The sequence below is a fragment of the Budorcas taxicolor genome, chromosome 20 (genome assembly GCF_023091745.1).
Source record: "Budorcas taxicolor isolate Tak-1 chromosome 20, Takin1.1, whole genome shotgun sequence".
Lineage (NCBI taxonomy): Eukaryota > Metazoa > Chordata > Mammalia > Artiodactyla > Bovidae > Budorcas > Budorcas taxicolor.
Window position 1 is genome coordinate 43,108,363 of NC_068929.1, and position 65,104 is coordinate 43,173,466.

At 42.2% G+C, this 65,104-nt stretch overlaps 2 protein-coding genes and 1 non-coding gene across 4 annotated transcripts; 2 read left to right on the forward strand and 1 right to left on the reverse strand.

Moving 5' to 3' along the window:
* The first annotated feature begins 10,447 nt into the window (after positions 1-10,447).
* Positions 10,448-38,772, forward strand: C1QTNF3 (C1q and TNF related 3). Of its 2 annotated transcripts, none has more exons than XM_052659245.1 (6): positions 10,448-10,571; positions 18,366-18,477; positions 20,820-20,974; positions 26,431-26,560; positions 36,483-36,582; positions 38,134-38,772. In XM_052659245.1, the coding sequence occupies exons 1-6, from the start codon at positions 10,488-10,490 to the stop codon at positions 38,291-38,293; spliced, it is 741 nt and encodes a 246-aa protein (XP_052515205.1). In that variant the 5' UTR covers positions 10,448-10,487; the 3' UTR covers positions 38,294-38,772. The 2 variants fall into 2 exon arrangements, with proteins under 2 accessions (XP_052515205.1, XP_052515204.1); XM_052659244.1 differs by having other exon boundaries at positions 10,488-10,790.
* LOC128066291 (U6 spliceosomal RNA) lies at positions 32,613-32,719 on the reverse strand. Its single transcript, XR_008201197.1, has one exon. It is a non-coding gene; the product is annotated as a U6 spliceosomal RNA (small nuclear RNA).
* Positions 38,773-44,504: 5,732 nt separating the features above from the next.
* Positions 44,505-59,866, forward strand: AMACR (alpha-methylacyl-CoA racemase). The gene is made up of 5 exons (XM_052659233.1): positions 44,505-44,820; positions 47,499-47,642; positions 51,524-51,684; positions 55,019-55,205; positions 59,210-59,866. Exons 1-5 carry the CDS (start codon positions 44,574-44,576, stop codon positions 59,617-59,619), a joined length of 1,149 nt encoding a protein of 382 aa, XP_052515193.1. The 5' UTR covers positions 44,505-44,573; the 3' UTR covers positions 59,620-59,866.
* The last annotated feature ends 5,238 nt before the right edge of the window (positions 59,867-65,104 follow it).

The following is a 65,104-nucleotide window of genomic DNA, read 5'->3' on the forward strand; positions in this document are numbered from 1 at the left end:
TGCTCATGACAGCACTATTTACAATAGCCATGGAAGCAACCTAAATGTCCATAGACAGATGGATGGATAAAGAAGATGTGGTACTTTATATATATATATATATATATATATATATATATATATGAAGAAGAAGGTATATATATACACACACACACACATTACTTACATATATACACATATGGATCACTTTGTTGTACACCTTAAACTAACACAACATTGCAAATCAACTATACTTCAATAAAAAAAGAATACAAGAAACAAACACAAATATTAACTGGGAAAGTACTGCAAAGAAGAGATTTTAGTGCTCCAAGAACATAGAAAGAACTGCTTTAGTTAAGGATGCCTATTAAGTGGGGTAGGATATAGACTACCCATGTGAATAAATTCATCCTCAAAATACAGTGGTTTAACCCAATGAAGTTCATCATTTACTTAGAGGACGTGATTTATAGGAGTCAGCAGGGTTCTCCTCCATCCAGTCACTCAGCTAACAGAGGCTCTGCCATCACAGCCTCCATCTGGAACACGTGGCCTCCGAGGTCAGTGTGGGAGGAGAAAAATAGGATAATCTCACTGGAGATTTTCAAGGCCAAGTTCAGAAGCGTCTTACCTCACCCATGTTTATCGACCAAAATCCAGTCACCTGTACAGCAAGGGAGGCTGGGCAATGTCTAGGAAGAGAACAATGAAATGGCAACACAGGGCACTGTTTCTGCTGTGAGAAGTCATAAAAGCTTTCCTGGAGGAAAAAGGGACTGACATGAAGTGGGGGTACACTGCCTCTTTAGGAAGTACTGGGAGACCTGCAAGTAGGGGCAGAATTCCCCAGCCTCCAAATTCCTTGGCTTCTTTATAATTGATTTATTTACCTCCACTAAAAGCAAGCTTTCACTAATTGGTCCATACGTAACCTATTAGTTTGGGTTATATTTTCCATTTACTTATTCTACCAATGAAAGGCACTTATGGGGTGTTTACTATGTGAAGGTTGCAGAATAAGGCTCTGTACAATAATAAACGTGGTGTTATTATTTCCCTCAAGGATCCCTTCTGTCTAGTTGAAAGACGGCAAATGTGCAGAGTATTAAGAAGTTGTGTAATAAAGACGGTACTGTTTATCAAAGGCATAAACAATACAAATATTTGCTCTTACAGAACAAGACCGTCGAGTGGCATGGAGGTTGGAATCAATGGCTCATAGAAGCCCTCGAGGATCAGGTTCTTTGCATCTTTCCCTTCTGCCGTCCTTAAGGTTGTCCATATTGTTCCACTTCATCTGTAAACATGACACTATTAAGTGAAAGAAGAGACAGAAGAAGTGTATTTTCCATTTTGCATGTTTGTTTTTAAGAGTGAGGAGTCTTTCCCCTAAATACCCTAGCAGATTCCTTTCCCACTGGGTTATGTTAATGTTGATGCCCCAAGTAATCACAGGCAGAAAGATGACATCAATCCTGATTTATTACCTGTGCCTGAGGCTTGCTTCCTCAGAAAGAAGAACAAAATCAAGATTCTGTTACAAGGAAGAAAGAGAACAGTAGTTGTTGGGCCTCAAACAAATAGTGTCTGCCATGGAGATGATGCTAAGTGTGAAATCAATGTTTAGACATTTATTATAACAGTAAGAGGACCCGTTCCAGTGTCATCTGCTTAAGACTGGCAAAACGTGATGAAAAACTCTGCTGTCACAGAGGGCTTTTGAGGCAAGGAGACTAACCAGGAGAGAGGAGCATATGATTGTTGCACATGGGAAGGAAGGGTCAGGCTGGGGCGAGGACATCTCTGGAAGGCTAAGGAAGGCTGGACCTAGAGACACTGGAGGTAGGGAGAGTGAGGGACCCCCACAGGCCTGTGCCCAAGAGCTAATCCTCTCTGGAATATTTCAGGACAAGAAAATTCTTTTCCAGAATCTCAAAGACTCTTGGATTAATCTTTGTGGTTACCAAAGACACCCAGCTTTCCTGAGATATCTATTCATTCACCTTTTATAATGACACCTGTAGTGATTAACTTTACAGGTCAACTTGGCCAGGCCCTGGTGCCCAGTTGCTGGGTCAAATACCAGTCTAGATGTTGCTGTGAGGGTGTTTTTAAAGGGGTGATTAACACCGAAATCAGTAGGCGCCGAGTATAGTAGGTCATCCTCCATAATGTGGGTGGGCCTCATCCAATCAGCTGAAGGTCTTAAGAGAAAAGACCGAGGTCTGCAAGGAGGACAGAAGTTCTGCCTCCACATCATCTTTGGATTCAAAACTGCAGCATGGACTCTTGTTAGAATTTCCAGACTGCTTGTCTGTCTTGTAGGTCTCAGACTTGTCAGCCTCCACAGTTGCATGTGGGATTCCTTCAAGTAAATCTCTTGTATGTGTGGGCACTTCATGCTAAATCACTTCAGTCTGTCTGATTCTTTGTGACCCTATGGATTGCAGCCCACCAGGCCCCTCTGTCCGTGGAATTCTCCAGGCAAGAATACTGGAGTGGGTTGCTATGCCCTCCTTCAGGGAATCCTCCCGAACTAGGGATCAAACCTGCATCTCTTACGTCTCCTGCATTGGCAGGAGATTCTTTACCACTGGCGCCACTTGGGAAGCCCTCTCTTTATGCGTGTGTGTGCGTGTGTGTGCTCAGTCATGTCTGACTCTTTGTGACCCATGGACCGTAGCCCACCAGGTTCCACTGTCCATGGAACTTTCCAGGCAAGAATACTGAGTGGCTTGTCATTTCCTGCTCCACTCTTTATGTGTATATGCCTCCAAATCTCTCATGTATATATCTGTATATATACATGGATACACAGATATACATAGATATGGCCTTCCCCAGTGCTAAAGAATCCACCTGTAATGCAGGAGCTGCAGGAGACACAGGTTTGATTCCTAGGCTGGGAAGATCCCCTGGAAGAGGCCATGGTAGCTCACTCCAGTATTCTTGCCTGGAGAATCCCATGGACAGAGGAGTCTGGTAGGCTGCAGTCCATAGGGTTGCAAAGAGTCGGACATGACTGAAGCAACTTAGACACACACAGCAGGAATACATAGATACATGTATGCATATAAACACACACACATAAATACACCTATATGTATATATATGTATATATGCATACATTGATTCCATTTGCTGGATCTTGCTCTAAGTCCAGCAAGATCTTGGAGGAAACCACCTTTGTTTCACCTTGATTATGTGACTATACTTTGCCTCAAGTGACCAGGAGGATAGTATGGCCTGGCCCCTGCTAGAATATGTAATTCCTGAGTGTCAGCTGCTTCTGCCTCAGGCTTATTCAGCATCTGGATCAAGTTCATTTGGCTTCCATTGGTAGAAGTGAAACGTCAGTTTCTGAATGAAGAAAATGGGGTTGTGCTGTCTTAGGGGAGGTCATTCTGTTAGTGTCCACTATTCCCTGAAAGAGAAAGACCCCAACGGTCATCTATGAATGCTCTAATCCAGTCCAAATGTCCGGGTGCAGTATCCAGGGGTAATAAGAAAGATGGTTACTTCTTGTGATTACTGTCTCTGTGTTGAATCCATTTCTAATACTAAATTCTTCTCTATTGAAATATCTGGTGTGATTTCTGATTTTCTGCTTGGGCTCTAATTACTGATAAAAATGCTTGATGATACCAGTCATTAATGTTAACAAACAAATTTCATTTCACACACCCACAAACACACACAATTTCATGCTTATCACATACCTCTCTGATTAGAATTTGACTTCTTTTGTAGATTTCTACAGAGAACATTTGCTGTCCAGCAAGTGAGTACAACAAGTATACTTCATCTGAGAGTCATACTTTTCATAATGAGTGAAAATGTTTGAATGCGTATTTTTAATCATCAGTCTCTGACAGCCTTCTTTTGGCTATAGAGACCTGTTTTTTCCTGGGACACTGGCAACGGGTCTCCTTCATTTGCCTAATGAGGGTCAGACCATAAACTATGTAATTCCACCAGGGTGATGACATTCTGACTAGTTGACCAACTCCTTCTCTGACTTTGCCTTATGTTGGTGCCAAGCATGAACCTGTTTTTATTCAAATGGGATAAAATGGCTTCTGGAGGAGGGCATGGCAACCCACTCCAGTATTCTAGCCTGGAGAATCCAATGGACAGAGAAGTCTGGCTGGCTACAAACCATAGGGTCACAGAGTCAGACACGGCTGAAGTGACTGAGCATGCAGGCATGCATGCAAACCTCTAATTGGTTCCCATCAAAGGGATCAGGCCTTGATTTTAGAACCTCAGAATTCACTGAGCTGAGTGCAGGGGAAATTTTTCAGTGGGAAGGGGTAGGAGAGAGGTGGGTCACACTCCAACTGATCCTTTCTAGAACTCATGCAAACATATGCCTTCCTCAGCTACCGTTTCAGTTGGCACTGATATAAAGACATGTTCAATCCCATACAATTCTCAACTGTCCCTTGCCAGACCAGAGCTGATCTCCTTTTGGCCAAGGCCACAGTGGGGCACCCTGGGGGAGGCCACAGGATACCTACACATCTCATAACAGCCTTCTTTGTGACATTAAACAAATATTTGCCTCTGGTTTGCAGAGTTGGTCTGTGGAGCTAAGTTTTCACACGTATTTGCACTGTGTGCACCTCTACATTCACGGTGATAACAGTGTTCCCCGTGAATCTGAGATTCTTGCTTCATCTCGAAAGAATTTGGAGATGAAGTGATAAGTAAGAAGTGGATTTATTTAAAGAGAAACACACTCCACAGACAGAGTATGAGCCATTGCAGAAGGCAAGTGGGCCCTGAAATATGACGTGGTTAGTTTTTATGGACTGGGTAGTTACACAGGCTAATGAATGGGAGGATTATTGCAATCATTTGGGGAGAAGAGGCAGGGATTGGAATCGCAGGAATTGGGCCTCTGGCCACTTTTTGACCTTTTATAGTTGGTCTCAGACTGGTTGTGGTGCCTGTAGGTATATCGTTTAGCATATGCTAATATACTTCATGGGCTTCCGTGGTTGCTCATACTGTAAAGAATCCAACTGCAATGCGGGAGACCTGGGTTCAGTCCCTGGGTTGGGAAGATCCCCTGGAGAAGGGAATGGCTATCCTCTCCAGTACTCTGGCCTGGAGAATTCCATGAACAGAGCCTGGTGGGCTACAGTCCATGGGTCCAACTCTTGCAAAGAGTCAGATATGACTGAACGACTTTCAATTTCACTTTTTTCAATGTTTTACATGGTGCTGGAGAAGACTGTTGAATGTCCCTTGGACAGCAAGGAGATCAAACCAGTCAATCCTAAAGGAAAATCAATCCTGAATATTCATTGGAAGGACTAATGCTGAAGCTTGACTACTTTGGCCACCTGATGCAAAGAGTTGCATCACTGGAAAAGACCTTGATGGAGGGAAAGATTGAGGGCAGAAAGAGAAGAGGGTGACAGAAGATGAGATGGTTGGATGGCATCACTGATTCAATGGACATGAACTTGGGCAAACTCTGGAAGATGGTGAGGAACAAAGAGACCTGGTGTGCTGCAGTCCATGGAGTCATTAAGAGTCAGACACAGCCTGATGACTGAACAACAATGCATTACAATGAGTGTATAATGAGGCTCAAGGTCTACTGAAAAATCTAATCTTCCGCCATCTTGGACACGGTTCTAACCAGTCTTTGTCATGTGCTATGGTGATGTCAATGGCACCCCACTCCAGTACTCTTGCCTGGAAAATCCCATGGACGGAGGAGCCTGGTAGGCTGAAGTCCATGGTGTTGTGAAGAGTCAGACACGACTGAGCAACTTCACTTTCTCTTTTCACTTTCATGCACTGGAGAAGGAAATGGCAACCCACTCCAGTGTTCTTGCCTGGAGAATCCCAGGGACGGGGGAGCCTGGTGGGCTGCCATCTATGGGATCGCACAGAGTTGGACAAGACTGAAGTGACTTAGCAGCAGCAATAGCATGGCGATGTCATTGTTTTAAAGGTCGTGCCCTGCCCCTCACCTCCTGTTTCAGCTGTGCCACCATCCTGACTATACTGTAGGAGCCAACCAAGTAAGCAGTGGCAGTCCCAGTGCATGATAGCAGCCAGCTGTCCCCAGGCATTTACTGTGGGCTTTCAGAGCCAGAGATCACTGTGTAGAACTGGGACTTTGGTACCTCCCATGAATTTTCTGAAGGTAGATGTTCTCAACCCTCAGTCCACAGACAAGAAATTATACTCGACTCTGATTCACATCTTTGAGCAAAGGACGTTGCCAGAGCACCCAAATAAGGCTTAATAATAAGACAAGGTTTAAAATGCATTTCCTGGGAAGGTGCCTGAGGAGACATACTGGGGCTGGGGACTCTTCTATGGGACAGGTTTGCTATTCTCTGTTCATGAATTTGAACAACTGGCTAAATCTTTTAGACTGCCATCTCCATGTCTATCAAATTATAAGGTCCGGAGGTTTCTTAAAGAATTCTTTATATGTTTTCTTTATTGGTTTTCTGGGACTGCCATAATAAAGTTCCACAAATTGGGCAGCTTAAACAGGAATTTATTGTCTCGTAGTTCTGGAGGCTAGAAGTCTGAGACGGAGATGTCAGTAGGGTGGTTCCTTCTGAGGACTGTGTGGGAGAATCTCCTCCATGACTTTCTTTCAGCTTCTGGTGGTTTGCTGGCAATCTTGGGCATTCCTTAGTTTATAAATGCATCACCCCATGTCTGCCTTCATCTTTACATGGTGTTCTCCCTGTGTCCATATCTGTTTCTTTGTCTAGTTTTCCCACCTTTTATAAGAACAGAGTCATATCTGGATCCACACTAATTACCTCATCTTAACTTGATTGTCTAAAAAGATTATTACCAAACAAAATCATACTCACAGGTACTGAGGGTTAGGATCTCAATATCTTTTGGGGTGCTACAATTCAACTCATAATTCTCAGATCCAAATTCTTGCCCTGGAAGCTATGGAGCTGGCCTTCTCTCTGCAGTCTGCCTGATACTGGTTTCCTCTTGTTTTGCTGTAGGAAGGCAGGAGGACAGATGGAGGCATAGCCTAATAACCCCCTTCCAACTGCAATACCAGGCAAGTCATTTTATTTCTCTGAACCTCTATTTCCTCATCTATAAAATGGGAACAATAGGTTTACTTAGAGGAGTCAGTGAGCTAAAGCAAAGAAGTACTCAGTTGACATATGGTAAACGATCAACAAAGGAGAGATATTATTGTCATTTATTCCTACTCCGCAGTAAAGAATCCGCTGACCAAAGCAGGAGACGCGGGTTTGATTACTGGGTCAAGATCCTCTGGAGAAGGAAATGGTAGCCCACTCCAGTATTCTTGTCTGGGAAAATCCCATGAACAGAGGAGACTGGCAGGCTACAATTCATGGGGTCACAAAAGAGATGGACATGACTTAGCCCTAAACAACAACAACAACATTCCTATTGAGTCAAGGAATGGAAAGGATGGGTTAGCGATTCCTAACCCTGACTACACATTAGCATCACCTCAAGGAATTTTCAAAAGCTCGTAGTGCCCAGGCCCCACTAGAGATTCTGACTCAATAGATCTGGGATGAGATCCAGGCATGATATATTTAGAAGCTCCCTGGTTTATTTTATTATGCAGACAGGATTGAGAACCACAAGAATAAATGAAAGAGTGGAAAACACCAATGGAAAATCTCAAAAGAAAAAAAAAGAAAAGAAAATCTCAACGTAGTTGAAAGTCAGAAGAGGTTGACCTGAAGCTACTTATCCAGATTGGCAGAGCTGCCAGAAACAGCTCTTAGAAAACTTGTGAATGAGGTGACCTAGATTTCAGAGACATGTCTTGCCTTGTAGTCTCCCTGTAGAATGGTTTCCAGGCTTCCCTGATGATGGAGCATCCCCATTGAGAGACCCTAGGCCTTTTCTCCCACAGTAATCTGCCATACACTTGCTCATCCAGAAGACCTAAGAGCTGTCCTTCCCCAGCCTCTTGCTTCAGATCTGTTCAAAAATATTCTGTTAAGAATTAATGCCAGATAATAGCTTGATGTGCTGCCTTCCCTGGGGATATCTGCTCAAGAGCATTCGTCAAAGAACTCAAAAAATCCTCCGGGGGTACATTCTGGACATCTAAGGGAAGACTTATGAAGTGGGGATGACTGAGTTTCTTACACTCCACTAGGGTAGAGCCCCTTGATGCAAGTGAAAGAGGAGAGTGAAAAAGTTGGCTTAAAACTCAACATCCAAGCATCTGGTCCCATCACTTCATGGCAAATAGATGGGGAAACAATGGAAACAGTGATAGACTTTATTTTCTTGGCCTCCAAAATCACTGCAGATGGTGACGGCAGCCATGAAATTAAAAGACGCTTGCTCATTGGAAGAAAAGCTATGACCAACCTAGATAGCATATTAAAAAGCAGAGACGTTATCTTTCTGACAAAGGTCCATCTAGTCAAAGCTATGGTTTTTCCAGTAGTCAGGTATGGATGTGAAAGTTGGACTCTAAAGAAAGCTGAGCGCTGAAGAATTGATGCTTTTGAACTGTGGTGTTGGGGAAGACTCTTGAGAGTCCCTTGGACTGCAAGGAGATCCAACCAGTCAGTCCTGAAGGAGATCAGTCCTGAATATTCATTGGAAGGACTGATGCTGAAGCTGAAGCTCCAATACTTTGGCCACCTGATGTGAAGAACTGACTCACTGGAAAAGACCCTGATGCTGGGAAAGACTGAAGGCAGGAGGAGAAGGGGCTGACAGAGGGTGAGATGGTTGAATGGCATCACCTACTAGATGGACATGAGTTTGAGCAAGCTCCAGGAGTTGGTGATGGACAGGGAAGCCTGGCGTGCTGCAGTCCGTGGGGTCACAAAGAGTCGGACATGACTGAGTGACTGAACGGACTGAGGGGGGAGCTGCCTGCTTGGAAGAAGCATTACTCCCAAGACCCCTGTGTTGGTGAACCAGAGAACTTTTATTTAACTGACTCCCTCTCTCGCTCCATCCTCCACACCGAATCCTTTCTATGCCGAAGTGTGGGCTCTAGAAGCCGCTGTTCTGGCAGAGGCAGGAATGAGGCGTCCTGCAGCGAGAGATGGCTTTTGGTTCCCAGGCCGCTTTCGCTGAGTGAGGAGGACAGCTGTGAGCAGCTTCCCCCCTCTCTCCAGGGGCTGTCACCTCATCCTCAGGCCTGGCTCCCCCCGCTGTGGCTTCTTACAGCGCTGCCCTTGTCCTCTCAGCATCACACATACTGGCCACTCACTGCCTTTAAGGCCCAGGGTCTCTTCTCATGGGGGAGGACAGTGACTTTGTGTTACGTGAGTGAATGAGCACTATTAAATAAAATGATATGGAAATAGAGGCAGTTTTTAACGGCAAAACTATGTGAGTTCTCTGTATTATCACAAAGAGCTTAGCGAGACTTCCCTGGTGGTCCAGTGGTTAAGAATCCACAATGAAGAGGACATGAGTTCAATTGCTGGTTGGGGAACTAAGATCCCACACGATGCAGGGCAACTGAGCTGGTGCCACAACTCAAGAAGCCAGCTCACCGCAAGGAAGACCCAGCAGGCCAAGAGAAAAAAAAAGAGAGTTAGGAAAGTCCACCTTCTCTTTGGCTGAATTCATTAAAATGTGGCAAGCATCCTAAAGGCAATGACAGTTTTCTCCAGCCTGATCTACTTGGAGGAGGGTGTTTGGTTGGAATCTTTGCATTTCTTTCATTTTAATCAAGAATGTGTCAGAAGGAAGAGAAGCCAGAGACAGTTTTCTTTTAATATGAAGCAGGATGTCGGATATTCATCTGGCCAGAAGCGACTTCATCCACTTTGATCTAACTCTGGCTTTTGAAAACTCCAGGGAAAAGGAAATGAAACCTAGGATGGGGAGATGCTTTTGCTAAACCCAGAGACTCTGAACCTGAATCCAGCTCAGCGTTCTGGAGTCACCCAACTGCCTTCTGCTGCCGGAGCCAGAACGGGAAATGAGTTCCTTTAAGTGGGGGAAATATGAGCTGTATAATGAGAGCGTATAGCTCTCTCGATGGCCCTGAACACGTTCCCACTGCCATTTCAGACGGAACTGATGCAGTTAAGCCCGAATTTCCTGGCAAGCCCAGGAGGAGTTTTTTCCAAAAGGCAACTTAGACCGCAAAAGCGCAGCCTTTCCATGTCTAATCGCAAAAACAAACCGCTGGACACATGCTGCCTGTTTCCAGCTGGTTGTGTATGTTCCCTTCACACTTTCACAAAAAAACGTGCCAAGGTGTGACATTTATGAACCCCACCAACTGCGAGCTGTGCACACAAATCGTTTTGCCTGTGGTGTGGGAAAGTGATGAATGGGGCCCCTTCTGCCCGCGGAGGAGGACCGCTCTCCCTCTGGCTTGCCTGCTGCCTTATTTATTACCCACTGAACTATAAAAACCGCCCGGCCAGAGGCAGCTCTGATCTCCAGCCCCTGGCGCTTGCCCGAGGAGACCACGGCGCCCAGAGCCCCAGCCGCCTTCCCCGGGAAGCTCTGTGGCTCTGTTGAGAACCATGCTGGGGCGGCAGCTCGTCTATTGGCACCTTCTGGCTTTGCTTTTCCTCCCTTTTTGCCTGTGTCAAGATGAATACATGGAGGTGAGCGGAAGAGCTAATAAAGTGGTGGCGCGAATAGTGCAAAGCCATCAGCAGACTGGCCGTAGCGGCTCCAGAAGGGAGAAAGTGAGAGAGCGGAGCCATCCTAGAGCTGGGACTGTGGATAATAACACTTCTACAGACCTAAAATCCCTGAGGCCGGATGAGCTACCGCCCCCCGAGGTAGATGACCTAGCCCAGACCACCCCATTCTGGGGCCAGGTACTCGGAATTCTCTTTTAAGGGTTACTGTCAAAGCTTCATGAGTTCTGTTGTCTTTGCTCTTTTTTTTTTTTTTTTTTTTTCAGCTGTGATTCCCGGGAGCAGTGCTTTCCAGAAGCTGGCTGAACTGCTTGCGGGTCTCTCTCTCTGGCTTGCTGTGGGATGCTAGGGGCGCTGGCAGTGTGCGTTAGACACTCAGCAGAGGTAGAACTGATATACTGAGATAAAGAGAAGCCATAGACGCCTCATCAGAAAGGGGAGTGGAGCATCAGCCCTGCGCTGCTCTGATTTTGTTTCTTGCTCTGCTGGTGTGGAAAGGAGGAGGAGAGCTGACCTTTGCCGATAGACGGGTTGCTGGAGATAATCATTTACAGATCATCAATTGGATTTTCTTAATTCTTCCTGGCAGAGAGAAGCTGCCCTTTGAGGTTTTCATTTGATTTGTGAGTCTACTGTGACATTTCATGCCAGGCTTGATTATTTGATTTAATAGCACTCTCGGTTACTAAGTCTCTACTTTCAATTTGTTTTGAAAAGGACCAAAGAGTTAAAACAAAAACATATATCTGCATTTAAAATGCAGACCTCATGGTATTGTATGACCGAGTGCCTAATAATCAGAGGATTTGTGTAAAATGCTGAGTATAAGCTCAGCATCTAAGGAGGCATCTTTAACTCTTTCAGGGTGGTGTGGGAGTGAGTTAATGTTTTACTGTAGTGAATAGCAAATTGATGAAACTCAATTTCATTGAAAACATTAAGAACAGGAAGAAACAGGTTTTTAAATGTCTAACATTTTTAATTTAAAAAATTTAATTGAGGTATATATAACATGATATTAGTCTCAGGTGTACAACATAAGGAAGAAGCAGATTTTGATTTGCCTTCCAGGAATCAGCATGATGAAATCAGATGAGAGGGCAAGGAGAGTTACTCTGAATTATATGATTTTTGAACAGGTAAATTTTACTATAAGAATTAACTGCTTCTGGTAGCTCAGCTGGTAAAGAACCTGCCTGAAATGTGTGAGACCCCAGTTCAATTCCTGGGTTGGGAAGATCCCCTGGAGAAGGGAATGGCAACCACTCCAGTTTTCTGGCCAGGAGAATCCCATGAACAGAGGGGTCTGGTGGGCTACAGTCCATGGGGTCAGAGTGGGACATGACTGAAGTGACTGTGCGTGCAAAGCAACTGAGCATGCACACACACATGCAATGGATGGGCCCTGAAAACGTCCATGCAGTTGAAACCTCAACCTTTCCAACCACAAACTGAACGTGTGGGTTGAGACTGGTAGAATGATCACACCAAGATCACAGGCAGAAGCAGTTGTGGATCTGAGACAAACCTGGACTTCTAACTTGACCACAGATACAGTTGTTCAAACCGTTCTGTGGGGCCTGGTTGAATTTGTGGAGCTGTGGGAGAAAAGATAAACTCTATACACAATCCTGTTTGTTTATTTTTTTTTTTTTTGGCCATGCTGTGTGGCAAGTGAGATCTTAGTTTCCCAACCAGGGATGAATCCGTGTCCCCTGCAGTGGAAGTGAGAAGCCCTAACTGCTGGACCACCAGGAAATCCCCAGTCCTGCTCTTTGAAAGCCACTTTTAGAGATTGTCCTTTCATCTGACAGTCTTTTGGCTGAAGAGTGATTAATACTGATTTGTGTTTATCAGTGGTGAAGATGTCTGTGCTTTTGTCTGAGCCTTGATTTGGACTTTCCACTGCAGTAAATGGGCTCTCTGCTGGATCCTTCTTGGCCATGGCAGTGTGAGGCCCCAGAGGCAGCAGAAGGGAGATGTGGGCTGTCATGGGTCATTATTTCTTGGCACCCAGCGGGCCACTGAAATTCAAATTGCATTTCTGTTCCATGCTGCCTGCTAGTGGCCCTAGGCATCTAGCATATTAAAATCAGATGAGGTTGGTAAGAAGCCACTTGGGAGTTTCCTTTTTATTTTTTCTTTTGAAGGGGGGTGCTTTTAAGCTCCCTTGGATTCCTGCAGTATTTGCAAATCAGCCCCCAACAGGAGTGACTGTGGAGATTTAGCCACTGATACTCTAAAGTTTTAGTACAATTCTCTGCCCATGGATATGGAGTCCCATGTTGAACTTAGGATTTTTCTGTATGCTTCCTTCTTTCCTCACTCCCCCCACTTCCCACCTCTTCTCTTAATCCTCATTCTCTCCTTTACCAATCTTTTTTTTTTTCCTTCACCAATCTTTTCCCTGTGCTTCTCCTGTGAGTCACATTTTAGGATGGGGATAGATACACTCAAGCTTCTATTGCTGAACAGTTCTGAAGGGCTCTCATGGGGCTAAATTAACAGATAATTCAATACCATGTGATAAAGTTCACACACAAAAGACTGTTGGGAGGAAAGGGTCAGAATGGCGGTGGCTGTTGAGTTGGATCTCAAAGGATGAGACAAAAAGGATGGCTATTCACAGAAAAGATAAATTTGTGTGACGGGAAGAGCCTTGAGAGAGCCTGGAGGAGAGCCTGGTGGCGTGCCTGGGCTGTGGGAGGAAGACACCCATGATTTTAGTGCCATTTGATGAATTCTGTTGACTGGTTAAAAAGCTTAGACCTTATTTTGCAAGCAGAAGTTTTGTTCGTGCATAGCGGGGCAGTGAAGTCAGGGTTGTGTTCTAAAAAGAGGACTCTGGCCATAGAGTTTGTGCAAAGATGTGTAGAGGTGGGGGACCACTCTCCCAGGGAGACCTGCACTCCCTTTTCCTGGCATTTTCTTCTCTGAAGCTCTTCAGCATTTCCATCTTTATCAACTTCTCTGCTCTTTCTTGGCGCCTGTCTCTCCCTCCTCCACTTCCCTTCACTTTGTTTCTCTTCCCTTTTCCCTTTCCACAGAAGGAACCGTAGACCCTTTTTCCTGAAGTCATTTCCCAATAGTAGAGCTTCATTCTCGGTAGCTGCTCCTAGGCCTACAGCTACAGAATAGATGGAACTTGTCTTAGCGACCTTCTTCCTTCCATACCACACATTTGCATGAACTTCGTGCTCAAATTTGACCTAATTTTGGGAAAAGAGTCAATAGCAAGGTGACCTGCAGAACTACCTAGTATGTGAATCTCCCTTACCTGGGAGAAAACTTCTCAACTAACACATCCTGTCCAACTTGTTTTAAGGGTCACAGACATTGTTGCATTTGATTGATTTTTGAAAGACCAGGCCAGAGGGAGGACCATGTTGTGAAATGTTGCAAGAGGGTTCTTAGGATGGGGCCCACATGCTGCTGCAGCTGCTGCTGCTAAGTCGCTTCAGTCGTGTCCGACTCTGTGCGACCCCATAGACGGTGGCCCACCAGGCTCCCCCGTCCCTGGGATTCTCCAGGCAAGAACACCGGAGTTGCTTGCCATTTCCTTCTCCAGTGCATGAAAGTGAAAAGTGAAAGTGAAGTTGTTTCCGACTCTTAGCGATCCCATGGATTGCAGTCCACCAGGCTCCTCTGTCCATGGGATTTTCCAGGCAAGAGTACTGGAGTGGGGTGCCATTGCCTTCTAGTGACCAGAAATCTCTCCCTGTTTTGGTGGCAGCTCTGTGCTCTCAGCTTCCCTGATGGCTCGCTCAGTGGTAAAGAATCTGCCTAGCAATGCAGGAGATGCAGGAGACACAGATTCAATCCCTGAGTCGGGAAGATCCCCTTGAGAAATGGCAACCCACTCCAGTATTCTTGCCTGGGAAATCCCACAGACAGAGGAGCCTGGCTGGCTACAGTCCATGGAGCCGTAAAAGAATCAGACGCAACTTAGCGACTAAACAACTGTGCTCTCAAAGTGCTTGGGTGTGCACCTCATCTCTTGCTAATTTCCTGTGCCCAGACACTAGACTCCAAAACAAAAGCTTTCTAGTCACCATCTGAGGCTTTGGGAAAGACTTCAGTATCATTGTGTTATAGAGCTGGAAGGAAATTTCATGACCATTTTTACCCTGTCCTCTAATTTAGTGGACAAGAAAAATGATGTCTGGGAGAAAATGACTTCATGAAAGTCACACAGACCTGTAATGGGAGTTCTGGTTCCAGTCCAGTTCTCTTTCTGACATTCTTGGTTGTCTCAGTTTTTCAATTCTATTTTTAAATAAATGGTTCCATTTCAGGATTTTCCCTCATCCCCACCAGTCTCCTTCCCTTAAATTCATTATTGGCAGAGCTTAGAATTTCTTGGAGCTTAAAAATCTGTATTTCATATTAGCAAAATCATACCAGGAAATTACAGAATCCTTACTCCTCAGATTTCATCTTTGGATTAGAAGGTGGGGCAGTGCTGCAATGTCTGACGTTCCAAGTGTCTGAAATCCCTTGTTTCCAACCAATTGCTTTGGCTAATTTTCTTTTCCTCCACTAGTTTTGTAGAAGGTTTTCGTAGACTCCCATACCTGTCCAGGGTTTGGTCTGAGGGACTGAAGACTAAACCAGGAGATTGATCCAAATCCTAGCTCCTGAAACCTTGAGTTTGGGCTCTCAGCTGTTGCAGCTTTTGCTGGACTACAGATGAGGCGTTTGTTTCTTAATATTATAACTAGATGGGAACCTGTTTAAATAAAAAAGAAATAAGAGTCAGGGAAAAATTCTAGCTTGTTTTCTGTTTTGTTTATGCAAATTTAGTTTTTAAAATAATGCAATGTTGTATTAGTTTCAGGTGTACAGCAAAGTAAATCAGTTATACATACACATATACATGGGCTTTCCAGGTGGTGATAATGGTAAAGAACCTGCCTACTAGTAGAAGAGACATAGGAGACTCTGGTTAAATCCCTGGGTTGGGAAGGTCCTCCGGAGGACGAAATGGCAACCCACTCCAGTATTCTTGCCTGGAGAATCCAATGGACAGAGGAGCCTGGAAGGCTCGTAGGGTTGCAAAGAGTAGGCCATAACTGAAGCAACTTAGCACACATACACTCTTTCTTTAAATTTTATGTATTTATTAATTTTATTTTTGGCTCCACTGGGTCTTCATTGCCATGCACGGGCTCTAGCTAGTTGCTGTGAGCGGGGACTACTCTCTAAACTGTGGTGCTTGAGCTTCTCATTGTGGTGGCTTCTCTTGTTGCAGAGCATCAGCTCAACCACGGGCTTAGTGGTTGCGGCTCACAGGCTTAGTTGCCCCACAGCACATGGAATCTTCCCTGACCAGGGATCAAACCGGTCTCTTGCATTAGCAGGCAGATTCTTCACCACTGGACCACAAGGGATATTCTGTCCATTCTTTTTTAGATTCTTTTCCCATATAGGCTATTACAGAGTATTGAGTAGAATTTGCTGTGCTATAAATGTCTAGAGATGCAACAATGTGAAGCACTGATCCATTGTTCTGCTTGGATTTCTTTTTTTTTTTTTTCTTTTTTTTCGCTTCGATTTCTAATGACAGAGAAAACTTGAATTTTAAATGACTTCTTCCTCCCTCCTTTTCTTCCTTTCTCTCTCTTCCTGCCTTCCTCTCTCATCCCATCCCTGTCTTTTGAAAAATGAATCCCTTAGCAACAATATGCTATTTTCAAAAAAACCCTTTGATTTTTTAAATTGGTGTCAAGGAAAGTTTCCACAAGTTTTTTGTATGCTATCTATAATTAAAAGTTGTCCATTTAGAAGACTCAGAGTTTTGCGAATGACTAACTCTTCTGCTGTTCAACTTCTACCAAATCTCTACCTCCTTGACAGTAAGCCCAAATTTTAGACATTTATCATTGAATAAGTAATAGTTGAACTCAGAGTCATATTTGAATACATTTAATATTCATTAAGCAAGGCTTCCTCAGTACGTGAACCGAGAACTTTCAGATGTTCAAGCTGGATTTAGAAAAGGCAGAGGAACCAGAGATCAAATTGCCAACATCTGTTGGATCATAGAAAAAGCAAGAGAGTTCCAGAAAAACATCTACTTCTGTTTCATTGACTACACCAAAGCCTTTGACTGTGTTGATCACAAGAAATTGTGGAAAATTCTTCAAGAGATGGGAATACCAGACCACCTGACCTGCTTCTTGAGAAATCTGTATGCAGGTCGTGAAGAAACAGTTAGAACTGGACATGGAACAACAGACTGGTTCCAGATCAGGAAAGGAGTACCTCAAGGCTGTATATTGTCACCCTGATTATTTAACTTATATGCAGAGTACATCATATGAAATGCCAGGCTGGAGGAAGCACAAGCTAGAATCAAGATTGCTGGGAGAAATATCAATAACCTCAGATATGCAGATGACACCACCCTTATGGCAGAAAGTGAAGAAGAACTAAAGAGCCTCTTGGTGAAAGTGAAAGAGTGGAGTGAAAAAGCTGGCTTAAAACTCAACATTCAGAAAACTAAGATCATGGTATCCGGTCCCATCACTTCAAGGCAAATAGAAATGGGGAAACAATGGAAATAGTGACAGACTTTATCGTTTTGGGTTTCAAAATCACTGCAGATGGTGACTGCAGCCATGAAATTAAAAGATGCTTGCTCCTTGGAAGAAAAGCTATGACAAACCTAGACAGCATATTAAAGAGCAGAGACATTACTTTGCCAACAAAGGTTCATCTAGTCAAAGCTGTGGTTTTTCCAGCAGTCATGTATGGATATGAGAGGTGGACCATAAAGAAAGCTGAGCACCAAAGAATTGATTCTTTTGAACTATGGTGTTGGAGAAGACTCTTGAGAGTCCCTTGGACTGCAAGGAGATCCAACCAGTCAATCCTAAAGGAAGTTAACCCTGAATATTTATTGGAAGGACTGATGCTGAAGCTCCAATACTTTGGCCATCTGATGGAAATAACTGACTCATGGAAAAGACCCTGATGCTGGGAAAGATTGAAGGTAGGAAGTGAAGGGGATGACAGAGGATGAGATGGTTGAATGGCATCACTGACTCAATGGACATTCTATCCTGATTCAAATAATGCAATAATTGCTTAAATTTTCAAGTGGAATATAAAACAGACCTGCATGTTAAAGGCAGAAGTTTAAAAAGGTGAAGTTGTTTCAAGTTGTAAATAATTAATAATAACTTTTTGGAGTCATGAATCTTAATTTTCTAAGGCAATTTTTGTGTGCTGTGACTGTTGGAAAAACTAGAGTTGCAATTTAGAATTTCTAAGAACTTTTAATGCAGTAGTATATGAATATACATAGTCTTAATTACTGTATTTGATGCTGGTAGTTTTATCATTTGTGGGTCATCTACTCAGTCTAGCTATGTCTGAGACTATAGACAGTTGGAAAAGAAAAGGAATGTTTCCGAGTCTACTTCTGAAGGAGATTTCTCTTTTCTCATAGCTTCTGGCACATACTTTCTAGAAACACTGCCCCGATCCTCCACTCCTCCCACTTTCCAAGGAGCCTATTCTACCCACTCTATTCTTTCCTTTGCCTTCTGATCATCGCCTCACCTGAGCTATTCCCTGACTCCTTTGCCATTGACATACCCACCCCACACCTTCTTTTCTGATGTTGTTGTGGGTTGTTTGGAATTAAACTTACCTAGGGACCAAAGCCAGAAGAAATTCAAAAGTTCTAATCACTCGCATGTACCTTTCTTTGAAGTTTCTCTTTGTGTCTTTTTTTTTTTTTTTTTTAAGTCTCCACAAACCGGAGGACTGCCCCCAGACTGCAGCAAGTGTTGCCATGGAGACTACAGCTTCCGAGGCTACCAAGGCCCCCCTGGACCTCCTGGTCCCCCTGGCATCCCAGGTAAGGATGAGAGAGATGCATTATTTCCAGCCTACTTGCAGACCATACCAAATCAGGAGCCAGGGGTGAACCTCAGTGATCTGGCATCACTTGTGTATGATCCAGAGCTCACGCATGGAAAATCCGAAAGAGTGGGGTAGGCAACTGAGCTTACTGAGTTCATGAGGAAGATGTATATAAGATAGAGTATTTATTATCCATACCACTCGCAGAATCCAACAGGCATTAGGCATACTGGGACCTCAGCCTACATGCCAGGAGGCCCTTCACCAGCGTTCAGTGTGGAATCACTGGAGCTGAACAGGTTCGTACTTTTGTTTCCATGTTTCAGCCACTGTGTGCTCCATAGGGCACTCTAGATCTAGCCTTCTGGGGATTGAGAGTGGGGAGGAGAGATTGCTGGTCTGGGTTATAGTCATCTTCACAGTCCTTTTCACTGAATGACACATCCTTCTAGGTCATGATTCTAGGTCTAGCTGAGTTTGTCTTCCTCTAGCCTCTAGGTGCTCCATGCTCAGCTGTCTCTCAGTTGACCCTTGTACTTCTCTTGGACTCATGGGAACATTTCTGGGCTCCAGCACCATATGGTGGCACGGGGTGTGCTGTCGAGCTCCACTGGGTCCCTCTAGAGCCACCGCTCAGCCATCTCTACTGAGTGGGGCCCCAGGGATGGATCATTTGGGGAACTTGCTAACCTCCTGAGTCAGGCAAGGAGAAGGCAGCCAGGTCCCCTCTGTCCACGACCTCCAAATCTGAGGGCCTATCTGACTCTGTTGTCTCCAGGTCAGTTCCTGGGAGTACAACTTTTTCTCAAGGTTTGGCAAAAGTCCTCTTACTCTTCTTTTACTCCCATTGATGTTAGTAGTTAAAAACAATGAGACTTAATTTTTCTTAATACCTTTGAGAGGCTTCTCAAACAAAACTAAATATAGAACCAGCAACTGCTCTGTTAGACTTTATGATTAGTAGCTTGGAACCTATGTCACTGACCCTCACGGGCAGCAGGCAACAGGTGCAGTGATTAGGGGTAGGGAACATTCAGACCCTCCTAAAATCTTCTTAGTTCTACACTCTTCTGAGGCCAGAGGATGGACTGGCTTTGACTACATGTTTCCTATCAGAAACAGTTTTGTCATCAGCACATTAGCCTGCAAATATAGTCAAAGTTCATCAGTATGGAAGAATCGCAAGCTTGTTATATGAAACCTGACCAAAGGTGGCACACAAAATAAATGGCAGAAGGGCCTGGAATTCAACAAGTGTAAAAATAAAGGAAGAGGTGTAGAAATTCCCACTGAGTAAAGAGTTGAAATCATTATCCAAATCTTGCTTTCAAGATTATTATTATAATTTTTATCAATGATTTTACTTTTCCTTCAGTTATAAAAGTGGTGTATATTATTGTATAAATTTTTAAAAATGCAGAAAGTTATATAGGATGATACAAAAATCACTTGTGTCCCATCCATTTAGAAAAAACATTGCTATTGTTTAGTCGCTAAGTTGCGTCCGACTCTTTGCGACCCCATGGACTATAGTCCGCCAGGCTCCTCTGTCCGTGGGATTTCCCAAGCAAAATGAACCACTGTAAAATATTTTTATGTAATTTGTTATAGTCTTTTTCCCCTTTGGATAAAGCATGTATATATCTATATACATATACATATATATATGAATATGTAATATACATAACCTACATGTAGTATCATGCGAACCCTGTTGATTTGCAGTCTCTTTTATCTAAAACATATACTATTAAATATTTTTCTTCATCATTATTTTTTTGTGACTATATAACATTATTTACTGGGATACATATACACCATTTTAAAACAATTCTGTTTACAAATCCTTTATTATTATTATTATTTTGGCTGTGCCATGCAGCTTGCAGGATTATAGTTCCCTGACCAGGGATAGAACTCATGCCCCCTGCAGTGAAAACACAGAGTTTTAACCACTAGATCACCAGGGAATTCCCTACCATTTAAAAATTTTACCCTTTCAGTATTGATGGACCTTTAGGTGGTTTCTAATCTTTGCTATTATAAAGGATCCTTTGATAATCAGTCTTCTATGCAACTATTCTTCCAAGTCTTGCTTTATAGGAAAAATAGGCTTTAGAATCTGGAGACTTAAGAGTATCTAAGTCTGTTTTCATTGTTGCATTTAAGAGAGATCCTATTCCATGATGACCTCATGGCTGTGTTTAGGCTTGTTTCAAATGGTCCCCTTATGCCATTGAATCTATATTTTTGAAGAAAGGAACTATGTTTCTATAGAAATAGACAGTGAGTATGAGTGACTAGGCTTTCTCATGTGATGATGTCTGGTTGTTTAAGGAAACCATGGGAACAATGGCAACAATGGAGCCACTGGCCACGAAGGGGCCAAAGGTGAGAAAGGAGACAAAGGTGACCTGGGACCACGAGGGGAGCGTGGGCAGCATGGCCCCAAAGGAGAGAAGGGCTACCCAGGGATTCCACCAGAACTGCAGGTAAACCATCTTGGCATGTCTCCAGGTGACCCTTAGGGTCCAGGAGTCAGAAGGCTTGAGTGTTTTTTCATCCTCACTTTTGAGTAAACAAACCCTGTCTCAATTTGTTCATCTCAATCTTTTCACCACGGGATATTTGCCTAAGACCAATGCCGTCAGAGTGTTTTGAGATCATTCTTAGGGAGAAGAGAAATGTATGAAGGCTGAAGTTCAGCACCCTCTTTAGACCAAATACAGAGTAACCCTGAACATCAGCTAATTTCCGTTTTCCAAATGAAAACATATGTGCAATAAAAAGATTTTTGGCAACTTGAATATATAAACTTTTAGATGCATGAAATATTATTAGACATTTGACTATCCCATTTATTTATAAATTTTGTTACATTTGCATGTTTAGGTCACACAGATAGATATTAATGTACAAATATTGCTTTCTATCAAATCAGTTTTTGTGCCAGTAATTTTTATTTAAATTTTCTCATTAGTATATTCTTTATCACTAAAGACATTCTGAGCCCTTCACCTACAGATTTCCAGACCAGACCATATTCACTTCAGCTTACAGTTTTTAAAAATTCATTTATGAGGCTATCACTGGACATTTTAATCTCAAGCCCAACTACCCATTTATCTGTTATTTCTCTTTTAAGTGATCTTCTGAAATTCTTGTTGTCAGTAACACCTAAAACTTGCAAATGTGAGATTAGGTCACACTAAGAAAATTACTAAGTCTGAGTTGCTTATTTATTTATTTGGTTAATATTTTAAAAATGGACTCTTCCAAGAAACACCTATCAACACTGAAAACTAGCATTTTATATTGCTTGTTTCTGGCTGAAATGTCTTTCTGAAATAGTAACTTGTGATTAAAATTAATTAATTGAGAGAATATACTGATGGAATAAAATTTATATTTTAAAGCAAGTCAAGGAAAATTTATACATAATATTTTCTCTGCCCATTTGGGCCTCCTCTCTCCCCTCTGGTGTGCATTGCACATCTGCATTATGCATTAGCCAGACCACGCCAGTGGCAGAAATACCTACTCGACCATAAAGCTCAATTTCTCTTCTTTTGACAGCAGACATGTAACCCCTTAGAAGATAACACTACTTATTTACAACCTTATTAAAGTCACTAGCGATATTACTTGTATTCTGCCTATTTTATAAGATTATCGTTTCTTGCATTACCAGTGTGTGACTGAGTCTCTCATGAAAATAGTGATGACTAGGGAACTTGAAACAATTGACCAAATAGTTCTGTAAGGTCAATGATTGTAATAGATACGGGAAGAAGCAACAAGGAGGAACCATGTCCTGGACCATTATAGACTAGTAAGGCAGGTGGTCCAGAGGCTGTTGGCTGCTGTTAAGTGGGCCTCATCCAGTAACAGTACATGGAGTGTCTTATCAAGGAAGTCTTGGCTTGGTCTTGGAATGAGCATCCCTACGGCGATGGGACAGTTGGTCACAAAATGCCTCCCAAACCTTGGTTGAAATTAAGGGCCAAAGGGAAAGGACTGTAAAATAAAGAGTGTTGCCCACCAGCCAGTTCTGTAAGAACCAAGTCGTTAGCCACTGCAGTCGCCGACCTACAATATACCCTGAAAGGAGTTCAAGGTGAAGATCAGGATGAAGCACTTTGTGCTCTGGGAAAACTGGCAGAATTGGCCCTCAGACAGTTAAACCTTCTCAGGAGAGAATCTTAGGAACCCAGCTTCCTGCATCTTCCCACACTTAGAAAAGCACTGAAACCAGTGACTAAGACGTCTGGTCCTCGAGAATAGCAGTCACCTTCTACCGAGATGCGCGCGTGACGGCATGCACTTCTTCACCAAAACCACACACACGCTGGTCTCTCCCCTGACCCCCTTACCTCTTCACGACAGTCCTCGGGGCTTTCTGAAAGACTGTCTCCTGGGTTAGAATCCTCAGGTTGGCTCTATTAAAGGTTTCTAGTTTCTTTCATAGATTATTAATATAACACGAGAAACTTAAAGAACTAGAAAGTACAGTAACTCTATCTGAAAGATCAATGGGGGAAAAACTGCCCTTTATTTGAGCACATGTGGTAGTTGATTACCCTTGGATAAATTCCATCATTTTTCTGGGTCTCAGATTTTTTTAAAGGGTGAACTAAGAGGTCCTGTGTGTTATTCAACCAGTGTTTGTGTTTTCGTAACTTTGTAATGAATGCTGTTTAATAATTGCAATAACCTGGGGTCTGTGTGCCAGTATAAATTTAGAAAGAAAAGGAGACAGATACAGCTGCCCAGGTGATTGTTGTTACTCAGTTGCTCAGTTGTATCTGACTCTTTGTGACCCCACGGACTGCTGCACACCAGGCTTCCCTGTCCGGGATATAGGTTCCTAATAAGATGGATGATGAACATGCTCAAGGCTAGAATTAACCCAAATCTGTGAATGGTTATATTCTAGTTAAGGGGCCCTGTAGTAGCCAGTTTAAGGGAGAACACCTTGGCAACTGTTACCTTTGCTCTGTTGCTTCTTAACCCTAAAACCATAATATGATCATTTGGGAGAACTACAGTCACACATTTTGAAGGAAGCCTTAAAGAGGATAGAAGATTGGTCTTAGACAGATTGTAAAGGAGGGTAACTTCTGGCCCCTTCATCCCCATTCCTATATCTTTCGTCTCATGTCACCCCTTCTTCATCTTTCTGCATTCCGTGCCCTCATGTGGTCCTTCTGACTGCCCAGATCCTTTCTGTGTTGATTCTCCCAGGTCTGCCTTCCCACTCTACCCCAAGTCTTCCAGAACTTCACGTTATTTGCTCTTTCTTTTCTCACTCTTCTCCCTTAAAACTTCCATTCATTCAAGAAGATAACCACCCCCCACCAAATTAAAGAACTTACTGATCTAGGGGTTTCTCTGGTGGCTCAGTGATAAAAAAATCTGCCTGCCAATGCAGGAGATGAAGGTTTGATCCCTGGCCTGGGAAGGTCCTACATGTGATGGAGTAACTAAGCCTGTGTTCCACAACTACTGAGCCAGCACTGTAGAGCCCACGCTGCAACTACCAAGCCCCCTTTAGCAACTACTGAAGCCTGTGCACTCAAGAGCCCATACTCTGCAACAAGAGAAGACAGTGCAACATGAAGCCCATGCATCACACTAGAGAGTACAGTCCAATCCTTGGAGCTAGAGAAAAGAACAGGCAGCAACGAAGAACCAGCACAGCCAAGAGATAACGATTTTTTTTTAAAAGAAATTATTGATTTAATTCACACTCAGTCTCAATGACTCCTTTGGACAGGGGATTGGCATTGACTTTCAAATGTGACTCTCCAGGGGTGGTACAATTTCCATGTGTGGGTTATTCCCGCATCACTGAGCAATTCTCCTACACCACCTAGATGTTCTATGTGCGTGTGTGTGCTAAGTCACTCAGTCGTGACTCTTTGGGACCCCATGGACTGTAGCCCACCAGGCTCTTCTGTCCATGGGATTCTCCAGGCAAGAATACTGGAGTGGGTTGCCATTCCCTTCTCCAGGGGATCTTCCTGACTTAGGAATTGGACCCACGTCTCCTTCATTGGCAGGTGGATGCTTTACCACTAGCGCCACCTGGGAAGCCGATGTCTTACAGTTCAGCTCAATTCTGACCCTTCAGAGCTCAGCCCTTTGAGACTGCTCCACCCTTCCTCTACTTTTGGCACCAATCCAAGTTCAGGTTGTCACCTGTGCTTCTGTCTGGCTATAGATCAAAGGTTCCAAATGAGCCTCTCATTGGGTTTGATTAATGTACTAAAGAGGCTCACAGAAGAACTCAGAGAAACATTTTACTTACTTTCTCACCCATTTATTATAAAAGGATGTAACTGAAGAGCAGCCAGATAGAAGAGATGCATAAGGCAAGGTATGGAGAAAGGGGACTGAGAGGCACTCTCCCCAAATCTCTATGTGTTCACCAACCTGGAAACTCTCCAAAACTTGTCTTTTGGGTTTTTATGGAGGCTTCATTTTTCAGGCATAAATGATTAAATCACTAGCTGCTGGATTCTCTGTCCAGGCCCTATCTTCTCCGCAGAGATCTGTCAGGGAAGGGCTGGGAGCAGAGAGGTATGGGGGATGGGAGGCACAGCTCAGTTCCATTCAGTTCAGTCACTCAGTCGTGTCCGATTCTTTGTGACCCCAAGGACGGCAGCACGCCAGGTTTCCCTGTCCATCACCAACTCCCAGAGCTTACTGAAACTCATGTCCATTGAGGTGGTGATGCCATCCAACCATCTCATCTTCTGTCATCCCCTTCTCCCACCTTCAATCTTTCCTGGCATCAGGGTCTTTTCCATGAGTCAGTTCTTCCCATCAGGTGGCCAAAGTACTGGAGTTTCAGCTTCAGCATCAGTCCTTCCAATGAATATTCAGGACTGATTTCCTTTACGATGGACTGGTTGGATCTCCTTGCAGTCCAAGGGACTCTCAAGCGTCTTCTCCAACACCACAATTCAAAAGCATCAATTCTTCAGCTCTCAGCTTTCTTTATAGTCCAACTTTCACATCCATACCTGACTACTGGAAAAACCATAGCTTTGACTAGACGAACCTTTGTTGGCAAAGTAATGTCTCTGCTTTTTAATGTGCTATCTAGGTTTGTCATAATTTTTCTCCCAAGGAGCAAGTGTCCTTTAATTTCATGGCTGCAGTCAGCATCTGCAGTGATTTTGGAGCCCGAGAAAATAAAGTCTCTCACTGTTTCCACTGTTTCCCCATCTATTTGCCATGAAGTGATGGGATCAGATGCTCTAATCTTAGTTTTCTGAATGTTGAGTTTTAAGCCAACTTTGTCACTCTCCTCTTTCACTTTCATCAGGAGGCACTGAGAATTTAAAACTTTCAGTTGGCTCTACAGGCAACCAGACCCTCCTCAGGGGCTTTTCCAAAGTTACCTCATTGACATAACAAAATACACATTGATTGCCCTTAACACTTAGGAAATTCTGAGGATTTTTAGGAGGTCTCTGTCAAACTGAGGGACAAATATTAAATATATATTTATCATAAATCATAATGTCACAGATGTCTTTTATGGAAAAAACACAGGGTAAATAAAATTAAAAAGTTGTTTGTCTGAAGGACTTTTCAGATCCTTTAGTATATGCCAATGGGCATTTAATAACTGTACATAGAATATTTCGTCAAAAATTTCCAGTATTATTTGCTAATAGAATTTTAATATCTCAAAAAGCCTTTTAAAGTCTAATGTTCACTGAAACCCATGCTCACAACTATTGATATATACTGTCATTCCAGTGGCTGCATAGCATTAAAATGTTAAAAATCACCATGATTCAATTTTTCTCCATAGATTAATGTTCATATTATTCCCACTCTTGCTGTTACAAATATTGCTGAAATAATACTTATCCTGAAACGTTGCTTCTCTAAGATAAATTGCCTTTTAATTAACCTCTAACTCTTTCCTTAGATTGCGTTCATGGCTTCCCTGGCAACTCACTTCACCAATCAGAACAGTGGGATCATTTTCAGCAGTGTTGAAACCAACATCGGGAACTTCTTTGATGTCATGACCGGGAGATTTGGGGCCCCAGTATCAGGTGAGAGGTAAAAATGAATGAGTGTATTAATTAATCTAGCAACCAAAAAGGGGAAGGAAGGAGGGGAGGGAGGAAGAGCGGGAGGAAGGGAATGAGTTCTCTGTAATTCTGGTTAAAACATACATACATACATATATATATATATATATATATAAAACACATACACACATATATACACACATACACACATATGTGTATACACACACACATAAATATACACATATATACACATACATGGGGCTTAGACAATGAAGAGTCTGCCTGCCTGCACAAGACTCAGGTCTGATCCCTAGGTCAGGAAGATCCTCTGGAGAAGGAAATGTCAACCTGTTACTGAAAGGATGAGGGGTGGGGGAGTCTGGCTGCTTGCCACCAATAAACAGGTCAGGGGTGGAAAGGAAAATAAGCTTTATTTCAGATGCCAGCAACTGCTCATCCCCACCCCCACCCCAGGCAACCAGTGGGGCAAGAGCTTTTATATACACAGAGAGGAGGTTACCTGCAGAAGCAGCACAGTCAGCTTTGACAGTCATCTTTAGTCATCTGACCAACATCATCTTGATTGCTGTAGGTACAGTTAATCTTCAGTTCCCGGTTTCCCAGGTGGCGCTAGTGGTAAAGAACCTGCCTGCCAGTGCAGGAGACATAGGAGATGCAGATTTGATCCCTGGGTCAGGAAGATCCCATGGAGGAGAGCATGGGAACTCTCTAGTATTCTTGCCTGGTGAACTGCATGGATAGAGTAGCCTGGCAGGCTATAGTTCATGGGCTCGCAAACAGTCGGACATTACTAAGAAACTGACTTTCACTTTCATACATACACATATGTATATGTATATGTAAATACAATACAGTGTGTATATTGGAGAAGGTACATTCTTAACTCTCATTTGAACTGAGAGTTCAATGAGAGGGCACAGTTATCTCCGACTTGAAAAACCCTTTAGATTATATTCTCACAATTTAAATATGGTATAACTGAGTTCATTGCAATTTAAACATGTCATAGCTGTGTTCATCCCTTCGCCTTGACCCCCCAAGGAAGGTCACATCATTTTTTAAAAACATTAAAACTTTTATTTGAGTACTTCTGTACTCAATTCCTATTGATGCTGAAACAAATTACCACAAACCGTGAGAGTTGGACTGTGAAGAAGGCTGAGCGCCGAAGAATTGATGCTTTTGAACTGCGGTGTTGGAGAAGACTCTTGAGAGTCCCTTGGACAGCAAGGAGATCCAACCAGTCCATTCTGAAGGAGATCAGCCCTGGGATTTCTTTGGAAGGAATGATGCTAAAGCTGAAACTCCAGTACTTTGGCCACCTCATGCGAAGAGTTGACTCATTGGAAAAGACTCTGATGCTGGGAGGGATTGGGGGCAGGAGGAGAAGGGGCCGACAGAGGATGAGATGGTTGAATGGCATCACTGACTCGATGGATGCGAGTCTGAGTGAACTCTGGGAGTTGGTGATGGACAGGGAGGCCTGGCATGCTGCGATTCATGGGGTCGCAAAGAGTCGGACATGTCTGAGCGACTGAACTGAACTGAACTGATGTTTAAAACAACACAAAATTATCCTCTTACAGTTCTAGAGAAAGGTAGTTCAGAATCAGTTCAACTGGGCTAAAGCCAAGGTGTGGCCAGAGCCGGTTCCTCTGGAAGCTCTCGCGCCTTGCCTCTTCCAACTCCCAGAGGCTGTCACCAGCCCCACATCATCTCAGGTTCTGCTTCCATTGTTACATCACTTTGTTTTCTCAGATTCTGACCTCCTTGGCTCTTTCATAGAGATGGTGTGATTACCTTGGGTCTACCTGGACAATCCAGGATAAGCTCCCGATCATAAAACCTTAAATTTAATCATACCTGCAAAATCTCTTTTGCCATATAAGGCAACAGTCACAGATCCTGTGATTTTAGGACGTGAGTATGCATGCATGCATGCTAAGTCCCTTCAGTTTTTCCAACTCTTTACGACCCCATGAACCGCAGCCCACCAAACTCCTCTGTCCGTGGGATTTCCCAGGCAAGAATACAGGAGTAGGTTGCCATACCCTCCTCCAGGGTATCTTCCCAACCCAGGGATCAAACCCAGGTCTCTTATATCTACCTTCTACATGGGCAGGAAGATTCTTTATCACCCTTGCCACCTGGGAAGCCCAGACATGAGCATATGTGGAATCTATTATTCAGTCCCCAACAACTTTCTTACTTCTTGTGCCACAAGCTGCTTCAAGCTCATATTCCATTTTCTTCTGTCCCAGCTCTGGCAATACTCACTTTTCCAAGGTGCCCTGGTTCCTTTTGTTGAGGAGTAGTATTTAGAAACAAAGACCCATGCTAAACATACTCATTGCTCTGAAGATTTCACCTCTTCTGGGTCCTATCCATGGGCAGGGCTGAGAAATATACATATTACTAATCATGAGTGCATACATTACTGTATTTTTCTATCTATCTATCTTGTGTGTTAAAAAACAAACAAACAAAAAAAACCATGAGTTAATCCTCATACCTCTAACTCAAATCCACTGGGTTCATCCTAGCATCCTCTTTATTTCTTTGTAAATTTTTCTTTGACAAGGAGAACCCCAACTCTCTTAATCTGTAATATATTTACTTATTTGTTGAACCGCTGTCTATGGGATCGCACAGAGTCGGACGTGACTGAAGCAACTTAGCAGCAGCAGTATAAAAATAAAGTAGTTAAAAAATTGCACACCCATGTCCCATGAAAAATAAATTTACCAACTAAGGTGTAATGTTTGTGTACATTTTTTTTTCTTTTTATGGTATGTATTCAAAATGCCACCTTTAAAAGCCTTGCTGTTGTTGTTTAGTGGCTAAGTTGTCTCCAACTCTTTTGTAACCCCATGGACGGTAGCCCACCAGGCTCCTCTGTCCACGGGATTTCCCAGGCAAGAATACTGGAGCGGGTTGCCGTTTCCTTCTCCAGGGGATCTTCCTGACTTAGGGATGCAACCCACATCTCCTGCACTGGCAGGCGGAGCTGAGCCACCTGGGAAGCCCTTAAAACCGATCATCTTTTTTCCTCATGCCCTTTAGTTCTGTTACTTCATTGATTTTATAACACGGTTAGATTCATTTGTCATAATCTTATTTTGAAATTCTCTGATATTCTACTTGAGCTTTTAAAATTCAGCATGCAGCAAAATGTATTCTTTGTGATGTACAGTTCTATGGGTTTTGACAAGTACATAGAGGTATGTCTCCATCACTATAGTTTCAAACACAATAAGCTTTCATCTCCTCAATTCCCTTGTGCTATCTCTTTGTAGTCAACCCCTGTGAACTACAACCCCTGACAATGATTGATTTTCCATCCCTAGAGCTCTAAAATATCATATAAATGGAATTGTCATACAGTCTTTTGGTATTAAATAGTAGAATATAAGTCACTTAACAAAATTAATATTTATCCATGTCTATGTATGAATCAGCAGTGTGTTCCTTTTTCTTGTTATGTATTTCACTGAGTGATGATATTAGTTTATCCATTCATGAGTTAAAAAGCAATTTAGATTATTGGTGAATTGACCCTTTATCATCATATAATGTTTCTATTTGTCCTTAATAATATTTCTGAGGCCTACTTTGTTTGTTCCCTGGTGGCTCAGCGTTAAAGAATCCACCTGCCAATGCCTGCCAAGCAGGAGACCTAGGTTTGATCCCTGGGTCAGGAAGATTCCTTGAAGAAGGGGATAGCTACCCAGTATTCTTGCCTGGGAAATTCCATAGACAGAAGACCCTGGCAGGCTGCCATCCATGAGGTCTCCAAAGAGTTGGACACAACTTTGCGACTAAAAAACAAAAACTATTTTGTTTAATACATTGTAGCTTCTTCAGTTTTCTTTTGGATAGTATTATGTGTGTTTATATATATAATATGTAATATTAAATATATTATTACAAATAAGCCAGTCAATGAACTTATTCTATCTTTCTCGCTTTCTTAATTTTTAACTTTTGCTGGTTGAATCATTTGTACATTGTCAAGGTATAAAATAATTGCATTTTAGTTTATCAATATTATTCTCTTCTACAATTTGAACTTATCCTGTAGTTATATATATTCATTGTTCACCATTGGTCATTTTGCCAGAGTTTCCCAAACATCTTTTTATTAGCTAAACTTTGTCCTATTAATTAGAGATTCCCTAATAGCTCAGTTGGTAAAGAATCTGCCTGCAATGCAGAAGACCCCAGCTCGATTCCTGAGTTGGGAAGATCCCCTGGAGAAGGAATAGGCTACCCACTCAAGTATTCTTGTCCTTTAATTATTTTCTCAAAAAAGCTTATGACATCAGTATTCTCTAAGACTTTACATGCTCTATAACTTACATGCTTTATAACTTTATATGTTATAACCTTGGCTGCAAATAAAAACCTTAGTTTATATATTTTTTTCTGGTCCTGTTTTCTGGCATTTGGCTTGGAGAACTCAGACATAAATCTGAGCTTTTTCCTTTTATAAATGACTTAATCTTTTTGCTTGACTTCCCGAAGAATTCTTTATCTTCAAAGTTTAGTGATTTTTCTAGAAGAAATGTTAATCATTCTGGATCAAATTTTCCTGCTGTGTCCTTTCATTATGTGTATGGAACCCTTCTTTTTGTCCAGGAAAGTTTCTTTGAATTATATCTTAAAATATAAATACAGTTTTTTCTTCTCATTGTTGTACTAAGGTGAGGTGGCATTGGGAGTGGTTTGTCTTGTGTTAGGAAATCAGGCAATAATGGGGTATATTGTCTATAGCATATTTCAGTTATAATAAACCCAATTAAAAGTCCACTAGATTTTTATCATCATAGACTAGCAGTTCTGCACAATGTCAGATATAAAATATTCTTATGTGCGCACAAACAGTACCCCGTCCATCTTAGTACAACACTTGCTAACTTTTTAAAGAACTCTGATTACACTTTGTGTTGTTTTTAACTTTCTTTAGTTTGTCTTCTACATGTATTATTTTCTCTAATTTTTTTGTAGAATAAAGATAGAATAAGTTCCATTTCATGTTTGCTTTCTTCCCTTGGTGGCACTAGTGGTAAAGAACCCACCTGCCAATGCAGGAGACACAGAGATGCAGGTTCCATCTCTGGGTTCGGAAGAGCCCTTGGAGGAGGTCCCGACAACCCACTCCAGTATTCTTGCCTGGAGAATTCCATGGATAGAGGAGCCTAATGGGAGACAGTCCATGGGGTTGCAAAGAGTCAGACATGATGGAGCGGCCAACACACACACAGCCTGCTGCTGCTGCTGCTGCTGCTAAGTCGCTTCAGTCGTGTCCGACTCTGTGCGACCCCACAGACGGCAGCCCACCAGGCTCCCCCGTCCCTGGCATTCTCCAGGCAAGAACACTGGAGTGGGTTGCCATTTCCTTCTCCAATGCATGAAAGTGAAAAGTGAAAGTGAAGTCGCTCAGCCGCGTCCAACTCTTAGCAACCCCATGGACTGCAGCCCACCAGGCTCCTCCGTCCATGGGATTTTCCAGGCAAGAGTGCTGGAGTGGGGTTGCCATCACCTTCTCTGCACACACACCCTACATATGCTTAATTGCTTCTTCCTAGGATTAATTCTCCTTTTGCTTCTCCCAGTTCCTTCTCTCTTCTGCCTTGTTTCTGCGGTACTATTTTAACCTGTTCTGTATTTTACATTAGTCTTGTCATCCTGGTTTTCAGTTCTTCCTCTTGTCTGATCATTTCTACCATGGGTTTCCACGTTCTGTCTTACAATGTTCTTTCATAGAGGGATTTCCTTCATTAATATACTTTTAAACCCATGATGGAGTCTTTGGTTTTATTTTTCATCTCCCACATGACATTTCTTCTTGTTGAGTAGTCCTTATCTATTGATGATTTTTGTTCTTTTCTACTTTCTAAAATTAACTGATGGTTGATGGATTTCCTAGATCAGCACTATGCCATAGTTTCTTGAAGAAGGGAAGGGACCCCACCCTACTTCCTGGCTTGGTAATTCAATGGTTCCTCCCTTGCTGCCAGGGGACTCCTCATCTCTCTCTCTCTCTTTTTTTTTAAATATAAAATGCTTCATAAATGTGTATGTAATCCTTGCGCAGGGTCCCTGTTAATCTTCTCTATATTGTTCCAATTTTAATATATGTGCTGCTGAAGCAAGCACTCTCCATTTCTTTTAACTATAGCAGCTCTGTGTGTTCTCTCTGTGTGGGCACACTTCTCTGCCTTCCCAGACTACACCGGGTCTAGAAAAACATGAAGCCAGCCTTGCACTTGCCAGTTCCTTTGCCTCCTATTTGCTGGCAGATTCCAGGATCCACCACTGCAGAAGGACTTTTCACACTTTCTGTACTTTATCTGGCAAACTTCCTCCCAAACATAACTTTTGCTTTATCTCAGCTCTGCTCGAGGGAGCTTCTTTTCAGCATCAGTACTTCAGAGTGACCCTTCTGTACTGGGGGTGGGGGGAGGGCACTTTTCTGGGAATTGTTTGAGATCTGCTGCCACTTGGCCTCTGCAAAATTCCTTGCCCAACCTCCATGTCGTCTCCATGTGACTCTGCCTGCTATCACTGACATATGACAGCACTTAACTGATACTTTAAGTTGATTGATTTTCTTTCCGGTCTCCTAGTTTTGCAGAGAATAGATATTTTGGGTGCTTGTTTTCAATTTTCTTTGTCTCTGTCTATGACATTGAGAGGGAAAAGAAGAAAATTCTGATGGAGGCAGTGGTCATGTTAGATTGTCACAAATACTTTTAATGTGTGCTTTGATTTATTTTTCTACCCAGCTGAAGTCAGAAATGAACTGACATATGAAGTGAAAGAAGCAATCTTTCATCACCCTTCAGTCAGCTTTAAGCCTTTTATGTGATTTTCTGCTCTGAAGATTTATGTTAAATTTTCCTATAATTGTTTTGTCAAACACTTCTAGATATGCCCAATGAGTGGTTCCATTGCTTTCAATGATTTTATAATTGAAGCTCAAGGATTTAGTTGGTTTTAAGAATTTTCTTGGGCTGGACATAATTTGGACAATAACAGCCATCATTAGACTCCCACTTTACTGTTTAAACTTTGAGTTGATTATAAATGACCATTTGAGAGTAAAGGGACAGAGAAGGTTGAATTTCACATGAAGATGTGAAAACCAGAGTGAAAATATATTGTCTCTGGTTTCAGTATGTTCCCTTGTGGAGAAAAGCCATGTGTGGATGTAAGACAGATGCACTTTTAAATTTCCAATTCTAGTCATTTCATTTATTCGCCATCTGGTTTCTTAGTGTTTCTAAAATACCCCTACATCTATTTTTATAATAGCAGTCATCATTTTTCTTCAGGAAAAGTAATATTTTTTTCTGTCATTTTGATTCCCACTTTATCTTCTTGAAGCACTGAAAATTGTGTAAGTAATAAGAAATTTTGTAAAATGCAAAAAACTACACATATAGAAATTATTTTATTTGAGTCTCTGATTTCTAGCTGCCTTTATGTTTCATCTGTAGATCCATCTTTAGGCATATGAATGGGCATGGCTTATTTTTATACTGTATCTTTTATTCTCAGCTCATTGAAAATGCAAGCCTGGCTCTAAATTAAGCAAAATCATACATCTCAATGGACATGAATTTGGGTAAACTCCGGGAGTTGGTGATGGACAGGGAGGCCTGGTGTGCTGCAGTCCATGGGTTCACAAAGAGTCAGACATGACTGAGCGACTGAACTGAACTGAACTGAACTGATAACATCTGTATGTGGTTCAACTTGACTCAGAGGCAGATGGATCAACATGGTAGCCTTACAGCTTCTCTTTCACTTGATTGTACCTTTGGAAAACAGCATAGAACTGTGTGTGGTGCTTTTTTTTTTCCTTCCAGATGTTTCTGGGTTTTTCTTTCACAAAGTATACTATGGTCTGATTGTGTTCCCCCAAAACCCACACACTGAAAATCTGATGCCCAAGGTGATGGTGTTAGGCATCACAATGAACTCTCATAAATGGAATTAGTGCCCTCAGAGAAGAGACCCCACAAAGCTCCCTAACCCATTCTGCTATGAGAGGACACAACCAGAACTCAGTGACCTGTAAGGGGGCCCTAACCTGGTCTTAGAATTCCAGCCTCCAGAGCTGTGAGAAATAAGTCTGTTGCTATTTCTAAGCTACTAAATCTGTTTGGGGCTTTCCAAGTGGTACAGTGGCAGAATCTGCCTGCCAGTGCAGGAGATGCAAGAGACCCGGGTTCAGTCCTTGGGTTGGGAAGACCCTCTGGAGGAGGAAATGGCAACCCACTCCAATATTCTTGCTTGGGGAATCCCATGGACAGAGGACCCTGGCAGGCTACAGTCCATGGAGTCACAAAGAGTCAGACATGTCTGAGCAACTGAGCATGAGCAGTCGGTTATATTTGGTTACAGCAGCTCAAATGCATTAAGGCAAGGCCATTAGTTTAAACATGTAACATGGTAATCAATAAGAATGTGATAGTTTATGTTCATTCATCTTTCTAAAATGCACTCTCAAAACCAAGATCATTTGAAGTTAGGAAGATTTTCCTTTTCATTCATCTCTCTACTATTGGATTCCTCTTAATCTTTCAGTAAAAGTATTTCCTAAACTGGTATTTAAAGTGAATCAGGTATATTAAGTTGCTTTCAATTAGCAACCCTAGGCCCTTACAGGAAAACTAACATATTTTAAAGTGTGTTGGTCTTTTTTTTCAATGAAAAGTTCATATTTTTAGTAGCAAGGTCATGCTGCTCAAAGTTCAATCTATTTATTGTACATAATTTCACCTACTTACAGTGAATAACATGAGAAACTGCTGCAGCCATCAGAAGTGATGAACATTTCTCTGTGCTATATGACTTCCTTATCTTTGGTTAATAGCAGTGCTGTCCTTGGGTCATTTTGTCAGGCCACAGAAGCCCACGAGTGCCTCCATGCTGGGCTCTCTACTGTGTCCGTATATGTTTTGAGGAAGGTGCTGCTGATGTTTACTCTAAACCTAAAGGACAGGCTTTTATACCTTATTCTATGCACTGAGAAAGTCTCATAAAAATTTAAAGGAGTTTGAAGGTGCAAGCAGATAAACGGATACTCATAGGAATAAAGGCCAAGAAGAACCTGCTGCTGCTGCTGCTGCTGCTAAGTCGCTTCAGTCGTGTCCGACTCTGTGCGACCCCATAGAAGGCAGCCCACCAGGCTCCCCCATCCCTGAGATTCTCCAGGCAAGAATACTGGAGTGGGTTGCCATTTCCTTCTCCAATGCATGAAAATGAAAAGTCAAAGTGAAGTCGCTCAGTCGTGTCCGACTCTTAGCGACCCCGTGGACTGCAGCCTACCAGGCTCCTCCGTCCATGGGATATCGGGAATTCCCCAGTGGTCCAGTGGCTAAGACTCTGTGCTCCCAGTTCAGGGACCTGAGTTCCAATCCCTGGTCAGGGAACTAGATCCCGCATGGCACAACTAGGAGTTCTCATGCTGAAACTAAAGATCTCATGTGCCGCAATGAAGATTGAAGATCCTGAGTGCCATAACTAAGATCAAGGACAGCCAAAAAAAACAAAAACCCAAAACACACAAAAAACGAGCTTCCCTGGTGGCTCAGATGGTAAAGAATCTCCTTTCAATACAAGAGACCCAGTTTCAATTGCTGGGAAAGGAAGATTCCCTGGAGAAGGAAATGGCCTGGAGAATTCCACGGACAGTGGAGCCTGGTGAGCTACAGTCCATGTGGTTGCAAAGAGTCAGACAGAACTGAGCGAGTAACATTTACACTTTCAAAAAAAATTTTTTTAAAAAGAACCTTCATACCACTTAGCATAGCAACAAATGAAATGTGAAGTCCAGTGACATGAATGTGAAGTCCCAGTCCTCAGTGTTCAATAGTTAACAAAAATGTGGATGCATATCTGCCTCTTCCAGGTGTGTACTTCTTCACCTTCAGCATGATGAAGCATGAGGATGTTGAGGAAGTGTATGTATACCTCATGCACAATGGCAACACGGTCTTCAGCATGTACAGGTAAGTGGTCTTTCCTATCGTAAGTATCCATGCTGCCATTGTTTGCTCAAAGGATGGCCGATGTCAGGACGTGAATAGGATTCAACAGAGATCAGCACAAACTTTGTTGTCATCCAGAGCTCCCACACACCAGTATATGGTCAGATTACCATTACTCTTTGTGGGGCAGTGAATCTGATAAACTTGAACATACACAGATGGATAAGAGGTCTTGAGCTAATTACTAGCAACGCTCGTCATAACTAATTATTTGCATTCTTTTCTTAACTTTCTTTCTTTCCTTCTCTCTCAGATTTTCCTTCTCCTTTCCTACTCTCTGCTCCCTTTGCCTAGAGTTTAGCTCTCTTGATGACCTTCATCATCCCTGGAGCTGGCAGATTAAGAGCTGGGAACCAGTCTCCCTCTTTAGGCTGTGTTGCAACTCTGATGTTTATCTTAGCAACCTGGCCCTAAGGCTCCTTGGAGAAAAGTCCATACAAAAAAGAAAAAATGCACTTTGCTCTGATGTAAGCTTAAGATGTAGAAAAGAGGCAGAGAGCCAACACCTTTCCCATAATTAAATACATGGGTGTTGAGAAACTGTGAAAAACTTTTTGTTTGCTATCTTTTTTTTTTTTTTTTGATGATTTGTGGGGATTGCCATCTTTTTTTTTTCCTTTTTCTTTTGGAACCTGGCCTCTAGTAAGATGGGGTATTTGAAAAGCCGAAAGAGAAAAGATGAGTTAGATAGGTGAAACTGCTACAACAACGAGATCTAGAAGATTGTGGCTTGAACGTATTAGAATTCTATTTTTCTTGGTTGGTTCCAGGTTGGGGAACAATGGGGTAGAAAGAGAGGAGGGGAATGTATGGAAGTTGGATGGAGGATTGCTCCAACAGGTTTCTGAGGGATGTGGGCTGGTAAAAGCTTTTCTGCCATCTGTAAAACTGACTCCCAAATTTGCACTGGTCATTATCATTGCCACAGTCAGAAGGTGGAAAGAAGAACAAGCTTTGATGCATCAGACATTCTACTCCAAGTCACCACATTTTCCCAAATGGTTTTCTCTAACATGACAAGGATGTCCAGCTTTGAAGCCCACAATATCTATTTCCTCATTGCTCCATCCCTGACCATTAGCTGATGCAACATGTTTTAGTTTGGGTTAGGGCAGCACACTTCTTTAGATACAAATTCTATTGTTAGTTAAGGTGGATTGAACTGCTCTAACATTGACCCAAGGGCTTGAACATGATAGAAATTCCTTTTCATGCCACAGTCTTCAAGCACTCAGGCTTCAACAAAAGGTTTCCAAGTTCATTCTGGTCATTGTTATTAGCATTCCACATAGTCGTAATGAGGAAAGATCAAGGGGGATTGTCTGTGGGAGTTTTACTGGCCAGTTCTATAAGTGGCACATGTAATCTCTGCTCACGTGTCATTTAGAGAATTTAATCCAGATTATACCTAAATGTATGGGACTATGGGAGAGAAGGGGGATAGATTTTGGTTAGGAGCTGACTGTTCTCTTCAAAGACTAAGTAGTTGGTGCTTGTTCTTTTTCCTTCTAGCTATGAAACAAAGGGGAAATCAGATACATCCAGCAACCATGCAGTGCTGAAGCTGGCCAAAGGGGATGAGGTGTGGCTGAGAATGGGCAATGGTGCTCTTCATGGGGACCACCAGCGCTTCTCTACCTTTGCAGGCTTCCTGCTCTTCGAAACTAAGTAAAACTATGAATAGACCAGCTCCACTTTGGGGAAGACTTGTAGCTGAGATGGTGTTGTCACGATCCAAGGGATTTTAGAGCCGATGGCTCTACATGTTGTATTTAAAAACATTTTTATTGGTTACATTACTAATCACAGTACAGTTACATCAATAATGTGGGATGACTCAGGGGCTCAGAAGAATAAACCACAAAACAGTCTTACCAAGAGACCTTGACTAATATACCCAGCAACATTTATTGCTCTTTTCTAGGCACCTAAAAGAGAATTCCCCTCTTCATACAGGTTAGAAATGATTGTTCCCATCAGAAAAGTCAGTTTTGGGTGCTCTAATAACAGCTTTCAGGAAGCTGTAAGGTTTGGGGTTCCTTATTCTTTGGAGCATTTCAGAGAATAGGGTGCAGTGATTATGATGGGGACAAGAAAAGAATAAGGGGCGCTTGCCTGGATCAAGGTATCAGAAATATTTGTAAAGTCTAAACTGGGGAGTAACGCTTTGATCCAGTGGGTCAATATTCATGAATAAAGTAGATATATTTTAGTAATTCCAGATAGCTTTTAGATAGCAGAAATATTCACAATGCTCACAAATAATTGACTCCTTTTTCATAAGGATACTGCTATAATTAAATCTTGACTTCTAATGGCATTTATTTTTGGAAATAGAATTTTCCTATGATCCAAAATTGGGCTTATCAGGTTGAGATTATCAGATGGACTCTTTTTCCATTGCATTTCTTACATTACGATAGAGCTCTGTTGACTCTGGCCTGCAGTGAGCGCAGGTTCATATTGTGCGAATGTAATCACCTACTTTTCTGTCAGCTTAGAAATTAGCCTAATATTCTTTACACACACTGGCATGGAGTATTTAAGGAATTGTAAACCCAGTCATATGCAGTCAAACTGATGCGTACAAAATATAAGGGCATTTCACTCAGCAGACATATAATAAAATTGCTTAAGCTTTTTTAAAAATAGAAGATTATATGGGAATTCCCTGGTGGTCCAGTGGTTAAGACTCAGTGCTTTTATTGCCAGGCCTGGGTTCAATCCCTGGTCAAGGAACTGAGATCCCACAAGCTGCATAGTGGGGCCAAAATTTTTTTAAAATCTGTGTATTTTAAAAACTTATATGACTTCTTTGATTACCATATTTAATCCATTTTCATGGAGCATCCATACAGCTAGACTTTTGCCTATTCCTCCCCCAAAATCAATTCTCAAAGGATTAAGTTTTCCATGAAAACTATGCTCATGAGAATGTGCCATAAATTCTGATGATAGAACCTCAAAGAGTTAACTTTAAGCAAAGAATTATTGGAATATGAATTTATCTTGATGTTGAATCATATTTAAAATGCGCTACAGAGATGTCCATCTAACAAATATTACATAATGAATTCCCTTAGAAGTAACAAACCCTTAAATTAATTTTCCGTTATAATTTGAATATTCACAAAAGCTTTTTAACTGTAAATTTACTTGTATTTGATTACCCCTATAGCTAGAAATGGAAATAATGAATGAGAGCTACCCTGTTAGCTAATTTAATGTGTTCCAAATTCACGTCAGTCTTTGACTCTTTTCTTTTGATCTTCAAATATTTTGAAATTCTTCCTGAATCCATACGCAATGCTATTTTAAAGTGAAATGGGTATTAGCTCTAAGGTGCTTGACTGTAATATCTTTGTGATTTTTGTGTATATTTTCCCTCTCCCACCTCACCTTAGTATGGGGTCATGGTTTGAAGTTTATTTTTACCAAATTTCAAAACTTTCCTTGAAGTGCATTGCCAATAGATAACTGAATGTTGCATGTTTCCCAGAAGGACTTTATATCTAAAGAGCATGCATTACTAATAAAGTGATTTAGAGTAAGATATTGACCTGGCTTTAAATAAAACTGAGATGAGAAAAATGTAATAAGCATTATATGGAAATAAACCCACTTTTGTTAAATGTACTATTTTAGAATGTTTTTAATTAAGTTGAATAATCATGTAATTATAAGTCACTGTGGGAAATAGATGGGGAAACAGTGGAAACAGTGTCAGACTTTATTTTGGGGGGCTCCAAAATTACTGCAGATGGTGATTGCAGCCATGAAATTAAAAGACGCTTACTCCTTGGAAGAAAAGTTATGACCAACCTAGATAGCATATTCAAAAGCAGAGACATTGCTTTGCCAACTAAGGTCTGTCTACTCAAGGCTATGGTTTTTCCAGTGGTCATGTGTGGATGTCAGTTGGACTGTGAAGAAAGCTGAGCGCTGAAGAATTGATGCTTTTGAACTGTGGTGTTGGAGAAGACTCTTGAGAGTCCCTTGGACTGCAAGGAGATCCAACCAGTCCATTCTGAAGGAGATCAACCCAGGGATTTCTTCGGAAGGAATGATGCTGAAGCTGAAACTCCAGTACTTTGGCCACCTCATGCGAAGAGTTGACTCATTGGAAAAGACTCTGATGCTGGGAGGGATTGGGGACAGGAGGAGAAGGGGACGACAGAGGATGAGATGGCTGGATGGCATCACTGACTCAATGGACGTGAATCTGAGTGAGCTCTGGGAGATGGTGATGGACAGGGAGGCCTGGCGTGCTGCGATTCATGGGGTAGCGAAGAGTCGGACACGACTGAACGACTGAACTGAACTGAACTGAAGCTTTGGAAAGAGTTGAAAGCAGCTGACTTTTGATCTATTTACTCTCTTTAGTACAGGGAAGCCCTGGAGGCCAAAGAAAAGGGCACATGACTCCACTGGACTGTAGGTAAATAAATTAATCATATTTGCTAAGAAGAAGTTCATTGTTCAGACACTAAGTCGTGTTCGACTCTTTCCAACCTCACAAACTGCACCATGCCAGGCTTAAGAGAATTTACTTATTGAATAGACTTAACGGTTATCCCTGGTCACAAGACTGATTCAGTTCAGTTCAGTTCAGTCGCTCAGTCGTGTCCGACTCTTTGCGACCCCAAGAATTGCAGCATGCCAGGCTTCCCTGTCCATCACCAACTCCCGGGGAGTTTACCCAAATTCATGTGCATTGAGTCGGTGATGCCATTCAGCCATTTCATCCTCTGTTGTCCCCTTCTCCCCCTGCCCCCAATCCCCCTCAGCATCAGAGTCTTTTCCAATGAGTCAGCTCGTCTCATGAGAAGGCCAAAGTATTGGAGTTTCAGCCTCAGCATCAGTCCTTCCAATGAACACCCAGGACTGGTCTCCTTTAGGATGGACTGGTTGGATCTCCTTTGATTATGCTAAATAAACCCAGAATTTAGGAAACATGGTTCCATGGCTAAGTAACTTTCTAGAATAGAAAATAGTCTGTTTGGTGATCTGAGAACCTCATTAGAGACCTCATTAGATCCTCATCTGTAACCGTGGATCTGAGAATATATTAATTTGCAAGGAATTCCAGAAAAAATTAACAGACTGGGTGGCTTAAACAACAGAAATTTAATTTCTCACAGTTTTGTCAGCTAAAAGTCCAAGATCATGGGTCAGCGGGACGGCTTTCTTTCAAAGCATCTTTTCTTGGCTTGCAAAGGGCTGCCTTCTGCTGTGTCTTCACATGGTCGTCCCTTGGTCTGTGTTTTCCTAATCTTTCCTTATAAGGACACCAGTCCTATTGGATTAGGTCCCACACATATGACCTCTTTTTGTCTTAATTACCTCTACAGGCTCTGTCTCCAAATACAGTCACAGTACTGGGGTAAGGACTTAAATATATGAATTTTAAAGAGACACAATTCAGCTTGTATTAAGGTAGGAGACTGATGGGCCCTAAGGTTGGATAGCTGCTATTTGTCAAGTGGAGTAAAATTGAATTTTTGTCCAAGGAAAAAGCTAATGGCAGAAGCTGAGCTCTACAGAAGTAAAGAGATAAGATGACCACTCTTGAGGTCAAGGAGAACTTCCCTGTCTGCACATGCACAGGAAGCCTCCTTGGAGGTCAACAAGGGAGGGGCTGCTACCCCATAATGAGTAGACATGCACCCACAGTCCTACATGGTGGGATCCATCTTAACAAAGAGTTGTGCACCCATTTTGGAGAGGGTCCTAGGACCAGTCAAGTGTGAAAAAAGAAACGAGATAACCGGCCCAAGGTAAACAAAGACTTGGAAGACCTGTCCTCTATAATTGATTTCAATCATTTCACTACTGCATGCGTCATGAGAGAGGAGGCCCACACCCTTTCTCTCTGGGTCTGTATCTCTGCCTGTGTGTGTGCTCATTTCCCTCCAACTCTTTGCAACCCTGTGAGCTGTAGCCCTCCAGGCTCCTCTGAGCATGGGATTTTTCAAAGAATACTGGAGTGGGTTGCCATTTCCTGCTACAGGGGATCTTCCTGGCTCATGGATCAAACACGTCTCTCTCGTGTCTCCTGCATTAGCAGGCAGATCCTTTACCCGTTGCGCCACCTGGCTTCAGTCTTAAATAAATAAACTGTTTCTCTGAACTTTCTCCCACATGCTACGCTGTGTCTCTTATAATGAACTTTGTACCTGTTTTCACAGTTTTTGTCTCTTTTGAAGCATTCTCGCTTTCAAATGGGAGAAAGAGTCAGGGCCGCTGCTTCTGGCCTCTAACACCTTGATGATCTGGTGGCTAGGAGTCCTGGTGTTCATCCAGACTGCTGCTGCTAAGTCACTTCAGTCTTGTCCGACCCTCAGCGACCCCATAGACTGCAGCCCTCCAGGCTCCTCCGTCCATGGGATTTTCTAGGCAAGAGTACTGGAGTGGGGCACCATTGCCAGACTACCCATGTTCAATTCCTAGGCAGGCAGCTAAGATCTCTCTTCAGGACCGTTCACTGCTGCCTCCCGAGATCAGTAACAGAGAGTATGTTGCCCATGCAGGAAGGAAGGGCCTGCAGTGTCAAGTGAGATTTCCAGGACCTCAGCTTTGTCTGAGAATATCTCTACGATCTGCATCTTTGACCTTATTAGTAAAGCTTAATTCTGGTAAGATATCTGATTCATGTGAATCTAATCATGGGTGTTAACTTAAGCAATATCTGTACTGCTTATTTTTTAGACTGGGGGTCACCATGAAATAATAGTACCTCCATCTATCGGTGTTTGCTAGAGTATTTTTTAGACATTTCCCTTTTAAGTTTCTCAAAATCAAAATAAAAGAGGGCTGGGTTAGAAAATTTATGCTTGAACAAAGGGCTAGAGGGAACAAATAGGTGCTAACTAAACAAGGAAGCCATTAGAGTGATGTGGCTCTCATGCCCTGGCATCCTCTGTAAGCAAGCGGAATCTAACCTGGTCTGAGAGTCCAGAAATCAAAGTACGAAACAAATCCAGTCAACTAGGCAATTACATCTAGTCAATGAATAATTTCCTTGCCTCAACTTTTCTCTATTAAAGTCTCTCCCTAGCTCTTGGAGACTCCAAACTGCAAGGAGTGGGGCTATTTGTTCTTATTTTATTGTACTTTTAAAATGCACTGAAATTAAAAACTCCAAACTATAATTGTAGAGATGGCAGGTGACAAATTAAAAATATTTTTAAACTTCTCAGATTTGTCTCTCATGAGCACCACCTGCTCACACGTGCTTTTTATATTCCATGATAGCACACAAGCTTTTTGTGGGTGGTGAATAATCATAACTGGCACATTGCCTGCCATGTCACTAAACGAAGGGTCCATTGTAGTTATTGCCAAAGGTGAGCTGGTGAGCCTAACCAGCTCAGGAAAGAAAAGAGTACCTTCCTTCTGACAGTCATGGGACTACAGTCACTCCCTCGGTGTAAAAGGGAGGAAACTCAGGCTGTAAAAACACAGGATACTAACCCCAGATAGCTGAGAAGCTAAAAACAACACTTTAACATTATTCTTCAATATTTATGTATTTTTCATGTTTTTCAAGGCCAGAGAGGTAATAAACGGGTCCATAGAGCACAGCGGCTGGGACTGCAAGGAAAGTAAAACCATCCTGAGACATCCAGGGCCAGCCATGGGTCCCACCCCCACTCCCATCCCCCATCCCCCCAGGTCAACCCCTAGGGCACAATTTAGGATCCCCTAGAGTTTGCGATTTAGCAGCAGCAGCAGCAGAATTTTAAAATCTAAGCCACCTCAGTCCACTAACAGCCGCCCAGATCTGGAGGCGGTCCGAAGACGCACTAGCTCGCAGGCTCTGCGGCTGCGCGCAGGCGCGTGGGGGCGGGGCCACGAGGGAGGGAAGGTGCGCCCAGGGCTGACGCTAGGCTGTAGAGGTTGAAGTTCAGGCAGCTGCTGCTTCTTCAGTTTGGGAAGGAGACGCGGGGCCCATGGCGCTTAGGGGCATCACAGTCGTGGAACTCGGCGGCCTGGCCCCGGTTCCCTTCTGCGGTATGGTCCTGGCGGACTTCGGGGCTCACGTGGTGCGTGTGGACCGACCCGGCACCCGCGGCGACCCGAGCGGGTTGGCCCGAGGCAAGCGCTCGCTGGTGGTGGACCTGAAGCAGCCGCGGGGAGCGGCGGTGCTGCGGCGCCTGTGCGCCCAGGCGGACGTGCTGTTGGAACCTTTCCGCCCCGGTGAGCCTCCTGCCCCTACGCGGGGCCAGAGAGGGGACGGTCCCCGCAGAAGGGAGGTCGCCGCGCCCGACCGCTTGGGGCTGCACCCCGCATGCTGCTGCTGCTGCTGCTGCTAAGTCGCTTCAGTTGTGTCCGACTCTGTGCGACCTCATAGACTGCAGCCCACCAGGCTCCTCCGTCCCTGGGATTCTGCAGGCAAGAACACTGGAGTGGGTTGCCATTTCCTTCTCCAGTGCATGAAAGTGAAAGTGAAGTCGCTCAGTCGTGTCCGACTCCTAGGGACCCCATGGACTGCAGCCTACCAGCATACCTTTGCCCTGTTGCCACCTGAACCCTTTCCGTCCCTTTCTAGACCTTGCTGTTGCATTTGATGTTGCTGATCGTTCGCCCCCGAGACGATCTTCCACTCTTGGAGTCCGAGATAATGCTGTTGTCCCCACTTTTCCTATACCTCTGACTCCTTCCCAAGTACCCCCCCCCCCCTTTTTTGAGTTACTCTTTTCCATTTGCGTTTCTTAATTACGTGAAGGCCATGAACCCTATGAGAAACAAACGAAAGCCATAGATTCTCTCCCTGGAAAACTGCATGTAGGTTCATAGTCAAACTTTGATAAATTTTGGAGCTTGGTTTACCGGGGTAAAGCCAGGCTAACACCTGCTTCCTTAAATGCTGGGGTTCAGGTTCCAGCTTCTGCTCAATTTCCTTTACACTCTGCTTCTTGCAGCCCTTATCCATTTCTGCTGTTTTTATTTTTTATAGGCAGGTGATGGCCAAGTCGATAACTGTGCCCCCTTCTTTTAGAGCCGCAGACTTCCAGAATAGGCAAGTTCTGCCCACTTCTGTCTGTCTCCTAGGCACTGCAGCTTCCACATATTCCAAACAGTCCCACGTCTTCCCTACTAAAATGTCCTCTTCTCTTTCTGTATCATTTCAGTGAATAGAACCAATGTCCACCCAGTTGCCTGAATGAAAAACTCGTACCTTTGTCTAGGCTCCCAAATCTTCCTTTTCCACCACCAGCTTTCAGTTATCATCAGTCCCATCATCCTTCTTCCTTTCTGTGACTTCCGGATTCTTTGCACGCCTGCTGCAGCTTCCTTGATAACAGTTGTAACAGCCTTTTTAAAGCTGATGTTTGGGTCTAGCACCACTTTGATCTTTGCTCAGACACCTGCTCTTGCTCGAGTACAAATCCCAAGCTTTGGTATATAGCTGGAAGTCAGTAAATGGGGATGAATCTGCTATGTGGGGCACCAGGTGTATTTAAATATGTGAACGAATCCACCCTCAGATCTGAGATTACAACAATAATAATTTAGTAATTAGGATTATATTATAATTTAATAATACACAACTTGAAATTGAAGGAGACTCCGCATGGGTAAATAATTTGTTGTAGTATTAGGGGAGAGGTGGAGCTAGTTGCAGGGGGTGTTGGGGTGGTTTGAGGCTGATGTTTTTCTAGTTAGAGAAATAGAGTTCTATTTTTTATTGAAGTATGGTTGATTTACAATGTTGTGTTAATTACTATTGTACAGCAGAACCACTGAGTTACATATATATTCTTTTTCATATTTTTCATTTATCACAGGTTTATCACAGGATATTGAATAGAGCTTCCTATGCTATATGGTAGAACCTTATTGTTTATCCATTCTGTATATACTTGTTTGCATCTGCTAATCCCAAGCTCCCAATTCATCCCTCTCCTATCCTTCCCCCTTGGTAACCACCAGTCTAGGAATAGAATCCTTTTGTAACTTATCATAGCTTTGTGGAGACAAAGTCAGTGAGTTTTATTATCTAATTTTATGTCTTTAACCCCAGGACTCCTTAGGTTCCCTGGCTTTAGCAGAATAAATATTGATTGACCCTTGAACAAACCAGGGCTAACCTGTACTTTAGTTACAGTGGTTCTTCACAGTTCCTCGGCATCCATCAACCACAGACTGTGTAATACTGTAGTATTTACTTTTGAAAAACTGCATGTCAGTGGACCCAAACAGTTCAAACTCGCCTTGTTCAAGGGTCAGCTGTACTCGCTGATAAGAGTAATTAAATGCTGTTGTTGCTAACCCTTCTTCCACCAGATATTTATACTGAGTCTTTTTGTAGAGGAACTGCTGGGCATGTTAAAGGCCTGTGGGAACAGATGAGGCATGAATCCTGCCAGAGGAGCATCTGAGCTGTTTGGGAAGATGGAATATATACATGCATAAGTATAGCAGGCACCCATGCAGGCATAGACATAAAAGAGGTCCTGAAAGGAAACGCAGCTTCCAAAGTGAATTTTTGATCAACTAAAGACCCAGAGTAACTTCCAAGAGAACAGACCACTTCTAATAAATTACTTAGGAGCAAACTGGGGAAACTCTGAAGGGGCTGACTGAAGGGATGGCATATCCACTCTGAAGATGCTTGGGTATGCCTGCAGGGATGTAGGGCAGTGCTGAAGGGAAATAGCATTCTTGGGGTGGGGGGATCTGCCACACATTCCAGAAATGGGGGCTTCACTGTCTGGGTTCTTAATTACTGGCAATACGTTCACTATAAACTCACAACAAGTGTTACCAATTTTCCTTGCAAAAAAGTGCTATTTTATATTTGCCACAAAGAAGGGATTATACCCATCTTCAGTTCATGCTGTCTTCAAAAAAAATGTAACTTTTCTCTTAAGGGGTAATGGAAAGACTCCAGCTCGGTCCAGAGATTCTGCAGAAGAAGAACCCAAGGCTTATCTATGGCAGGTTGAGTGGATTCGGCCAGTCAGGAAGGTTCTCCAAGGCAGCCGGACATGACATCAACTATTTGGCTTTGTCAGGTATGTTGGAAAAAAAAAAAAGCAATTTCTCTACACTCTTTTTTCCCCCAGTCAAGATCTACAGTTACACTTATTAGAAAGAATGTTTTAAAGGTGAAGTTTGGAATATTTATTGGAATTAATAAAGAGCGTGTACTTTTTTAAAAAAGATTGGTTTGTCTTGGAACAGTCACTGTCAGCCTCCCTCTGGTGACTCAGATCGTAAGGAATCTGTCTGCAAAGCAGGAGACATGGGTTTGATCCCTGGGTCAGGAATATCCCTTGGAGGAGAGCATGGCCACCCACTCCAGTATTCTTGCCTGGAGAATACATGGACAGAGGAGCCTGGCAGTCTACATTTCCTGGCGTCGCAAAGAGCCGAGCAACTAACACTTTCAATTTCCCCTGCCTTAACACACAGGGAAGGGTAATACACTCACTAGTAACATTTACTGACTATGTTTGTGGAGTGAATTCTCAAGCAAGCCCCTGCTAAGAAGTAAGAGACTTATTGATAGTAGAAATGGTTGCTCTGTGGTTTGCAAAGATATATTAATAGTTTGATTCTGGTACCCCCTTACTTTATTGTGAATTGTTGACTGAGGCATGATTTTAGAAATTCTATGAATACTAGAAAAAGCCCATGGTTTTCACCTGTACGAACATATCTTGAAAGTGTTAACCACTCAGTCATGTCCAACTCTTCGTGACCCCATGGACTGTATCCCACCAGGCTCTTCTGTCCATGGATTTTTCCAGGCAAGAATACTGGAGTAGGTTGCCATTCCCTTCTCCAGGGGATCTTCCTGACTCAGGGATAGAATCTGAGTCTCCTGCATGACAGGCAGGTTCTTTACCCTCTGAGCCACCAGGGAAGCGCTTCAGTTCAGTTCAGTTCTGTCGCTCAGTCGTGTCTGACTCTGCGACCCCATGAATCGCAGCACGCCAGGCCTCCCTGTTCATCACCAACTCCCAGAGTTTACCCAAACTCATGTCTATTGAGTCGGTGATGCCATCCAACCATCTCATCCTCTGTCATCCCCTTCTCTTCCTGCCCCCAATCCCTCCCAGCATCAGAGTCTTTTCCAGTGAGTCAACTCTTCACATGAGGTGGCCAAAGTATTGGAGTTTCAGCTTCAGCATCAGTCCTTCCAATGAACACCCAGGACTGATCTCCTTTAGGATGGACTGGTTGCATCTCCTTGCAGTCCAAGGGACTCTCAAGAGTCTTCTCCAACACCACAGTTCAAAAGCATCAATTCTTCAGCGCTCAGCTTTCTTCACAGTCCAACTCTCACATCCATACATGACCACTGGAAAAACCATAGCCTTGACTAGACGGACCTTTGTTGGCAAAGTTATGTCTCTGCTTTTGAATATGCTATCTAGATTGGTCATAACTTTCCTTCCAAGGAGTAATCATCTTTTAATTTCATGGCTGCAATCACCATCTGCAGTGATTTTGGAGCCCCGAAAAATAAAGTCTAACACTGTTTCCCCAACTATTTCCCACGAAGTGATGGGACCAGATGCCATGATCTTAGTTTTCCAAATGTTGAGCTTTAAGCCAACTTTTTCACTCTCCTCTTTCGCTTTCATCAAGAAGCTTTTTAGTTCCTCTTCACTTTCTGCCATAAGGGTGGAGTCATCTGCATATCTGAAGTTATTGATATTTCGCCCGGCAATCTTGATTCCAGCTTGTGCTTCTTCCAGCCCAGCGTTTCTCATGATGTACTCTGCATAGAAGTTAAATAAGCAGGGTGACAATATACAGCCTTGATGTACTCCTTTACCTATTTGGAACCAACCAGTCTGTTGTTCCATGTCCAGTTCTAACTGCTGCTTCCTGACCTGTATACAGGTTTCTCAAGAGGCAGGTCAGGTGGTCTGGTATTCCCATCTCTTTCAGAATTTTCCACAGTTTATTGTGATCCACCCACTCAAAGGCTTGGCATAGTCAATAAAGCAGAAATAGATGTTTTTCTGAAACTCTCTTGCTTTTTCGATGATCCAGCAGATGTTGGCAATTTGATCTCTCGTTCCTCTGGCTTTTCTAAAACCAGCTTGAACATCTGGAAGTTCACGGTTCACGTATTGCTAAAGCCTGGCTTGGAGAATTTTGAGCATTACTTTACTAGCATGTGAGATGAGTGCAATTGGGCGGTAGTTTGAGCATTCTTTAGCATTGCCTTTCTTTGGAACTGGAATGAAAACTGACCTTTTCCAGTCCTGTGGCCACTGCTGAGTTTTCCAAATTTGCTGGCATATTGAGTGCAGCACTTTCACAGCATCATCTTTCAGGATTTGAAACAGCTCAACTGGAATTCCATCACCTCCACTAGCTTTGTTTTTAGTGATGCTTTCTAAGGCCCACTTGACTTCACATTCCAGGATGTCTGCCTCTAGGTGTGTGATCACACCATTGTGATTATCTGGTCTTGAAGATCTTTTTTATACAGTTCTTCTGTGTATTCTTGCCACCTCTTCTTAATATCTTCTGCTTCTGTTAGGTCCATACCATTTCTGTCCTTTATTGAGCCCATCTTTGCATGAAATGTTCCCTTGGTATCTCTAACTTTCTTGAAGAGATCTCTAGTCTTTCCCATTCTGTTGTTTTCCTCCATTTCTTTGCACTGATCACTGAGGAAGGCTTTCTTATCTCTCCTTGCTATTCTTTGGAACTCTTCATTCAGATGCTTATATCTTTGCTTTTCTCCTTTGCTTTTCACTTCTCTTCTTTTCATACATATTTGTAAGGCCTCCTCAGACAACCATTTTGCTTTTTTCATTTCTTTTCCACGGGGATGGTCTTGATCCCTGTTTACTGTACAGTCTCACAAACCTCCGTCCATAGTTCATCAGGCACTCTATCTATCAGATCTAGTCCCTTAAATCTATTTCTCACTTCCACTGTATAATCATAAGGGATTTAATTTAGGTCATACCTGAATGGTTTAGTGGTTTTCCCTACTTTCTTCAATTTAAGTCTGAATTTGACAATAAGGAGCTCTTAGAATGACCTAATTCTAGATTTCTAAGAATCATATTGCTGAGTAAAAAAAGTCTCAAATATTCTGTGTGTACACATTTAAAGGTTGAGTAAAAGAGTGAGTGGAGAGTTGATTTTTCACATCTATTTAAAAATGCAATTCCTTTTCTTTTTTGTGTTTATTTTCTTGCATCTGTTTCTAATAAGAATGGAAGTGCCTTATACCATTGTTAAGTTATAAACTAAGTGGATAGCAACCATTCCCCTCCCCTCCACAACTCAGTGAATAAAAACTTAGCAGTAGAATTCTGAAAATGTTTGTAGGAATAAAGTTTTAAAGAAAATAAAGACATAAAAAAAAAAAAAAAGGAAAACCATCTTATACCGAACAAGTTTAGATTTAGAAAGGCATTAGATATTAATTTTTACTTACAACTAGTAGCTAAAGAGATTGGTTTTCCTTCTAGGATGTTCAGGTATTTATTTAAAGTACACATTAAATGGGATTTTTAACCCATTTACCACTGGATGGCTTGTTGGTAAAGACTCTGCCTGCTAATGCAGGAGACACAGGGTTTGCTCCCAGGTCCGGGAAGATCCCATATGCCGTGGAGCAACTAAGCCGTAAAGTACAGGCTTACTGTTGAGCCTGTTGTTCTAGAGCCCCGGAGCCGCAATGACAGAGCCCACGTGCCACAGCTACTGAAGCCTGTGTGTCCTGGAGCCTGTGCTCGGCAAAAAGAGAAGCCACTGTAATGAGAAGCCCACGCACCGCAATTAGAGAGCAGCCTCCACTCAGTGCAACCAGAGAGAGCAACGAAGATCCTGCACAGCCAAAAATAAATAAATACAAATTTAAAAGACACATTAAATTTACCCTTAATGGTCCTCCATTTTTTTCCCCATGGTATAGGTGTTTTATCAAGAATTGGCAGAAGTGGTGAGAATCCATATGCCCCGTTGAATCTCCTGGCTGATTTTGGTGGTGGTGGCCTCATGTGCACAATGGGCATCATTATGGCGTTGTTTGAACGCACACGCTCTGGCAAAGGTCAGGTCATCGATGCAAGCATGGTAAGTGATAACTGGGGGAAATGATAAACCTAGCGTTTGTTCCTAAGGTTTATACATGGCTGCCTCAAATCCTCTTTTGAACAAGACAGGAGATAGATTGAGATTTGAAATTTGAATCCAAGTTAGCAAAGATAGCCTTCTCTTTAAAATAGCTTCATATGTTTGACATGTGTCCCAGTGTCATATTTTGATCGTCTATTTGTGGAGTCAGTTTTCTAAACTGTTCATGACTCACCTGATATTACATTGTGTTTCAGCAATTTTCCCCATCTTGTGTCTCGTGCTTTGAATATGATTTTTAAGAGATCTTCATTCAAAACTGGGCTCAGGAGGTCTCCTTTAGCAGGAAGAAGAGATTCTTGATGATGCTCAAATAAAATGGACCAGTCTAGACCTTCCTGCTGCTCTGTGTAGTGGAGATTCGAATGTCAGGATGCTTCAGTGTCTTCACTCTCATGCACGGAGCACTTGCTTCATGTTCTCCTAGGCACTTCTCCTGTGTGATCTCTCCTAATCCCCAAAACAACAATTTCACTTGGAATACATTGTTTGTTTTTTTCCAGTTCTACCTGTTTATTGCTACCAACCCATCTCCCTCCAGACCCCTCACACATGTGCACTCAGTTGTGTGACCCCCATGGACTGCAGCCCATGAGGCTTTTTTGTCCATGGACTTTCCAGGCAAGAATACTGGAGTGGGTTGCCATTCCCTTCTCCTGGGATACATTGGTACTGAACCCAGTTAGACCCATAACAGGGCTTCCCTGATGGCTCAGCAGGTAAAGAATTCACCTATAGTACAGGAAAAACAGGAGACGTGGGTTTGATCCCTGGGTCAGGAAGATCCCCTGGAGGAGGAAATGGCAACTCACTCCAGTATTCTTGTCTGAAAAATCCCATGGCCAGAGGAGCCTGGTGGGCTACAGTCCGTGGGGTTGCAAAGAGTCGGACATGAATGAGCAACTAAGCACAGATCCATAAAGCTGTTAGGACATCTTTCTTCAACAGACTCATCAGTGCATTCAGAACTTTGCCTGAGTTCTTACAGCTAGTGGATGAGAGCCCAGGCTAGTACCACTATACAGGTTACATTTGGACCTATCTTTGCTGGTAGGCTGTAGAGTGGATCTGATGAAGACAAGACTAAGAGATAAAGGCAAGTACTAAAATGGTCAATGATAGAATAGGTCTGAATTTAACAATTCACATTTGGCAGTGGAGGGAGAGGAAGGAATCAAGGATCACTCCCTGATCTCTGACTTAGAAGACCCAGCGGATGGTGGCTCTGGTACCCTGGGGAGAACCACTGAAGGAGGAGGCTGATTGGAGGGGACATACATCTTATTCTTTTAGACGGATAGTTTCCAAATGACTTTAGCAGCAGAGTCTGTGACCTAGGCCTGCCCATGATGACCTGGAGTCATCTCTTCATCAGACTGTTCCCTTAGAAACTAGAGTTAGGGCTTCCCAGGGGGTGCTAGTGGTAAAGAACCCACATGCCAATACAGGAGATGCCTGAGACTTGGGTTCGATCCCTGGGTTGCAAGGATCCCCTTGGGGAGGGCATGGCATGACACTCCAGTATGCTTGCCTGGAGAATCCTCATGGACAAAGGAGCCTGGTGGGCTATAATCCATTGGGTTACAAAGAGTCTGGATATCAGACAGGACTGAAGCAACAGCATGCACGCACATGGCATGTGGGGTCTGTTTTACTGTGTTTACTCCTGACCTAAGGGAACACTTCTGACCTGGGGGACTGCATGTTGGCATGCAGGCCATTGCCTATGTGATGAGAATAATATAAAAAGTTGGGAAACTGAGGCTGCAGTTTCCCTGCGTCAAGGGCTGTCATCCGTGGCAGCATACGCTGCGTGTGGATGAAGGGGGAAGAAAGGTGTGTGCTCGGCAGCCTCTTGATGAGATAAGGATTATAATTGCTGTGTCTTGGCCTGTGTCCCTCTATGGTTCCCAGTAAAGGTGGAGTTAGATTAGAACCTGTTTGTATCCTGAGTGACCCAAAATAGACCCATAACACTGACAGGACGTCTTTTTTCAATACTCATCAGTACATCCAGTGTACAAAAGAGATTAAATGTATATATGTGTGTGTGTGTGTATGAGATGTATCTATATGTGTGTTTGTGTGTGTATGTATAAATGTGGGGACTGTAAAATCTGTGTAACCCCATTTCAAAAAACAGCACCACCAAAGGCCACTTATACAAACTCCACTACTTGGTGACAGCAAATGTCAGATCCATGGATTCAAGTGTTCATGAGCTTCTTCAAGCTAAAAGAGAAAGCTGAGACATATCTAAAGATGGGCTCCCAACTGGCACAGTGGTAAAGAATCCACCTGCGAACCCTGGAGACAAGGGTTTGATGCCTGGGTTGGGAAGATCCCCTGGAGGAGGAAATGGCAACCCACTGCAGTCTTCTTGCCTGTTTGTGTTTGTTTCGTAGCCAGAATCTGTGAGAAATCCCATGCTCACGGTTGGAATGGGACCTTTCTATTAGTAACCTCAGAGACAAGGATGCTTTGCTGGCCCTCTTCCTGGACTGCCAGAAGCGTAGGGAAGTGTGCTTTAGTTAGCTCAGTGCATCCAGTCTCATGACAATCATACCGGAGATGTGAATCCTTTTTATTTCAGGACTAGTGGGAAGCTGGCATTCCCAAACTAGTTTGTCTGTACTCAGAAAACCCTTATCACCTGCCACCCATGTTGTTATGTTTATTCTGTAACTTTCTAGTGACAATTAAAGTTAAAATATGTTAAATATTCAAATTTGTTTTTCTTGTGCTTGGTATCAAAACTAGAATCAACTAAATATAACTGTCATGCGATTTACCTTTAAAATGTGATCTGCTTCATGTGTTTGTGTGTATGTGTTTATAAGTATTGAGATCAGATGATAGATTTTTAAAAAACCTTTTTATTTTCAGCTTTTTTATCCTGAACATACATAAACGTAAAGAGAATATATAATTAGCTTCCTAATGGTGAAGTAAGCTTACTAGTGAAGCTAGCCTCACTTAGCTTCAAAAATTGTCAACATTCTGCCAATGTTATTTGAAAGGAAGAGCAGAAGTAGTTCCTTGAAGTCTTTTCTGAACAATATTCCCTGATCTGAATAGTTCAGGAGCTCTATCATAAACCTGTCCTAATTCACTTTCTCGAAATATCAAAGAAGTTGTACTATTAGGTATAATCCTTCTATATTCTAAGGTAAACATTTTTATACAAACATTTTTTTAAAAACCCAAGTAGGAAACAGTCATAATTTGTATAGTTGCATTACCTGGATTCACATTGCATTCTGTTTCTTCAAAGGTGGAAGGAACAGCATATCTAAGTTCTTTTCTGTGGAAAACCCAAGAAGCAGGATTGTGGGACCAGCCCCGTGGACAGAACATGTTAGATGGCGGAGCACCTTTCTACACAACCTACCGGACAGCTGACGGGGGGTTCATGGCTGTCGGAGCACTAGAGCCCCAGTTCTATGAGCTGCTGATCAAGGGTGAGTAGCTTTTCAGGAACTTCTTTTCTGTGGATGTTTTCCAGCCTCTATTTTGGGGTCTTTTGAAGTTCATGATGTCTTTTATTATACGTATATATCCAGTTTATAATTAGCCTAATGATGGTCATCATTATATTGTGAGGCACTTCCCCCATCTTTTAAATTGACAAGTAGTTTTATTAAAAAGGTCTATTAAATAGCTCAGCTTAAACAAATCATAATCCTTTTTGTGGGCGTTCAGTGTTTTTATTACATTTCATACCCAGTGCTGTGCTAAGTCTCTTCAGTTGTGTCCAACTCTGTGCGACGCTATGGACCGTAGCCCGCCAGGCTCCTCTGTCCCTGGGATTCTCCAGGCAAGAATCCTGGAGTGGGTTGCCATGCCCTTCTCCAGGGGACCCTCCCAACCCAGGGATCGAACTCAGATCTCTTACGTCTCCTGCACTGGCAGGCAGGGTCTTTACCACTGGTGCCACCTGGGAAGCCCATACTCAGTAGTGTTGGATATTTACCTTGCCCGTTGCATGGCCACAGTCTGTTCTTGCCTAGAAATGATCTGCTGGTTCTACCAGTTTTTATTCCTTGATGGATAGTTGCCCCTCCTGGTACTTAATAACGGGGTCACCAGAGCACAGAGAGACTTTGGCAAGTGAGAGTTTGTTGGGATATGTCACCATCACTTGATGCTTCTGCGATTCACCTTTCTTGCAGATTCTTGTCTTACTGATATGTTGCCACAGGTTAGCAGAAAAATTTGGGATCCCTTCTGCCCTGACTGATAATTGGATTGAACTTATTTTGTCCCTGTGAAATGTGAATTTAAAGTTTACTTCACAGATCATTTGGTTTCTAAGAAGTTTTAGAATATATGCTGAAGCAGTGTGACAAGCACATGTGGTGCAGCACATTTATCTTCCAGTTTTAAGTCTGGAGTTTTATGTTTGATAGCTTTTCAGATGCAAAATGCTGCTCAGAGTAGTCTGTATATAGCTGGAATGATGGTTTTTATAAGCATCAGAATGCGTTCTGTGATCAACCATATTAACTTCACTAACTTAACTGTAAGTTAGAAGAACGATAGAACAGAGTGGTTTGGACAAACTCCCACATCTGTAATGATTTTTTTGTTAGTGTTAATTTATTATTTCACCGTACATTTTGAGATCGTTGAGACCATAGCTTCATTTAGCTCTCCGTGTCTGAGCATAAATACACAAGGTTTTTGTAAGGCTCAGACTCCTCTGTGCTATGTTCCTAATGCTTTCCAGGGCAAAGAAATCTGAAGATACTGAGACTCTCATGACATAACATTCTTGTAGTAAAGGCAATAGAGAATTTTTTTAAGTTGCTGTAAAATTTCAAAATACTTGTTAAAAGAAAGCCAGGAAATAAGTGTTGGTGAGGATGTGGAGAGATCGGAACCCCATGCATTACTGGTAAGAATGTAAAATTGCACAACCATTGTGGAAAATGATATAGTGAATCCTCAAAAAATTAAACATAGAATTACCATATGATCCAGCAATTCTACTTCTGGTTATATATCCAAAAGAATTAAAAGTGGGAACTTGAACAGATATTTGAACAAGGACTGGGGAAAGCAGAGAATAGAATATTAGTGTTTAATGGGTAAAAGTGTTAGTCGCTCAGTTGTGTCCAACTCTTTGCAACCCCATGGACTGTAGCCCGCCAGGCTCCTCTGTCCATGGATTTCTTCATGCAAGAGTATTGGAGTGGGTTGTCATTCCCTTCGCCAGGGGATCTTCCCAACCCAGGAATTGAACCTGGGTCTCCTGCATTGCAGGCAGATATTTTACCATCTGAGCCACCAGGGAAGTCGGTACAGTTTCAATTTGGAAAGATGAAAAGTTCTGGAGATGAATGGTGGTAATGGTTCCAGAACAATATGAATGTACTTAATAACATAGTACTGTATTCTTAATAGTGGCTAAAATGGTCAATTTTCTATTTTCTATATTTTACCACAGTTTTAAAAAATGAAAAAATTCAAAATAATGTATTTTTTATGAAAAAAGTGTAAACAACACAGAATTTATAAGGTAAGAGGTAAAAATTCTCCCATGTCCTTCTACTTTAGGAAAGTTTGGAATGTGGCCTTTATGAATTTTCCCTTGTACACATACAGACACAATTAAATTTTTAAAATAATCTATATACTATAAATATATTATAATTTGTATATGTATTTGTATTATATAATTTTTATAATGTATATATAATCATATACATTATATTATATATTTATATAATTTGTAAAATACATAATCATATAAGTTTATAATTAATAATTTTTTAACTAAAAAATATAGCAAAGACATCCTTTTTTGTCAATACCAAATATCTTCAGCCTCACCCTTTTAAATAGCAGCCGTGTTGACACAGCTGGTGTGTCACAGTCAGGGGTGGAAGTGTTCTGATTTCTAGAAAGAGTCGGACATGACTGAGCAACTGAACTGAACTGAACTGATTCCAGTGTACAAACCTGTGTACCTTAACAAAACCTGTGTAACCTTAAGTTTAGTGTTTGTTGGAGAACTATTGGCTCCAGTTTTAGTTGATGATTCTGATCACGTTATGATTAAAAAAAAAGAAAACTTTATAAAAGCATGCGTGTATGTTTCCAGCAGTTAGCTGTGGTCTACTTAAGTGCTTTGGCTGACTGCTCATTTTATATGCTTCTTAATCACAGAGTTTGGGACAATCAGGAAGAAGAAAGCAAAGTGAAAGACAGCCTTAGAAATATTTCTTCATAGATTACTGTGGTAAATCTGAAACTATGGCTTTATATCTTTCCTGGTTTTGAATGGGACAGGTGGCTACAGAGAACAATGTATTTGCACAGGTGTTTTTTCACAGCTGTTCAGAATTATGTGAGTTCTTATAGCCTTATATCCCTCAAAACTCTAAGAAGAGCCTATAGTATTCCTGTCTTCTTACCTCTGTAGGCACTTCTGCATCTTCAGAGCAGCTTACAATTATTGGTCATTGTTTTTCAACATGGTAGATAAGGAAAGGATGATAAAAAATGAGAATTGCTTGATTAACTTGGCTAAACTTATGCAAAATATTATGCATAATTTAAATTGAGAAACCCTCTTATACAAGAGAGAATAAAAATGACAGTTACACCAAACCCCAAAGGCAAAGTTGCCCTTTGGGTATAATTTAATCAGCACTGGAGTTGGGGTGTGTCTACAGGGGTGGGTTCCTGTAGTCAATGAAGGGAGCACAGATGAAGTCATGGACTGGAGAAGCCATCCTTCTTGTGATATTTCCTGGCAAATCCTTTCATCTTCTCTGCCCCTTGTGTTGAGGGGCCCTTCAGAACTCTTTGTACTTGAGAGAGAAAAAGTCTCTGTGTCCCCTGTTGACTGGCTGGCTGATAACTTGCTCTCATGTGTGCTGTCGGAACAATTTGCATGTGTCTTTGGGCTTCCCAGGTGGCTCAGTGGTAAAGAATCTGCCTGCCAATGCAGGAGACTTGGGTTTAATTCCTGGGTTAGGAAGATCCCCTGGAGAAGAAAATGACAACCCACTCCAGTGTTCTTGCCTGGGAAATCCCATGGACAGAGGAGCCTGCTAGGCTACAGGGGATCACAAAAGAGTCAGACACAGCTTAGTGACTTAGCACACACATGGCAGATAATAACTTCATGAGGAAGTCTCTTTTGGAAAAACTTCTCAGAGGGAAGAAGTTGATTTCTGGAAACTAGACAATTAAAAATAGACTGCTTTTGATGAAATGTAAATAATAAGATCTCGCAAAGACTTAGAAAGTCTGTTTTGAATCCTGTTACACTACTGCCTTCTCCAGCTTTGGCTCCAACTTCAAGTTGAGTTTAAATTTCTTCTCTTGACTCACTTGAGAATTCTTATAAAATATCCCATTTGGGGCAAGTATGATGAGTTCAAAACTCATTAGCACTGATTATATTTACTATACCCAAAGCATGCTGATTTGAGAAATTCTGTTTTTCTCTCAGGACTTGGGCTAAAGTCTGATGAACTTCCCAATCAGATGAGTATAAAGGATTGGCCAGAAATGAAGAAGAAATTTGCAGATATCTTTGCAAAGAAGACAAAGGCAGAGTGGTGTCAGATCTTTGACGGTACTGATGCATGCGTGACTCCTGTGCTGACTTTTGAAGAGGTTATCCATCATGGTCACAACAAAGATCGGGGCTCGTTTATTACTGATACAGAGCAGCGTGTGAGTCCCCGCCCTGCTCCTCTGCTGTCCAACACCCCAGCTCTCCCTTCGACTAAAAGGGATCCTTTTGTAGGAGAACACACTGAACAGATTCTTAAAGAACTTGGGTTCAGCCAGAAAGAGATCATTCAGCTTAAGTTAGATAATATTGTTGAAATTCATAAACTTAGTGTTAATCTCTAAGTTCCAAGCCCCATAATGCAAATGAATTTGAATATTGCATTTACAGTATAATACAAAAAATTGTGTGCATGGAAACATGAAAAAACAGTATCACAGTGGTCTAACTATTCTAATCAGGAAATAGGACTGATTATAGAGTAATGATGGAATTGTGAAAATGGTTATTGTGGCTTTTGATTTGGGAATATTTTTAGTTTGCCTGTACTAAATTGTGGCAGTTTTTCTGCCTTTCAATTTACTTGATACGTTATATTTGTCAATTTAAAATGCTTATATATTTATAAAATACTTGAAATACATTAATATAATGCTTTTTATTAAATAAAGCTTTATTCCCCATAAAGTTTACTCCTGCTTTTAAGTTTGTGAAAAGCTTTCAAGAAAGTTCTTTCAGTAGTACTAAAATAGCCTTTTGTTGCTCATTGAAATATTTTAGGCTCTACTGTTAACCAGAATGAATGTCCTTAGGTGGAAAAGTCTGATCCTTTTAATTTGGTAAGGAAACCATTCAGCTGGTGTCTCTGAATTGAAATTTTAGAAAATGTCCTTGAGGTTTCCTTCAGATAACTGCCACCTCTCCATCTAGACCAGCTCCTGTGTATAACTGCCTGTTATTGGCATCATCCACGTGTCTCTTTATCAATAAACTGTACCATCATCCATTTGAAAGTCTTACTAGACTTTCCTTCCTCTTACTAGTCTCCAGCTTCCACTCCCAGTTATGTCTACCTCTGTCTCAATAGACCCCACAGTTTACCTGTCACTCCATTTGGCCACTGTTCAAATGTCCCTTACAGAGAGTCCTTTCCTGATCCCTGTCTAAAATAGCAACTGCCTCATCACTCACTCTCCGGGAACCCTTTTCATTTTCCTTCATACTGCCTATCCCTGCTGACATTGTATGGATTAACCCCTGCCTCATTCCTTCTAAATTAGGGAGTGCTAAAATGGAAACTTTATGAAGGACTTTGTAGGTTTCATTCATTGCTCAGTTCCCAGTTCCTAGAATAGTGCCTGGCCCATATTGGAAATTTTGTGAATATTTATTAAAGTGATGAATTTCAATAGTGAAGTGCTGTCAGTTCCACTTTCAGAACTCCCATCTCCTTCCCTCTCCCCAACTCCCATTGCTTCTTTCATCCAGACACTATCACTTCTTCCTTGGACTACTGTTCAACTTCCCTACCCAGCTTTACACCCCTAGTATCATTGCCTTCAATTTCCCCGCCCCCCATCCTTAGCAAGATCTGGAATCTCATTTCCACACAGCACAACATCCAAAAGAAGAGGGTCTCAGCCGCCCTCTGCAAATCTTATCTCGTGTTTCCTTTCGTTGTTCAGTCACTCAGTCATGTTCGACTCTTTGCCACCCTGTGGACTGCAGCAGGCCAGACTTCCCTGTCCTTCACCATCTCCTGGAGCTTGCTCAAACTCATGTCCATTCAGTCGATGATGCCATCCAACCATCTCATTCTCTGTCATCCCCTTCTCCTCCTGCCTTCAATCTTTCCCAGCATCAGGGTCTTTTCAAGTGAGTCAGTTCTTCCCATCAGGTGGCCAAAGTATTGGAGCTTCAGCTTCAGCAGCAGTCCTTCCAATGAACACTCAGGACTGATTTCCTTTAGGATCAACCAGTTGGATCTCCTTGCAGTCCAAGGGACTCTCAAGAGTCTTCCCCAATACCACAGTTCAAAAGCATCAATTCTTCAGCACTCAGCCTTCTTTATGGTCCACCTCTCACGTCCATACATGACCACTGGAAAAACCATAGCTTTGACTATATGGACCATTGTCAAAATAATGTCTCTGCTTTTTAATATGCTGTCTAGGTTGGTCATAGCTTTTCTTCCAAGGAGCAAGTGTGTCTCCTTGGGTCAAGTTAAATCACAAGCCATCCCCATACTGGTCTTTGGTGGAGAAGGTAGGATTATCCTTAGATAAAACCAACTTGCTCCTGGAGCTCCCCTGGACTCAACTTCCTGGAAGCATGTGGGTGTTTGAAGGAGGGGTAGATTCTCTAAGCTGGTCCAGATTCCATCAGGATGAAGGAGTGGAGAATTTATGTTAACATCTCTGACATACAGTATCTCAATTGCTCTTTGCCAACCACAAGAGGTAGACAGCGCAGGTTTCTACTCTTTATAGATGTGGACACAAGGCTCAGATGGTCCTAAACCTTAGTTCACATGTCCCTTAGTGTCTTGATTTTTTTCATGGTGCCCTAAACCAAAAGAAATACATAATCATTCCATTTGTAAATAATTAGGTCCCAACAAGGCAATGGCACCCCGCTCCAGTACTCTTGCCTGGAAAATCCCGTGGATGGAGGAGCCTGGTAGGGTGTAGTCCATGGGGTAGCGAAGTCAGACACGACTAAGCGACTTCACTTTCACTTTTCACTTTCATGCATTGGAGAAGGAAATGGCAACCTACTCCAGTGTTCTTGCCTGGAGAATCCCAGGGACGGGAGAGCTTGGTGGGCTGCCATCTATGGGGTCACACAGAGTCACACACGACTGAAGCGACTTAGCAGCAGCAGCAGCAGCAGCAACAACTTAAGTATTTTTGTCCTAACAGCTTATTAGCTGATTGAAAAATATAGTGGACACACTTGAAAGAAGACGTTTGTTTTTCATTCTTTTTTAAAATTTTTAATTTTTTCATTCTTTTTTAAAAAATTATAGTTGATTTACAACATTGTGTTTCGAATACAGCAATGTGATTCATTTATGTATATATACTTCTCAGACTATTTTCCTTTATAAGTTATTACAAGATATTGAATATAGTTCCCTGTGCTATGCAAGGATTGTAAATCTTTGTTTACATATTTACATATAGTAGTTTGTATCTGTTAATCCCATGCTCCTAGTTTATCCTTTCTCTACCCCTTTATCACCTTTCTCTTTTGTTAACCATAAGTTTGTTTTCTATGAGTGTGTTTCTGTTTTGTATATAGGTTCATTTGTATAATTGTTTAGATTCCACATATTAGTGAAACTATATAATATTTGTCTTTCTCTGACATTAAGTATCATATTCTCTATGTCCATCCATATTGCTGCAAATGACAGTATTTCATGCTTTTTTATTGCTGAGTAGTATTCTGTTGTATTCTATTGTGTATCTATATACCACGTCTTCTTAATCTAATTGTCTGTTGATGGGCAGTTAGGTTGTTTCCATGTTTTCGCTATTGTAAATAGTGATGCTATGAACATTGAGGTGCATGCATCTTTTCAAATTAGAGTTTTTGTCTTTTCTGCCTATGTCCTCAGAAATGAGATTACTGGTTCACATGGTAGCTCTATTTTTAGTTTTTGAAGGACCTTCCATACCTCCCCCCGACCATGGTGACCACACCAGTACACACTGCGATCAACAGGATGGTTCCACACTGTCTCCAGCATTTATTATTTGCAGACTGGCCATTCTGACCAGTGTCCATGATACCTCATTGTGGTTTTAATTTCCATCTCACTAATAATTAGTGATATTCAGCATCTTTTCATATACCTGTTTGCTATCTGTATGTCTTTGGATAGATGTCTGTTAGATCCTCTGCCTATTTTTTTATTTGAGTTGTTTGTTTTGAGATGTTGAGCTGCGTGAGTTGCTTGTATATTTTGGAAATTAAGCCCTTGTTGGCTGCATCATTTGCAAATATTTTCTCTCATACCATAGGTTGGCTTTTCATTTTGTTACTGGTTTCCTTTGCTGTGCACAAGCTGATAAGTTTGATTAGGTCCCATTTGTTTATTTCTGCTTTTATTTCTATTGCCTTGGGAGACTAATCTAAGAAAATATCTAAGAAAGAAATGATTTATGTCTGAGAATGTTTTATCTATATTCTCTTCTAGGAGTTTTATGGTGTCATATTTAGGTGTTTAAACCGTTTCGAGTTTATTTTTGTATATGGTGTGAGGGACTGTTCTAATTTCATTGATTTACCCACTTAGCTATCCACGTTTACTAACACCACTTGTTGAAGAGACTGTCTTTTCTCTATTGTGTATTTTTGCCTCCTTTGTCTAATAGACTATAGGTGTGTGGGTTTATTTCTGGGCTCTGTGTTCTGTTCCATCTACATGTCCATTTTTGTCCCAATAGCATGATATTTTGATTACTATAGCTTGGTGGTATTGTCTGAAGCCTGGAAGGGTTATGCCTTCAGCTTTATTCTTTTTCCTCAGGATTGCTTTAGCAATTCTGGGTCTTCCATGGTTCCATAAAAACTTTAGAGTTACATTTTTCTAGTTCTGTGAAAAGTGTCTTGGGTGTTCTGATAGGGATCACATTAAATGTGTAGATTGCTTTGGGTAGAATGGCCATTTTAACAATATTAGTTCCTCCAGTCCAAGAGCATGGTCTTTTCCATTTCTGTGAATCATCTTCAATTTCCTTTATCAATGTTTTATAGTTTACAGCATATAGGTCTTTCACCACCTTGGTTAAGTTTATTCCCAGGTATTTTTTTTTTTTTTACTTTACAATATTGTATTGGTTTTGCCATACATCAACACGAATCCACCACGGGTGTACACGTGTTCTCAATCCTGAACCCCCCTCCCACCTCCCTCCCCATACCATCTCTCTGAGTCATCCCAGTGCACCAGCCCCAAGCATCCTGTATCCTGCATCGAACCTAGTCTGGTGATTCATTTCTTATATGATATATACATGTTTCAGTGCCATTCTCCCAAACCATCCCACCCTCTCCCTCTCCCACAGAGTCCAAAAGACTGTTCTATACATCTGTGTCTCTTTTGCTATCTCACACACAGGGTTATCATTACCATCTTTCTAAATGTAATTTTAAACAAAATGATTTTTTAACTTTCTGAGAAAACTTTCTCTTTCTGAGAACTTTCTCTTTCTCTTTGCATTCCCTGGTGGCTCAGATGGTAAAAGTGTCTGCCTATGATGCGGGAGACCCAGGTTTGATCCCTGGGTCCGGAAGATCCCCTGGAGAAGGAAATGGCAACCCATTTCAGTATTCTTGCCTGGAGAATTCCATGGACAGAGGAGCCTGGTGGGCTACAGTCCATGGGGTTGCAAAGAGTCGGACATGACTGAGGAACTTCACTTTCACTTTCTCTTTCTGATAGTTCATTGTTAGCATAAAGAAATGCAACACAACAGAGTTCTGTGTTAATCATGTATCCTGCTACCTTGCTGAATTAATTTGTTCTAATAGTTTTTGTGTAAAGTCTTTAGGGTTCTCTGTACAGAGTATCATGTCATATCCAAATAATGACAATTTTACTCTTCCCTTCCAAATTTAGTACCTTTGATTTCATTTTCTTGTTTGATTGTTATGGCTAGGACTTCCAATGCTATGTTGAATGGAAGTGGTAAGAGTGGGCATCCTTGTTTTATTTATGGATTTAGCAGGAAAGCTTTAGTTTTTCACTGTTGAGTATTATGTTGGCTGTGGGTTTGTGGTAAGTGCTTTTTATTATGTTGAGATATGTTCCTTCTATAC

Bases quoted from the DNA above. Each gene is read 5' to 3' on its own strand.
- C1QTNF3 (XM_052659244.1), top strand. From the start codon at position 10,488: ATGCTGGGGCGGCAGCTCGTCTATTGGCACCTTCTGGCTTTGCTTTTC. The intron at 18,478-20,819 runs GTAAGGATGAGA...TGGTTGTTTAAG, and splicing joins TGGTCCCCCTGGCATCCCAG to GAAACCATGGGAACAATGGC. The intron at 26,561-36,482 runs GTGAGAGGTAAA...TGCCTCTTCCAG, and splicing joins ATTTGGGGCCCCAGTATCAG to GTGTGTACTTCTTCACCTTC.
- AMACR (XM_052659233.1), top strand. From the start codon at position 44,574: ATGGCGCTTAGGGGCATCACAGTCGTGGAACTCGGCGGCCTGGCCCCG. The intron at 51,685-55,018 runs GTAAGTGATAAC...GTTTCTTCAAAG, and splicing joins AGGTCATCGATGCAAGCATG to GTGGAAGGAACAGCATATCT. The intron at 55,206-59,209 runs GTGAGTAGCTTT...TTTTTCTCTCAG, and splicing joins CTATGAGCTGCTGATCAAGG to GACTTGGGCTAAAGTCTGAT.